Source organism: Chelonia mydas, chromosome 5 (assembly GCF_015237465.2).
Source record: "Chelonia mydas isolate rCheMyd1 chromosome 5, rCheMyd1.pri.v2, whole genome shotgun sequence".
In the NCBI taxonomy this organism is placed as follows: Eukaryota; Metazoa; Chordata; order Testudines; family Cheloniidae; genus Chelonia; species Chelonia mydas.
The window spans coordinates 92339947-92402633 of record NC_051245.2 but is presented as its reverse complement, the minus strand read 5'-3'; the positions used below and the strand labels follow the sequence as shown (position 1 = coordinate 92402633).

At 40.3% G+C, this 62687-nt stretch overlaps 1 protein-coding gene across 12 annotated transcripts; it reads left to right on the top strand.

Annotated features, from left to right (window-relative positions):
- The first annotated feature begins 7489 nt into the window (after window positions 1-7489).
- CEP78 (centrosomal protein 78) lies at window positions 7490-59161 on the top strand. 12 transcript variants are annotated; one of them, XM_043547150.1, is made up of 17 exons: window positions 7490-7621; window positions 17935-18217; window positions 18819-18994; window positions 19528-19600; window positions 20247-20350; window positions 27612-27786; window positions 29781-29894; window positions 31528-31592; window positions 34501-34606; window positions 36578-36595; window positions 37302-37434; window positions 40323-40368; window positions 42228-42377; window positions 50201-50278; window positions 52676-52842; window positions 55116-55269; window positions 56685-59161. In XM_043547150.1, exons 2-17 carry the CDS (start codon window positions 17965-17967, stop codon window positions 57204-57206), a joined length of 2334 nt encoding a protein of 777 aa, XP_043403085.1. In that variant the 5' UTR covers window positions 7490-7621; window positions 17935-17964; the 3' UTR covers window positions 57207-59161. The 12 variants fall into 12 exon arrangements, with proteins under 12 accessions (XP_043403085.1, XP_043403088.1, XP_037757734.1 ...); XM_043547148.1 differs by lacking the exon at window positions 7490-7621 and adding an exon at window positions 7995-8152; XM_043547151.1 differs by lacking the exon at window positions 7490-7621 and adding an exon at window positions 8061-8312 and having other exon boundaries at window positions 42231-42377.
- The last annotated feature ends 3526 nt before the right edge of the window (window positions 59162-62687 follow it).

Genomic DNA, 62687 nt, shown 5'->3' with positions numbered 1-62687 from the left:
AGGATTTGGCTCAAAAAGACTGCAAAAATGTAAACTTTTTTTGAAGTAAATAAAATACAATTGAATGTAAATGAATAAAACAATATTTTTTAATGAATCAAACTACAGTTTTTTATATAGAGAGAGTGCTTAGTGTGGAGGACTTCGTGCAGGCCCTCGGTGATGGGGTTTACAGATCCCACACTAAGGGCTTGTCTTCACTACTGGGGAGATGGATGCTGCCCTGTCCTCATCGTTACTTATCACTCAGCCAATCTTTGGCCTTGTCTTCACTACCGGGGTAAGTTGACCTAAATTACGCTACTCCAGCTACATGTTGGAATAGTATTTGGTCAAGAAGGCCCCACCACTCATCTGCTGCAGAACATGCTTCAAATAGAGACCCTGCTTAAAAGGAGACTCTAACATACAGGGGGAGTGTGAAGGGGAGGCTGTCCACAGAAAGGAAGCAAGTGAGTTTGTAGCTTCTGGGGCAGAGGGATTCACAGGGCGAGGGCCTGAACTGTGGGTAAGACCTGACTGGGAGGCCAGGGGCCAGACTCTTTTTCTCCCTACCCCCACACCTGACAAGAGGGAACAAAAGGATACTGAAAAGTAAGCTGGGAAGCCCCAACTGACTATCTGAATTGTGAAGAGTGCGAGAGCAAGGCCCTGCTGGAAGGGAAGCAGATTGCTGTGACCTTGCTCCAAACTGAAGAGAGAACATGAGGAAGTGGGAAGTGGCTGGGACGGGGGGTGATTTGGGGTATCAGCTAGAGAGCTTGGAGACTCTTCTCACCCCTTCCCTCTTGGGCCCTGGCTGGCCTGGTGGAGAGGGAAGGCCGGGTCCTCTTACCCTCCCCTTTCATCTGAGGGATGGATGTACTCTAACTCAGATTTGCCCAGCAAGGCCATTCAAAGATTCTGGGAAACTGCTGACCATGTCCTGGCCACTAGACCTGCTGCCCCATCCCCCCAGCGAAGCCCATTACAACCCTAGTAATAGGGTGAATGTCACCCTTAAAGCTAGTGTCTCATATATTGTATTTACTGAAAAGGCAAATCCCTCTCTAGTTACAGCTGCATTACAGAATGTTTGGCTAGATTTATTAGGATGTGTGGGTAGCTACAGGCTGTCACTGGTGAATAATTTAGAGAAAATTTTTGCCATATTGTAAGATAATGAGGGCTATATTTACATTCTGATCATCTTTGATTCTGCTCTATGAGCTGTCCTCAGCCTAACCCTTCAATCTTATTCTCGACAGATAACAGAACTAATATATAAAGCATCACGTATAAAACCAAATAACAGCTTTTCATTTCATTTACATGTCAATGGCAATGTTGCTGAGATTCAGAATTCATCTGCAAATCCCAGTTCACTACAGTTGACAGGAATTTGACATCAAAATGCCTGGCTGGAAACCATCCAAGATATAGCAGTTGTATTCACTAAGACATTATCTCCTATGGAATCTCAAACCAATCTTACGCTTCCTATTTTTCATGTATGGTATCTGAGATGTTTCTTCTCAAACATCTTATCAAGTGTTAAGCCAATGTTTAAATACAAGTACAGGAAAATAGGAAATGCATAACAATTCTTCAGCAGTCACATGGGGGATACAGAGATTTGAAAAGACCTGCATCATCCCATGTCTTTGATTGGCAGACATAAGTATAAAACTAGTAATAGTTGTCACAGTTTCTGGGTAACTGCAACTGCATTCCCATTCCGTGGTCGCTCAAGGGCACCCACTTAAAGACTTTTGGCTCCCAGCCATCACCTCTCTTGAGCAGAGACCTGCATCTCACCCCCTCCTGACCACTGGTTTTAAGGCTACACAGCAACCTGGGATTACATTATGATATCCCCAGAAAGCCAGACGGCCTAAAAAGCTCAGTGGCTGCACATTGCTTTTTCTCAGAAGGCTCTGACCAGTGTATTGGCCACATTTATTAGTTACCACAGAGCTTCTTCTAAGCATTATAGAGAAAATATATTAAACAACGGAAGAATCCCTGTGCACGCTAGAAAGCTTACTAGAGGTCACCCCCAACTTCAACCTAGAGCTGTTGTTGGATTTAGTCCTTCAAAACCTATAACTAGTTTTTCCCCCTGGCTACCAGTTCATCCTGCTTAGAGCCAGAAGAAAACCCCTCGACTGGGCAGATTGGCTGTTGGGGGCAGGCATCGCTCAGTGGTTTGAGCATTGGCCTGCTAAACCCAGGGTTGTGAGTTCAATCCTTGAGGGGGCCATTTAGGGATCTGGGGCAAAAATTAGGGATTGAGCAGGGGGTTGGACTAGATGACCTCCTAAGGTCCCTTCCAACCCTAGTATTCTATGTTTCTTTCAAGCCTTGGATGTTTGCCTTCTACAATAGGTAATCAGCAATCAATAACTCTCTCCTCAGGCATATCTTCAAAAGGCCAGATTTTGGCATAACTGGAGTTGAGGAATTTGTATTTACCTCTCCCCTAGGGACTCCTCAGGAATTCCACTTAATACTTATTGTGCCAAAAGTCTATACTTGTCTGAAACACTTTCAATGTAGTCTTATTTAAACTCCCAAGCCTCACATCTCGCCCCAGTAAGATTACATATAATCTCAGTCCACAATAATACATAAATTTAACACAAAATAAAGTCTCTCGAGGATATTATAGGAAATGTCCTGTCACAATGATCTTATATACAAATAGCCACCCTCTTGGGACTTCTGATACAGTTAAGAGAATATCAAAGAAAGGAAACTAATGCAGAACTGAGGGGGAATTTAAAGAAATACAAAAGCGATTAGGGACACAATGAAAAATATTTTTTTTTAAAAAAGCATGTAGCATATAAGTGAAGATGTATAATGGTTCTTTTTGGTTAAACGTTATTTGGCCAAGCACTATTGCTTAAAAAATGATACAGATCTAATTAATGTCTCTGGAGCATAGGTGCTGACTCAGGGCTGGAGCACCAACGGGAAAAAAATTAGTGGATGCTTAGCACCCCCTGGCAGCCAGCTCCCCTCCATCCCCCCCCCCAGCACCTCTCACCCACTGACGGCCCCGCTGTTCAACTCCTCCTGCTCCCTACCAGTGCCTCCTGCCTGCCGCAATCAGCTGTTACACAGCATGCAGGAGGCACTGCGTGGGGAGGAGGAGGAGTGGGGATGGGGGTGGAACTGGACTGGACGAGGCAGAGTGGGAAGAGGGGTGGAGCCTGAGATTGCACTTGTATTCATAGATCATCTTCTGATGAAAGATGAAGATTTTGATGTCCAATAGCTTTAGCTCATTTAACTTTAGATGATATCTGGCTTTAGAGTTTGATCCTTGGATCCCTAGGCAAGGCAACAAACATAACTTGTAAAATAAGCAATTGCACTTATTACATCATCATCAAGACAAATACCAAAGGGATGTGGCCTGCTTACATCAGGCACCACCTGAATCAAAACTGCTGGCTATGTCCTTAAACTCAGGGGTTCTCAAACTTCATTGCACCGTGATTCCCTTCTGACAAAAAAGTTACTACATGATCCCAGGGGTGGAGCCCGTGCCATGGGTGGAGACAGAAGGGGCTGCAGCTTGAGCCTCACTGCCCCGGGTGAGGGGAGAGGAGGCAGCAGCTGAGCCCCGCTGCCCTGGGTGGGGGTGGAGCTCGGGCTTCAACCCCGAGTCCCAGCAAGGCTAATACTGGCCCTGGCGACCCCATTAAAATGGGGTCATGATCCACTTTGGGGTCCTGACCCACAGTTTGAGAACCACTGACGTTCAGTCTATGTCCATCATTGGTGATCTTGTCACCAAAGCTTCTGGGGACTATGTAGTGGCCAGGCAGGTAGTGGCATTCCTTAGTAAACATGCTATGTAATTTGTTAGTCTTCCATTCTAATACGTCAATACCAAGAAAGCTGCCAAAATCGAACCACTACTGATGGAGGTGGTTGCTGGGTTCGGCTTGAATATGAGCATTAATGAGCCTGTCCTGTTACTCAGAACGGAGCAGCTGACAAAGGTGACGAGAACTGAAAAGTCAAACTGCCACTCTTCAGCCTTCCCAGGTTTCACTACCATACAACAGAGTTAGCATAACTACCTCCCCAGCTTCATAATCAGCTTGATGTTACAATGTCTCCACAGTAACTGCTGAAGGGCACAGAACGTATCAGTGGTGGCTGCTATGCAAGCACCCACATCTTTTGAACATCCTTCAGTGCTATGATGTTTCTCAAGTATATGACTGTTGTCAGCTGCTTGATATCCCATCTAGACAGGTTAATACTGAGCTGGTTGTAATCTGAAGCTGGAGACTGCTTGATGGTAATGGCTAGGGATGCAGTTTTGTCTGGTTTAATATAGTCCAGTGCCCACTGCTTCTTGCCTGCTGCCTGGCCATCAGCTAAAGCAGTTCACCAAACTGAAACAACAAGACAAAGTCACCGATATACTCAGGTTGCAAAGCAAAATGGCATTCAGCTCCATGAGACCAACAGTTGCCTCCTGAAGCTTATCCATCAACCAATGAATGCTGAAGAGCAGTGATGACAGGATGCAGCCTTTTTGAATTCCCATTGAAATAGTAAAGCATGCTGTGTATCTACCATTGACTCAAACACTGTTTTCCATTCCAGTACAGAGCTCTTCTATCAATGACACTGTCTTCCAAGGGACACTAAGCTGTCTCATCAGATCTCACAAGCTTGCTCAATGCACTGCATCATAGGTTGATGGAATCTATAAAAAGCACTGCACACATCTTATTAACTCAGTCATAAATGTATAGTAATTGTTTTCACAAGAGGCAGGCTTCTCTATCCATGAGTTAATTGCAAAAATCTAGACTTAGTGCAAGGCTATATATTTTCAAGATTTCTCACTAAACAGGGATTAATGCACATGTATACAGTGTGTATGAAGTTATGTGATAACGGTACAAAGTCCCAGAAAGGTACTTTTTTCTAATACTGTACAAGAAATATTTTGTTCCTTCTTCATTGCAGTTTCTGTCTAGAGCCTTCACGCAACCCCTCCTCCGTAGCTACCTGCTACAGACTTAAAGAAAAATAACTGTCTTCATAGGGCTATATCTGCAGTAAGGGTTTTCCTATGGGGAGGCGTGTGCATATCTCCTAAGATGTGCCTGCCCTCAAATTGGATGTGTGTGAGCTGCACAATTAAAGTGTATCAAAGAGAAGCATGAGACACTTTACTTGTGATCTTTATTTCTTATATTCCTCGACTATCTGGAATAAAAAAAATGACTTTTTCACTTTGGCAACACTTGTACAGTTTTATCAGGCATTACAGTCATAGGGTGTGGGAACGCTCTCTCCACCTCTCCTTGGCTTGGATAAGCAGCAGCTCCTCCACAGCTGCCCCTTCTCCTTGGCTGGTGCAACAAACGCTTTCTCTCCTGTTTCAATCTGCTTTAGCCATTACTTGTCATGTCCATAAACTCTTATTGAATTGACTCCAGTAGATCCTGTAACATGTAGAATGGAGGGTGAAGAGGATTTATACAGAAAGCTGGAGGAAGACAGTTACAGGAAATTGGTTTTTGGGTTGACAAAAAAGAGGAACACTGACATAAAATATGAAGAGATCTTGTGTGAAGGATGGGAACTGTATGGTGACTAACCCTAAAGAGGTGGTAAAAGTATGGAAAAAATATTTTCAAAGGCTGTTAAATGAGAAGAGAGGGTTGTGAGTGCAAGAACTGTAAGCAATTATGAGGAACCCTGAAAATGTATTGATATCTGTGAGGGAGATAGAAGAAGCACTAAATAAGATGAAGAATGCCAAAGCAGCTGGTGAAGATGAAATAACAGTTGATATGATCAACGCAGTTGGGGATACTGAAGTAAAGTGGTTTCATAGATTACTGTGTGTTTGCGGGATCAAGCAAGAATGACGACTGGAGAACGTGACTGATTATGCCTCTTTGGAAGGATAAGGATGATGCAAATGATTGGAGCATTACCCTGTTAAGTCCTTGAGAGAGTTCTGGAGGGAAGACTGAGGGGCAAGGTGGAGGAAAATAAAAGAGAGGAGCAACATGGCTTTAGGAAGGGAAGGAATACTATAGACACAGTATTTGCAATAAGACAGAAGTCTGAAAGAATTATAAATGGAAGGCATAACTTACATAGCATATACTGATTGTGAAGAAAGCAAATGACTTAGTTCTGTGGCAGCTAGTATTTGGAGTATTGAGATCAATGGGTGGGGGACTTCAAGAAGTGGAGACAGAGGTGTTGAATTAAGCGTAGTAACAGTACATGTACTTTCACAGAATTTTGATGTGGTGGCAGGATTGAGACAAGAGCATGCTGACTCCACTTACCTTCATACTAGTTATGGAGTTAAGTAGGATAACCAAGCCTATGGAGATGCAAAGAAAACTAATGTATGTTGATGATCTGGCCCCTTTTGGTTAACAGCAAAGAGGAACTGGCAAATATGGTATCAGAGTGGGTGTATGTTTGAAGACCATGATTTGAAGGTAAACACAAAGAAATCTGAAGTTATGCAAATAGGAAGGTAGAAAAAGAGCTGTTGATTGAAGTTTCAGGAGACAAGTTCAAGCAGAGGAAAGCATTTGTGTACATGGGAAATACACTTAGTACCATCAGACAGAGATTTGAAGAAATTAAAAGAAGAACCCAATGTACATGGGCAACAGTAAAAAAGGGGCAGGAGTACTGTGGAACTGGCAAGTAAGTAACAAACAAAGGAAAACTGTATGCTGTATGTGTCTGTCCCAGCCTGCTCTATGGTTTGGAAATAGTGGGGTCTCAGGGAGATGGCAGAGAAAAAGAAGATACAAGTAGTAGAAAATAACACTCTGAGGGGAATGGTAGGCAAGTGGAAGGTAGATTGAGTGTCCATGGAAGAAATTAGGGGGAAGATGGACTTGGGACGCCCACTGAAAGCATATGGTTGAGGTGGGCTGGACATGTGATAAGAATGGGATAGTGACCAGGAAAGAAAGCATAAGAGATAGAAGACACCAAGAAACAGTGTGGAAGACCAAGGCTATGATGAGGAGACTTTTGAAGAGAAAAGGACTGGGATCCCAACACCTACAAACCCATGCCCTGGACCCCAAGGAGTGGCCAAGAATGGTAGGCACCTCCAACCTCATGTAAACGGGAAAAGGAGCCAAGAAGCAAAGGTTTCTGTTGTGGATACTGCCCTTACCTGCACTAGGTGCGGGTCTGCTGTGAAGGTGGGCCTTGCAGGAAGGGGGCATCGGGGTGTCTAAGGCGGAGGTGGGGGGAAATGCATAGTGTCTGGCAATGGGCGGCGTATCTCCCTGGTAGGCCTCCGACCGTTGGGTGGGGCCCAGGGGCTGAGGTGTAGCTGGGTGACAAGGGCGGATGGAGAAGGGAGAGAATTCAGTGCGTGGGTACTGAGAACAGTAGATGCGGGGGGGGGGGTGAGCGTGGACTCGGTGAAATCCCGCCTGCGGACGGAAGCGGAGCCGGAAGCTGGCGCGCGGGACGTTTTGATCCTGCCCTTGGATTGGGAAGTTCGGCCCAGGAGCGGCTGGCAGCATTGCCGAGTAACGGCGCGCGAGTGGCTAACTGCAGAGGCCGCTTGTTGGGCGCGGCCATTTTGAACCGTGGTAACAACCAATGGGTGAGCGCGCACCCGGAGTCACATGTTAAGGGGCGGTTGGGAAACCAAGGAAACCTCCCCACGCGCTCGCCGCTGGCGGATCGCTACAAAGTGGGGGGGTGGCGGGGTCGGTGAGTCCGGCTGGCTGGGTGTGCGCTGGAGGTGGCGGGCTGCGCGGGGAGAGGCAGAGCGTGCGGTACAGAAGAGTCGATGGGGGAGATGGGGCCGGAGGGCAGGGGCACGCGGGTGCGCTGGGCACGGGCCTCCCGGGGGAAAGTAGGGGCGAGCGCGCCAAGAGGGCGGGTGGTAGAAATCTGTGAGCCGGGGGGGTCGCCGTGGCCACGCTTATTGGGGGCGGGGGAGCGCACGCATGTCCGGCCTCGCCAAGTGTGGCCCGTTTGTGTGCCCTCAGGGGGTCTCTGCCTGTCGGGCATATTTGCGACTGATTTTGAACTTGCAGGTTGCGCGCGCTGTTTGGTTGGAGTGACTTATTTGACTCTGGAATAAAGGCTCCCAGTCCGTTTCCGTTACTGGCTGGCGCTAGTAAATCCGGTAACTCGGAAGTGAAGGTTTATATAGCTCTTGAGAGGGGCGTATTGTGAGATCAGAACAAGAGAAAAGCTGGTGTCTGTATGGGGTCGGCCTAGGCAGAGGTCAGTCGCTTCCTGATCCTATTCTACATACAGTCGGGTTTGAGGCTTTGCCCATAACGGTACGGATTCAAGCGATACTGCTTTAATGAATGATTTACTTGGAACAGTTCACTGAACGTGTAGGACATGAATCGTTTTCTGTGATTGGATCTTATTACATAAATTACTTGCTTATGATACAAAACTCAACACACTATCCAGTATTTTCAGGATCTTTGTAACAGCAAGGAAAAAGACAAACATTTGTTGAACAGCAGGGATGCTAGCTTTTGCGTGCATTTTGCATATATAACTTATGAACGTTTTTCAGAGGTCCTGGGTACCCATACGTCTATTGACTACTGATGGAGCTGTGAGGTTTAGCACATGTGAAAATCAAGCCCTATGATAACGCTGGGTGGTAAGGGCCGGTGGCAGAAAGAAATCCATGATAAGAATGTTAAGGTTGTCTTTGATAAAATAGGTATTGGAAGTACATAATAGAAAACTGCTTGTCCTGGGAGGTTTAATACATCATAGTCCACTGTCTACTTTACCGTCCTTTTCAGTCATGTCTTCAACCTGCAAGGCAATACATTCCTGATACACTTATCATACATATATACTTATCTTGTGTTATATTGTCTACAGAATTAATGCCCAATCTGTGAGGAAAGGGAAGCAAAGTTGGACCATGTTCCTTCTTGTTGGTATCACTTATAATTGTCATAAGAGGCAATTCAAATCCTTCCTAGTAAGTTTTTCCAAAAGAAGCATAATAAAGCTGTAGTTTTCACTAAAGGTGCTTCTTAATTAGGTTGTGCCTGAGCTGTCAGTAAAACAGATGTGGAAACACAGTGCCCTGTCTTTGAAGTCTTCCTGAATCTTATGCCCTACAAGTAAATAGATGGAAGACTGTGCTTACTCCTGACTCTTACTTGCAAGAAATATGCAAAAGTTGTCTGAGAGATGCAGTGACTTAGTGTAACTTTTATATGCCTAATAGTTTTTTTTTTTTTTTAATCTGATTATTGCATCTAAAAGTGGAGGAAGTGGTTGACACTCTGAATAGCCAAGGTAGTTTACGTGTGAATTGTGTAGAAAGTGCTTATTTATACAAATAATCTTGACTAGTAGTATAAGATGGTACATGGTATTTTATGAAAGATGACTTGGCCAGTTTATTTTTGGCCAGTATTTGGAAGTACATGTTTATTGGTTTCTTAGAAACGTGTTTAATTTGCAAGGATTTTTTTGAACACGTAACAGGTTTCAGAGTAGCAGCCGTGTTAGTCTGTATTTGCAAAAAGAAAAGGAGTACTTGTGGCACCTTAGAGACTAACCAATTTGTTTGAGCATAAGCTTTCGTTTTAGCACACAGGAGGAATAAAAGCAGACCTGACCTGCTTATAGAGCTAAACTAGTAGATAAAATCAGTAACAGTCTTACTTCTAGTCAAGGCTGAATGACTGTCATGCTTATTTCACTCAAATCCTGTATTAATATTTTGTTATGTTGAAGACTGGTTTAAAGCAGGAGTGGTAAGGTGTTGGAGTTGGGTATTATTGGTTATGGAAGCATAGGTGTTTGTTTAAGGTCAGGTTAGTGTGTTCATATTCTATGTCTGTATGTAACCATCAACTTCTTGTCACATACTAACATCAGTATTTGCCTAATCTCATGCAATGGTTGGTAACAATTTCTAGTTCAGGAGGAACTTTTAGGAAAAATAGAAGTTTCACGCCTTGATGGAGATGTAATATATGCAAAGTATATCAAAGCAATACAAAAATTGTCTAGTCAACTTTTCTATTTCCAAACACTTTTTCAAATTATTTCTGTAGGTACTATCAGTACAGGATACTTAGGGCTTGTTTACACTTATAGCGCCGGAGCAGCATAGCCACTGAAGTGCTTAGTGAAGACTCTGTCTACACCGTCGGGAGAGTTTCTTCTGTCAGTGTAGGTTCTCCACCTCCCCGAGAGACAGTAGCTATGTCTATAGGAGAAGCCTTCCTGTCAACATAGCACTTTGTACATCAGGAGTTAGATCAGTATTATTATGTTGCTCAGTGTAGTGACCTAATTATACTGACATAAGTTTGTAGTGTATATCAAGGGTCAGTTTTGATTCATGAATAAAATTCCCATAACTCTCTTAAAATCTTTGACCCTCTGAGCATCTACCTTCTCAGGCTGGTCCCAGAACATTTTGTTGTTCTCATTATTTGTATTATGGTATGGGGTGGGTTTGATTTAAATCAAATCGATTTAATTAATTATTTAAATCACTGGTCAGGAAGACTCGATTTAGTCATGGATTTCTACATAAAGATGCATTCTTGTTGGTTGTTATAACGTTAATACATATTCTTCACAACTCAGAGATAGATGTAGGTTTCATTTTTATTTACACACTATATATTTTTAAAGTGATTTATTTTGGAAACTTTTCTGATTTAGTTTTACAGCTATATCAGAAAATGAATGATTGTTTGGTTATTTCATTTACCAAAGGTAATTGAAGCAGATAGTTCATCTCCCAATGACTTCATAAATATCTCCAATTCAGCAGGTTAATCATTAATATTTGGAGGATTTTCTTGCCATGCTGTATTAAGAGGAGAACATTACCAGACAGACATTTAAATTGTTTTATTTAATAAAACGACAACATTATGTATTCTGGATTTTTTTTTTCTTTAACAACAAACAAATAATATTTTAACAAAACAAGCATATGAATTTTTGAATTTAGTTAAACATTCAAGTTTTTTAAAATCAGGTTTGTTTTTGTTAAAATTGTTTTTAACTAAAATAGTTAAATGAAATATTTAAAAAAAAAAAAACCAACAAAATTAAATCAACTATGTCAGCCAGGTAAACATGAGAAATTTCAAATATTGGCTTCTGCAGCTAACTCAGTCATTTTCACCTTCATTTTACTGTCTGTCCATAATCTGGAAAAGAAAAACAAGCTTTCCTGCTTTTTCAGGTCCCAAATGATTTCTCAATTTGGAATGAATTAGTCCAAAGGAAGAAAATATTCTTTTTACACCGGTAGAAGAAGCTACTGCTGTTAAAAGTGAGATTATCACTTCAACAGTCTCTGAATCCAAGTGCTTAAATGACTTCCACCAGTTCATTGGTGTGACTTTCTTTAAAACATCATCAGCAAACATATATTTCTTGAATGAATCATAGAATCATAGAATATCAGGGTTGGAAGGGACCTCAAGAGGTCATCTAGTCCAACCCCCTGCTCAAAGCAGGACCAATCCCCAACTAAATCATCCCAGCCAGGGCTCTGTCAAGCCTGACCTTAAAAACCTCTAAGGAAGGAGATTCCACCACCTCCCTAGGTAACGCATTCCAGTGTTTCACCACCCTCCCAGTGAAAAAGTTTTTCCTAATATCCAACCTAAACCTCCCCCACTGCAACTTGAGACCATTACTCCTTGTCCTGTCCTCTTCTACCACTGAGAATAGTCTAGAACCATCCTCTTTGGAACCACCTCTCAGGTAGTTGAAAGCAGCTATCAAATCCCCCCTCATTCTTCTCTCTCTGCAGACTAAACAATCCCAGTTCCCTCAGCCTCTCCTCATAAGTCATGTGTTCCAGACCCCTAATCATTTTTGTTGCCCTTCGCTGGACTCTCTCCAATTTCTCCACATCCTTCTTGTAGTGCGGGGCCCAAAACTGGACACTACTCCAGATGAGGTCTCACCAGTGTCGAATAGAGGGGAATGATCACGTCCCTCGATCTGCTGGCTATGCCCCTACTTATACGTCCCAAAATGCCATGGGCCTTCTTGGCAACAAGGGCACACTGTTGACTCATATCCAGCTTCTCGTCCACTGTCACCCCTAGGTCCTTTTCCGCAGAACGGCTGCCTAGCCATTCGGTCCCTAGTCTGTAGCGGTGCATTGGGTTCTTCCGTCCTAAGTGCAGGACCCTGCACTTATCCTTGTTGAACCTCATCAGATTTCTTTTGGCCCAATCCTCCAATTTGTCTAGGTCCCTCTGTATCCTATCCCTGCCCTCCAGCACATCTACCACTCCTCCTAGTTTAGTATCATCCGCAAATTTGCTGAGAGTGCAGTCCACACCATCCTCCAGATCATTTATGAAGATATTGAACAAAACCGGTCCCAGGACCGACCCTTGGGGCACTCTACTTGATACCGGCTGCCAACTAGACATGGAGCCATTGATCACTACCCGTTGAGCCTGACAATCTAGCCAACTTTCTACCCACCTTATAGTGCATTCATCCAGCCCATACTTCTTTAACTTGCTGACAAGAATACTGTGGGAGACCATGTCAAAAGCTTTGCTTAAGTCAAGAAACAATACATCCACTGCTTTCCCTTCATCCACAGAACCAGTAATCTCATCAAAGAAGGCGATTAGATTAGTCAGGCATGACCTTCCCTTGGTGAATCCATGCTGACTGTTCCTGATCACTTTCCTCTCGTGTAAGTGCTTCAGGATTGATTCCTTGAGAACCTGCTCCGTGATTTTTCCGGGGACTGAGGTGAGACTGACTAGCCTGTAGTTCCCAGGATCCTCCTTCTTCCCTTTTTTAAAGATGGGCACTACATTAGCCTTTTTCCAGTCATCCGGGACTTCCCCCGTTCGCCATGAGTTTTCAAAGATAATGGCTAATGGCTCTGCAATCACAGCCGCCAACTCCTTTAGCACTCTCGGATGCAACGCGTCCGGCCCCATGGACTTGTGCATGTCCAGCTTTTCTAAATAGTCCCGAACCTCTTCTTTCTCCACAGAGGGCTGGCCACCTACTCCCCATGCTGTGATGCCCAGCGCAGCAGTCTGGGAGCTGACCTTGTTCGTGAAGACAGAGGCAAAAAAAGCATTGAGTACATTAGCTTTTTCCACATCCTCTGTCACTAGGTTGCCCCCTTCATTCAGTAAGGGGCCCACACTTTCCTTGGCTTTCTTCTTGTTGCCAACATACCTGAAGAAACCCTTCTTGTTACTCTTAACATCTCTTGCTAGCTGCAGCTCCAGGTGTGATTTGGCCCTCCTGATTTCATTCCTACATGGCCGAGCAATATTTTTATACTCTTCCCTGGTCATTTGTCCAATCTTCCACTTCTTGTAAACTTCTTTTTGATGTTTAAGATCCGCAAGGATTTCACCGTTAAGCCAAGCTGGTCGCCTGCCATATTTACTATTCTTTCGACACATCGGGATGGTTTGTCCCTGTAACCTCAATAGGGATTCCTTGAAATACAGCCAGCTCTCCTGGACTCCTTTCCCCTTCATGTTATTCCCCCAGGGGATCCTACCCATCAGTTCCCTGAGGGAGTCGAAGTCTGCTTTCCTGAAGTCCAGGGTCTGTATTCTGCTGCTTACCTTTCTTCCCTGTGTCAGGATCCTGAACTCAACCAACTCATGGTCACTGCCTCCCAGATTCCCATCCACTTTTGCTTCCCCCACTAATTCTTCCTGGTTTGTGAGCAGCAGGTCAAGAAAAGCTCCTCCCCTAGTTGGCTCCTCTAGCACTTGCACCAGGAAATTGTCCCCTACATTTTCCAAAAACTTCCTGGATTGTCTATGCACTGCTGTAGTGCTCTCCCAGCAGATATCAGGAAGATTAAAGTCGCCCATGAGAACCAGGGCGTGTGATCTAGTAGCTTCTGCGAGTTGCCGGAAGAAAGCCTCATCCGCCTCATCCCCCTGGTCCGGTGGTCTATAGCAGACTCCCACCACTACATCACCCTTGTTGCTCACGCTTCTAAACTTAATCCAGAGACACTCAGGTTTTTCTACAGTTTCGTACCGGAGCTCTGAGCAGTCATATTGCTCCCTTACATACAGTGCTACTCCCCTACCTTTTCTGCCCTGCCTGTCCTTCCTGAACAGTTTATAACCATCCATGACAGTACTCCAGTCATGTGAGTTATCCCACCAAGTCTCTGTTATTCCAATCACGTCATAATTCCTTGAGATCACCAGGACCTCCAGTTCTCCCTGCTTGTTTCCAAGGCTTTGTGCATTTGTATATAGGCACTTGAGATAACCTGCTGATCGCCCCTCATTCTCAGTATGAGGTAGGAGCCCTCCCCTCACAGACGTTCCTGCCTGTGCTTCCTCCCGGTATCCCGCTTTCCCACTTACCTCAGTCTCCTTCCCCCGGTGAACCTAGTTTAAAGCCCTCCTCACTAGGTTAGCTAGCCTGCTCGCAAAGATGCTCTTCCCTCTCTTCGTTAGGTGGAGCCCGTCTCTGCCCAGCACTCCTCCTTCATGCAACACCATCCCATGGTCAAAGAATCCAAAGCCTTCTCTCCGACACCACCTGCCTCGCCATTCGTTGACTTCCACGAATGGTCCACCCTTAGCTCTGAAGTTTATTATAGTTGGCATTATGGAGGGAAGATTGCTGGAAGTCCATGTCGTAGCCAGCTCCTCTTCTTCAGTAGTTAAGGTTTGACCCTGGTACTGAGTATTGAGAATATTTGCAAGAAAATGAGTTGGAGATAGTGCTTGTCCCCTTCCTTTTTTTTTAATGCTTGTAATTTAACTCTGTCATTGCATATTTCTCTTTTTAAGATCTCACTCGGTTCCTTCCAAATTTCAACAGCATCAGCAATAAAACAGCTATTTCCCCTCATTTTATTCAAGGCTACAGAAATAGGCTTCAGGCTACTCAGCATGTGTTCAACATTTCTCTTAAGCCCAATGTTGAGAACTCTGGCTGTGACAGTGCCATCTGTTTTTTTCACGATTTTGTTCACAAACTGTCATCAGATTAGGCCAGTTCTTAATATAGTGCTCATAACAGTCCACTACTGAGTTCCATTGTATGTCTTGTGGGACAGTTAGCTTGGTTCCTCCCACTTTTTTCAGAGCAGCTGCTGCAAAGTGGTTGTTACGGAAGTATTTTGCAGTTTCAACATTAGCCTTTATTTCTGCAACACTGAAGTCTTTGGCTAGAAGATGCATCAAATGAGCACTGCAACCATATGTTATGAGCTTGGGACTCATCTACATTTCTTCTCATCTTGGATACATTTGCAGCATTGTCTGTGACCAAGCTGTGTACTAAACATTTGAATTTTTTTTCACAGTTTGTTATAGCTTTTACTGCTAATTCTTGTAAGTATTCTGCTGTGTGTGCATTTCCTGATGTATCAATTATTTCTGTAAGGAAGACATTCCCTTCTTCTTTTGTCACACAAGCACATACAACAGGATCATTGTGGACATTGCTCCACCCATCAAGGCTCAGGTTAACAATTTCACTCTTAGACCTTTTGTACACTGCTCAATTTCTCTTTCATATACTTTTTTCAGCAATTTGCATGCACCATCTGCTCTGTTGGGTGGACTGTATCCTGGTCTTAATGACTGAACCATGTTAATGAAGTGTGGGTGCTCAGTCATATGGAGAGGAGAGTTTGTTGCATAAACAAACTGGGCAATTTTTTCATCAATTACCTCTTTTTGTAATCTGCTGGTTCTTATCACAAATTTATCCATGGTTGTTTCCAGATGATAGATTTTTTTTTTTTTTTTTTTTTTTGCTACAGGTGATATTCTGTGCCTATGTGACTGAAACACTGTCATTGGCAGATAACTCTGAAACTATAGAAAATGATGGTGATCGTGAAGGTGGATAGTCTTCAGGATCCTGTATGTTGAGGATGGATTCTCCTAAATAAAATAAGTCAATGCAGTTATTTAATTATTACTATACTGCTCATTTAGTATTATTCACTGACACTCAGTACTACTTTAAAGGTGAAATTGTAAAAAGAAGATCTGCCTATTTCAGTTGTTTATTTTTTGTCACAACTGCATCTAAAATGATAGTACCATAGAGTAACAACTATATTTTTCCTCCAACATGAGAATTCAAGAATAGTCCAGAAGGAAGACAGGAATTCTTTAAGAAAGAAGTATGAAATAAAAAGGTTTACCAACCTGAAGATCCTGTATGTTCAGACATGTTCCTTTTATCATCTTCAACGCAGCTTCCTCCTGAGAAGGAGTACTTCTCATGATGTTGTTTCATTTGGGCAGCCAGGCCTTGCATTTCTTTGTTGCACTGTTTGCATTTTGCACATGTCTGTCTTATCCACAGGTAGAGGAACTTCATTAAAATATTCCCAAACTGGGTCTCTTTTACGGCCTGCTGCCATTATAGGTTTTCCCTTCCAGTGAGAGAATGGTATAGTAGATCTCAAATCAATGAAGGTTACACTCAGAAAGACCTCAAGACTTCTGGAATATGCTGCTCAAACAGTTTCACTTCTTTTGTTTCTACTGCCTGTTCCTCCCTTCTCACATTTATCTCCAGACTTCTTCTCCTTGTCCAGATCTATTCTGCCCCCAACAATCTTCTATTCATTGAGCTTTTTGAAACTTTGCACTTTTAGAGAGAGATAAGGGATTGACTCAGTGTACACACATTTTCAGAGGGACAGTAGGGTTGAGGTCTGTTATTTCTCACCTCTATATATCTATTATTTTATTTATTTTGAAACATTTTTGCTGTTAACAAGCATGTTACCTCTGGAAACACAAGTCCACAGTTTGAGAACTGCAAAACTAAGCATCTGTGATGGTATTTTCTAGACTGAGCACTGAGTCCCATTGGGTAGATAGAAAGATTAACCTAAATAATCTCTACAGAAGCCTGTGGAACCCCATGAGATTGGGTCCCTAATCCATGAACTATTGGAACTCCTTTACAAAACTTTTCTTAAACTGACATGAATATATTGTCTCATACTATAGAATTAGAATTTATAATCCCAATTCCATGATGAGATATCTTTGAGCTATAATGTATCTTAATTAAAACTATCTTTAGATATGCTTTTTGAGGAAAAAACCTTTGATCAAAAAAATCCGATTTAAATTATTAAAAGAATCCAGTTTTTTTTTGTTTTTTTTTTTTAATCCTTGATTTTTATCCACCCTGTTATGGTCGAGCCTGGAGACCCTAACCATGGATTAAGGCCCCATTGTGCTAGGTGCTATACCAACACATAACATAAATACTTAGATCGTAAGCTCTTCTCATTCTAAGATGAGAGACCCTGATACATAGAGGAAGCACAGGGTAACAGTGAGATGATTACTCCAGTTCTTTTAGAATAAGAAAACTCAATTTCTGGTGGTCTGCCTGCAGTCAGTGAAGCAGCTTCTCAGTGGTTGCAGCTGACAAGTTCTGGTTTTGATTATTTTCTATAGTTGGACTATCCCATAGTAGTAGATTAGATTCCTGTCCAGCAAAGCATTTGAGCATGTGCTTAATTTGGAAGATGTGAGCAGTCCTAGGAGCAAGGATCTCTGTATGTATCTCATTGCTGGATCAGGACCTAAGTCAGCACCAGCTTAAGGCATTGGGCATTTGACAAGAAGCACCCAGCATGTGGGAACATGGAGCCTTGAAAGATTAGCTTTATAGTAGTTAGCACGTTGACTACGTCTGTGAAGGAATCAATGTAAGGGTCTTTCTTTCCTTCCATCTCATTCAGCTGGGTATAGTACTTTAAACATAATTATACTGTCTTTGTGTATGTGTGAATTTAGTGAATTATTCAAATGTAAGCTTTATTCTGGCTTTTTTAATATTGTGTGCCGTATGTTAATATTGAAAGCATGTAACATTAAATCTGCTGTTCAGTGGAATCAGTCTGTCTTATTTTTTTTCTTTCTCCCTCAGTTTAGAGAGAAACTCAGCACATGAATAGAAATGATTGACTCGGTCAAAATAAGGAGACAGAGCACCTTGGATTTTTACTCTCACTATGAATTTCTCTGTGCTGTTCAAGGTTCTGTCCCACTTAAAACTGTGAAAGCTAATGTGAATCAGGGCATTCTTGAGCTAAATGCAGATCGCCTCAAGGCTCCTGACTGGGCACCACTTCTGAATGCTATCAGGCATAATAAGACTTTGACTTCTGTTGTAATAAGAAGCTTTCATCAACAGGGTCTTGGAGAATCAGGTTTGTAATGACCACTTGAGATTGTAATTATATCTGTTTAGATGGGAATTCATTACAGGAAAGCTGGGAGGAGGGTTTTTTTGTTTTGTTTTTTTAATGGTTTACTATCATGTCCTCTTAGTTAAAGCACAATAACTCAACTTTCAGCACAAGATTGGTCTATCACAACATAGGATTGTGTGGTGTGAATAACATCAGCTGGAGACACTTAGTGGAGCTCTCTCCTTTCCTTTTAATGGTCCACTAGGTGGTGGTGATAATAAATCCAAGAGGTATAAAAACGAAGTTTCAGGCATTACTTCTTGGGGATAGGAAAAACGTTCCCTATGGCCAGTCTATTTATGTCTGTTAAGGTTCCCGCCCCCGCCCTTCTCGGTTTTGGCTTCTGCGGGAGATAGGATACTGGATTAAATGAACAACAGTTCTGATCCAATATAGCATCAGTGTGTGTATGGGGGAAAAAAGGAATAATTCTTCAGATATCACCATCATAAAACAAAGAAATAGGGAGAAATTCTGGCCCACTTACCTCAATGGCAAAAATCCCACTGATTTAGTGGGACCTGGATTTTACCAGTGATTCACTTTTGTTGTTTATTAGGGGCTGAAAGATATAAAACCTACTTTAGAAGACGAATTCCAGCAATTAGATCAAAAGACATGACTACTCAATTATGTAAAGCCATCAGAGGTTGTCTGAATGTGTCAAGCTCTCTAAAAAATTTGGAACTTGAGGGATTGCTTCTAAGAGAGCGAGATCTAATATTTTTAACAAAGGTAAGACTTCAAATACACAACAAATCCAATGTATACCCTTAGCAATAAAGATGTTGGGTGAGATTCTATTTTGCACTTCTTAAAGGTTCACCACAGATGTAGGTGGAGCTATGGTAGATTTAAGCTTCTTTTTGCCCTTGATTATTCTCAGGGTTGGAGAGGCCCCTAGTGTAACTTAGACAGATCTGGGGACCTCTCAAAGTTACTGCAGCCTCTTCAGGTTGTCTGGCATGTTGCAATCCCCCCTCTCACATGTCCTCCCAGCACTACCCTGGCCTCCCCCCTTCACTGGAGTTTAAGAGGCAGTGCTTGAAGGCAGATTTACAGCTATCTTCCACAGTTTCTGCACTAGGAGACTCCTCCCTCAGACACAAATAAGGCTTTTAGGGCCCCTTTGCACCATTCTGGCCCTTTTACATGCATAAAGGAGCCATAGTGGGAGTGAGGACCACTACTTTTTCTTCAGATATGTACTATTAAAATGCTTGAATAACAATTTTAAAAAAATGTTTTCAGTGATTTTTATTTTGAAGGGGTTGGCCAAGACGTCATCTTTGGAGAGCTTGTCATTAGCGCATTGTCCAATTGGAGATGGAGGATTGGAAAGTAAGTTTTGAAATTGAAAAGGAATAGCCTAAGGTGATCTGTGTCTTTTGTGGTGTTGCTTTTAAAATGCCTTTTTAAAAAAAATCTCATTGTTCCATCTGTATTTTAATTTATATTGATTATAACAGAAAACAATCATGTTCACTTTGAACATTGTGAAATTTTGCATGTAAAGTGCAAGACTTGTCATTGCTGTGACTATCTATCTTTTTCTTTTTTTGGTGTTTGGTTTTGAGTATTCTTCACACTGAAATAAAGGAGTACCCTACTGGTATGCTGCAAGCAAATAAACTCTTAGGTTGAAAAGTTCCTTTTGTAAATCTTTACAAGTCATGAAATACATTAGCTAACACTGATATCAAGTGAAATATCTAAACTGCTTTAACATGAAATATAAAGCACGTCTGAAATATACCTATTTTAACAATATTTCATGTTTGTATGCAAAAAGTTATGGAACAGTTAAAATATTTTTATTTAAAATAATTAATATACTTTGCTCTTCTACAGTAGTTCTTCATTCAAGGATCTTGGTTCTTTCCGAATGCTAATTATGCCTTTATAACACCACTGTAAGGAACATGATAAGTATTATTCATTTTAATGATCTGACTGTATTTTTTTTTTTTTATCTTTTTAACTTCAGCAATCTGTCAAAGTGTGAGGAACTCAGCCAACATCAAATCTATAAATTTTACAGGATGTAGTTTGACCTGGCGGGGAGCAGAACACTTGGCCAATGTCTTAAAGGTAATCTACCTTTTGTAAAGGCAAATATTTAAATGGATTCATGTAATGTATATACGTTGTGATTCATAGCTGAATCTAGTATGTGAACACAATTTATTTACGTGCTTTAATATTAATAACGTTCTGATACTATAGGAAAAGCCCTAGTGTAATTCACTGCTAGTGTCACACTGGGTTCCCAATATTTCTCTTAAGATGATATCTCTTCAGCGAGAGAACTGCTGCTAGCAAGATATGCATATATGGCTATTTTTGATTACATCCCTGAAAATAATAGAGGGTTATATGATGAGAAATAGTTCATGCCATATGAATGTTTAATGTGCTGAGCTATGTTATTGGAGTCTTAAAGTAATCCTAGTTCTACACATCACAGTTTGATTAGGTGACTTGAGACCCAATTAAACAAAGTACTTAATCATGCGCATAACTTCAAACAGTGAAGTCAATGGGACTATTCGCATGCTTAAAGTTACATATATGCTTTTATACCGCCCAGAATTAGGGCCTATGAGAACACAAATAGTCATTCTAATTTTAATTGTTTGCACTACAGTTTAGCTGCTGTCTACTTTTTGTTGATAAAGAAACAAGCTAAGCTTATGCACATCAGTAGTTCAAGGAAAACTATTGTACTCTTGGCAATGCAACCTCCTCTTCTATCCCAAGAATTGAGGGCCTGATTCAATGCCCATGGAAGAAAATGAAAGTCTTTCTACTGAGTTCAGTGGGCTTGGATCCGGACTGTAGGCCTTATGGGCTGTATTTGATCATTTAGAAACTGTTAAGCCATGAAAGGAAAAACAGATGTGCTTAAATTAGAGCTGCATAATTAAAAATATTATCTAGATGGCTTTCTAGCTGAAATTTAGGCCCAAATCAAAGACCGCCTGGCTCCCAGACTGTCTGAAGTATACACTGAGGCTTTTGTTAAAGACTCTACCTTCTTTAGTGAATGAATCCCTAGTTTCCGTCAAGCTTTAAGCCTGGCAAAGATGCCCAAGAATGTGCTAGCTATTGCCCAATACCCTTAATGAACTCTGGCATTACTTGTCTAAAATTCTACCTGGATGACTAAAAAAAATAATGAGGAATGTAACGCTGCTTACATAGGATTTTTACAAAAGAGACAAGGGTCAGACAACACTCGTCAGCTTCTCTGTGCTGTCCTACTATTAAAACCCTTCAGAACTGTTCTGTCACACGTAGAAAAAGTCTTTGTTCCTCATCCTACAAAAATTTGGATTTGGTCCCTCTTTCATTTCCTGGATTAGACTTTTGTACTCCAGTCCTAGCTCCCGTGTTGTAACCAATTATATCCTTTCCCCTCCTTGGTACAAGACAAGGATGTCCCCCTCCTCCCCCCTGTTTGATTTGGCTTTGGAGTCAAATACAAGTTATAGTGCCTAGCGTTCCCAAGAGATGAAAATATGCCAACATGCTGATTATACATTTTTATTCACTACCAACCCTCTTCAGACCATCCCCAATATTATAAACTGCTGAATTGTTCAGGAAAATTTCAGGGTAGAAAATAAATTGGCATAGGTTGGTGACTCTCAGTATCTCTCAGGGGTGCTCAACTTTCCCTCTCAGATTATAGTTTTCATTGGCAGCAGGCGGAAATCAGGTAGTTAGGAGTCCTCTTTTCCAGAGACCTAAGAAAAATAGTCAAAATTAATTTCAGTTCTTTTATCCCACAGATGGTATTGGATTTACATAGATGTCAGGCCCTCCTTCTATTCAGGCAGAGTTAAAATATTAAAAACGAATGTTCTCTTGTGACTTCTACTTGTTCTTAGCTCCTTGCTCTGTTTCTTTTCAAAATTAATAACACTTTTAAGAACTCCTTGTGGGATATGGGCAACAAGCCCAGATTATTCTTTGAAAAAATGCAACTGCCTTTGGTCTACTCAGCTATGTATCCTGAATCATGAGTAAGGCAACACAGTGGTGTGTCCCTCTCCCCGACACCCAGGCTGTCATATACTTTAAGGCCAGAAGGGACCATCGTGATCATCTAATCTGACCTCCTGCACATTGCCGGCCACAGAATCTCACCCACCCATTCCTGTAATAAGTCTATAACCTCTGGCTAAGTTACTGAAATCATCAAATCTTTATGTAAAGACTTCATGTTACAGAGAATCCATCATTTACTCTCGTTCAAACCAGCAAGTGACCCGGGCCCCCAGGCTGCAGAGGAAAATGAAAAATCCTAAGGATCTCTGCCTATCTGATATGGGGAAAAAAATCCTTCCCAACTCCAAATACGGTGATTAGTTAGTCCCTGAGCATGTGGGTGAGACCCACCAGCCAGACACCTGGGAAAGAGTTCTCTGTAATAACTCAGAACCCTCCCCATCTGGTGATCCATCTCTGACTGTTGGAGATATTTGTTAATAGCAGTTGCAGCTGGGCCATCTGACTCTGTAGGCCACCTCATCATACCATCTCCTCCATAAATTTATTAAGCTCAGTCTTGAAGCCAGTTAGGATTTTGTCCCCATTATTCTCCTTGGAACTTTACTCTTTTGATGGTTAGAAACCTTTATCTAATTTTAAGCCTAAACTTGTTGATGGCCTGTTTTATATCCATTTATTCTTGTGCCAATATTGGCCCTTAACTTAAATAACTTCTCTCCCTCCCTGGTGTTTGCTCTCTATAAATAGATCAGAGGGATAATCATATCTCCCCTTTGCTTTTGTTTGGTTAGGCCAGGGGTTCTCAAACTGGGGGGTCGGGACCCCTCGGGGTCGCAAGGTTATTACATGGGAGGGGGGTGTCATGAGCTGTCAGCCTCCACCCCAAACCCCGCTTTACCTCCAGCATTTATAATGGTGTTAAATATATTTAAAAGTGTTTTTAATTTATAAGGGGGGTCACACTCAGAGGCTTGCTATGTGAAAGGGGTCACCAGTACAAAAGTTTGAGAACCACTGAGTTAGGCTAAACAAGCCAAGCTCCTTTTTCTCCATTCCTCTGATCCTCCTAGTAGCCCTTCTCTGGACCAGTTTGAATTTATTTTTCTTAAACACGGGAGACCAGAATAGCACACAGTATTCTAGAGGAGGTCTCACCCGTGCCTTGTATAGTAGTAATACACTTCCATAACTTCACTGGAAATACCTCACTTGATACATTGTAGGATTGCATTTGCCTCTTTCATGGCCACATTGCCTTGGCAGCTCGTAGTCATCCTATAATTGACTAGTACGCCCGGCTTGTTTCTCCTCCTCTGTCACTTCCAATTGATAAGTCTTGTTATTAGTCCCTAAGTGCATAATTTTGCACTTAGTATAGATGCTCCCGGGTTATGCAAGACCCGACTTACACAAATCCGCACTTACAGAAAAAGTTCTGTAAGCTAGAAATAGGAGGTTGTGGGGTGGATGTTTTTTTGGGGTTTTTTTTGGCATAATGGTTTGGTATACGTTTCTGACTTATGCAAAATTCGAGTTACGCAAGGCTTTCCGGAACGGAATGATTGCGTAAGTCGGGCAGTGTCTGTACTATTAGTTTTCATCCCATTTCTATTACTCCTGTTTTCAAAGTCGTCCAGATCTTCTTATGTGATATTCCAGTCCTCCTCCATACCAGCAATACCTCCCAACTGTGTGTTTATATGCATGTTTTATTAGCACACCACTTTTTGTGCCAAGGTCATTAATGAAAATATTAAATAAGAGTGGTCCCACGAATGATCCCTGAGGAATTCCACTAGTAATTACCTGCCTTCCTGACAGTTCATCTTTCCGCATGACCCCCTTTAGTCTTCCCTTTAATCAGTTCCTTACCCACCTTTCAATTCTCATATTCATTCCCATCTTCTCCAGCCCCAGTTGTACATATAGGAGGGAATTGTCATCCCACTACCACCAGAATCAGTCCTAAACTTAAACTTCTACCCTTTCTTTAGGGAGAAATCAGTCACAGTTTTGCTGCTCAGAAAGCCTGGTGTCTGGTTGCTTCTAAATTTAAATATCATTGTCTTTAATTTGGGATAACTTGAAAAATGTACTGCCCATAGACCTATTCTTTGGCCTGATAGGATTAAAAAGAGATTTTGAGCATAAACCACATAATTAAAAATATTCCTTCATGCCTCACCTATGCAATCTGTTTTAGAAACTGAAATCCTTTGAAAAAACTTTGACCGGGTAGAGCTCGGATCGTAGCCAAATATCTAATTCTACAATGGTAGAAGTTCCAAAGGTGCCCAGCTACCAAAGATTGGTACTCTGACTTGGTTAGCCTGCCGGCAGTGCAATAAATAATGTTTAGTAATATTAACAACCAAAATGAATGTATAGATGTATGGTCTGCATTTTTTGAAGTATTGGATAATCAATTTAATTCCCCAGTGGATAACCTTGTCTGCAGTGCCCTCCAAGACCCTAGGACCCACTCATCTTCTGAGACTATCCCTTCCATCTCTTGTATCCCCCCACTCCGCCGCCCTTTCCTCTCTGTTTTATCATTTTTCTCTTATTCTTTTTTACTTACCTTTCAAGCTTTTTTTGGTCCTCTCTTCACTTTCAATACCATTTTTCCTTCTTTTGCCTCCCCCCCCCCCCGTGTTCTTTCCCCCTTTCTAAAGACGTGATTCTGGAGAATAGTTTGATCTTACTTGTATTACCTATCTTATTGTATAATCTGATAATGTTTCTCAATTCCAAGTTAGATATCTTTCTTTTCTTTCTCATCTCTGTTATATTTATTAGCTGTGTTAAAATAATAAATAAATAAATGCCAATGGTGAAGACTCCTCCACAAACCTTGGTACGTTTTTTTTCAAGGATTAATTACCCTTAAAACTATGTGCCTTATTTCCAGTTTGGTTTGTCTAGCTTCAGTTTGCAGTTATTGGATCTTGTTCTGCCTTTGTTTGCTAGATTAAAGATCCAATTATCAAGCACCTGTATCCCATGTAGGTACATAAAAACTCTGATCCCTTAATTTTCTTTTTGTTGAGCTAAATAATAGACTCAAGAAGCTAAGTCATTCTGAAACATGTTTTCCAGTACTTTAATAATTCTTGTGGCTTTTTGAACCTTCTCCAATATATCACATCCTTCTTAAATTATGGACATCAGAATTGGATGCAGTATTCCAGCAGTAGTCACACCAGTCCCAAATACAGAAGTAATATAATTTCTGTATTCCTACTTGAGATCCACCTGTTTATGCATCCAAGGATCATATTAGTCCTTTGGCCACAGCATTGAACTGGAAGCTTGTGTTCATTTGATTATCCACCGTGACCATTAAGTCTCTGAGTTATTGCTTCCCAGGAAGAACTCTTTATAAAAAGTCTTTATTCATAAAGATAGTTGTGGGGCTGGTATCCTTTTACTGATGGAAAAACATCAGTGCTTATCTTTAAAAGTTCTAGAATGCCAGTTCTGAGGCTTAATTGTTGTTTTCCTTTGTACTATAAATTTTGGTTTAAAAACAATAGTAGGACATGATGAATGACACTGTTCCCTGTCTACCCAGCAGTGCTGAGTGGTATATGGTGGGTATGTTTGGGAAATCTGTGTCTCTAGGAGAAGGAGAAGAGGCTATAAACTTGCTAGATGGCTTATCTCATTCTTGCTTTTGCGGTTTTTGCATTAGGTCTTTCGTATACATATAACATACCTTTCTCAAAGAGCAGTTACCAGTGATTTTCAGTCAAAGTAGGAGAACATACCAAATGGGGTCCTGCAGGGATCTGGCCCGTGTTTTTGTTTGTAATGTATTTTCATTAATGACTTAATGATGATGGAGTGGAGAGTAAAGCTCATAAAATTTGCAGATGATACCAAGCTGGGGGAGGTTGCAAGTGCTTCGGCGAGCAGGATTGAAATTCAAAATGATCTTGATAAATTGGAGAATTGGTGTAAAATCGGCAAGATGAAATTCAGACTGATGTAAGGTACTGCACTTAGGAATGCAAAATCAAATGCACAAATATAAAATGGGGGAAAAACTGTCTAGGCAGTTGTAATGCAGAAAAAAGACCGGGGTTATAGAGGATTACAAATTGGATATTAGTCAACGATATGATTCTGTTGCAAAAAAATGCAAGTGTCATTCAGGGATATTTAAACAGGAATCAGAGTAGCAGCCATGTTAGTCTGTATCCGCAAAAAGAAAAGGAGTACTTTTAGTCTCTAAGGTGCCACAAGTACTCCTTTTCTTTAAACAGGAATGTCATCCACAAGAATGACATTTGGCACTGGTGACACCTCACCTGAAGAACTGCATCCATTTTTGGGCATTACGCTTTAAGAAGGATGTGGACCAATTGAAGAAAGTCCAGAGGAGATCAAGAAACATAAGAGGTTTAGAAAACATGACCTATGAGAAAAGATTTAAATAATTGGCCATGTTTAGTATTGAGAAGGTAAGACTGAGAGGGGACCAGGTAATGGTCTTCAAATATGTGAAAGGTGGTTATAAAGAGGACGATGATCAGTTGTCCTCCATGTTCAGTGAGGGTTGGACAAGAAGTAATCAGTCTCATTTTCTGCAAGGGAGATTTAGGTTGGATATTAGGAATAACTTTCTAACTATAAGGAATGTTAAGCTCTGGAACTGGTTACTTTGGGGCTGTGGAATCCCTGTCATTGGTGGTTTTTAAGGACAGGTTAGACAAACATCTCTCAGGGATGGTCTAGGTAGTCAATCTTTCTGCTAGGGAGGGTGAGGTAGATGACCTTTTGAGGTCCCTTCCAGCCCTATATTTCTTGAATTAATGAGCAAATCAAGTTTGCAATTCAAGGCTTACAGTGAACATTTTATGCATAACAAGCTCAGTGATTAAAATTATTTAAATATTTTTTCAATAATAGAAGAGAATATGGTAGAACTATAAGGTGTGTTTAAACTAAAATATTGGTCTTTGTGAAAATAATAATAAGAAAAACGTTTTAATGAGTGTCTGTTAGTAAAGACACAAGTGTCAAAGAGGCTATCGTATATCTCTGCTTGATAAAAAGCAGGCAGGAAGATGCTGAAGGAATTCTCTGAACCTGGTTTATATTTTACTTCATGAAATTATCAGTAATAAGCATGTGACTTAATAAGCATATCATAGGCATAATGTGTAAGAGCATGATTGTGTGTATTTTTCTTAAATTCAGTAACGTAGTTGGGTTTTATTTCATTTCAATAATAGTAATTGTAAATTAATCATTATTTTAATTAATCTTCTTTGCATCAGTGTTGATGGCTTCACCTCACCACTAATGTTAACGTGTTCTGTTTTCAAAGCATCAGGCAATGAAAAGACACGGTGAAGCTTGGGCTGAAAGCCTACGCTACAGGAGACCTGATTTTGACTGCATGACAGGTTTGAGGCGTATCACTCTCAACTGCAATACACTTGTTGGTGATCGAGGTGCTAGAGCTTTTGCAGAATGTCTTGGAGAGGACCTGTGGCTGAAAGGTATGGTAAAAAATTGTTCTTTGCTTCTAAGTAGGGTGACCATATTTCCCAGAGGTAAAACGGAAGACCGGGAGGGGTTTGGGTGAGCGTCACTGCTCACCCAAGCCCTGCTGTGCGGGGGGCTGGCATTGCTGCTCTCTTCTTCCCTCCCCCCCGCACCCCGAACGTTCCTCCATGTCCCATTTTTTGGGAAAACTGGGCATTTGTCCCATTTGCTTTTGACAACTGATGATCAGGTGGCAAGAGCAAATGGGACAAATTCCCAGTTATACCAAAAAAATTGAGACCCCTGGGACAGGGCTTAAAAAGTGGACTTTCCCAACCAAAACGAGATGCACATTGGCACATTAGAAATTGTCTTAACAGTAGCTGATTTGCATCTGTAATAAATGTATAGGTAATATTTTCTAAGTTTCAGTATTTACAAGCTGGGGATAACGCTTACAAAATATAAATCTAGTAGCTAATATGTGGAGAGGTTTTATAGAAGAAGAAATAATGTTTTCATGGTGATTAGACACTACTTGGTATTTAATTCTAATTTTGGTAACTGTAATTTTGTGAAACTCCTGAACAAATTTTGGTGGCAGTCTTATAAGGGTCTTCATCTACTGTACATAAACCCTAAGGTGGCTATAGAATTCCAGATATCTTGGCTTTCTTACAGCTCTGTAATCTGGAGTAATTTATTGGTTGTAGAACTTTATTTTACCTTTTCAGTATGTTTGACTGTGGACCACATCTGGGAAAATACTGTGGCTGTACAACATGAAAGAATATTGCAAGATATGGCAAAGCTACAGCAAGTTTAAAAGTATTGGATAATACAATTATCTGCATAGTGATGTGTCGTCCCCCTCCCCCCGTGAAATACTGAAGCCAGTATTTAAAACCTAAGTTATTGAATTTATTTGTCTCCCAGCAGCTGTTGATTGGTGTTGAGCACCATTACGTTTAATATTGCCTTGCATATTAGACCTTGCTTCACTGCTGTTCAAGTTAGCAATTTTCAAAACCAATCATAAAGATAACTGAGTGTATGCGATGATGCAGTAGGGATTTTTAATTTAATGTAAATGTTGTTCAGAAATATTGTACAACTGCTATCATTTAGTGCAAAAGAGACCATTCTAGTCAAGAGTATTCTGGATTTAAACATAAACCTTTAAATTCTGCTGATATTTCAGTATTTTAAAAACTTTTAAAAGAACAATCCTCTTTCTATTCACAAATATTTATTTTCTTTCATGTTTGTCCAGCAGCCTAAGTTTCCTCTAAGCTGCGCAGCAGCCTTTTAAATGCCATACAGGTGCTCAGGGCAGTGGCCGGGAGAGATGTCTCTCCCTCGGCCACGGACCTGCTGCAGCTGCGGGAGACGCGCCCCTTCCCCAGCCTCAACCCAGCCTGGTTCGGACCTGCCGCGGCTGTGGGAGAGGCACCTATCCCACGGCCCCAGCCTCGGAACTGCCACAGTGGGGAGAAGCTCCCCTCCCGCCCAGCCCAAGTGCTGCTGTGCGGGGGAGTCCTCTCTCCCCGTCGCAGCCCCAGGGCAGCCTGCACCCCAAATGCCTCACCCTTGGCCCCACCCCTGAGCCCCCCACCACATGAATTTTGTTATGTGCACCAGTATGGTGGTGATGTGTCATACATCACCTCCATATTGGTGCACATCACCTCCATACTGGTGCACATAACAAAATTCATTCCACACATGGGTGGGAAAAATTAGAGGGAACACTGCCAGCAGTTGTATCTTGAAACTTTGATATCTGATAATGACTTAAATGTTAATCTCCATCCTGCATTTAAAATATTACCTTAGCTCTCCCTTGGGTAGAGTTCAGAATACTATTTATTTATGTATTTATTTTGGTTACTCGCAAGACTCTTAGGTACATGCATGTGGATGTTTTCATTATGGATAGATTAATTATTTGAATTATTGGTTTTATGTGATGCAACTGAGTAATGTTTAACCTTTTTAAATATTTCAGCACTGGACATGCAGCAGTGTGGAATTTCTAATGATGGGGCAAAATCATTGTTAGATGCTTTTCAAACTAATACAACTCTAGTGATATTGGATGTAAGAAAAAATCCATTAATTGGTACGTACTTTTATCTGTCCTTCCATTCTGATTAAAAAACAAAGATATTTCATTTATACCTTTTTAAAAAATGTAGCATTTTCAGAAAAATTAAACTAGATTTTACTGAATATTTGCCAAGTACATTTTAAATAAAGGGAGATGTTGACTTGTTTTATCTCGCTTTATTTCTGTGAATATTAGGGCTGTCAATTAATCGCAGTTAACTCATGTGATTAACTCAAAAATGTTAAAACTGTGATTAATCAGAGTTTTAATTGCACTATTAAACAATAGAATAACAATTGGAATTTAATATTTTGGATGTTTTTTCTACATTTTCATATATATTTTATTCTGTGTTGTCATTGAAATCAAAGTGTATATTTTTTATTACAAATATTTGCACTGTAAAAATGATAAACAAAAGAAATATTGCACTACAGTACTTGTATAAGGTGAATTGAAAAATACTATTTCTTTTGCATGGAGTGAAAATTACAGATGCAGGCATAAGTATACTGACGCATGAAGAAAAGGGAGCGTGTCAGTATATTTATACCTGCATGTAACTGGGCCCCGGCGGCGCCTCCTGCTGGTCGTCTTAAGGAATTAGCATTCCAGCCTCCAGAGCACTCTCTTCAGGCCGGTGTCTCGCCTTGCTGCTGGCTTCTGTGACCCTCCCAGGACCCTGGTGCCCCTTTCACTGGGTGCTGCGCCCTGGCAGTACCCCACAGTTCTGGGTCTCCCCCTCGCAGGGTAACCCCCCACCCACTATCCCTACCTCGCCTCATTTGTAGGCTCCTGCCAGTCACCAGCTAGCCCCCACGCCCTGGGTTCAGACTGCAGTATCACTCATCACAGGCAAGGTTGGGTTTGGACCTGCTGCCTCTGTGTAACCTTGGGCTGTCCCCTGCAACCCCAGTTCCTGTTGGACCAAATGCTAGGCCGCAGCCTGGGGCTTTCCTGGCTGGAGCTCCCCAGCGCCTCAGGCCCTTCCCCAGCCCTGCTCCAATCTAGATACTCTGCTTAGGTCCCTGCAGCCAGGTCCCTCACTCTCAGAAGCTAGAGAGAGAATGCTCTTCTGCTCCTGGCTTCCCTGGCTTTTATAGGGGCCACTGGGTCTGTTTGGGACATGGCCCCCAGCTGCGGCTGCTCTGCCAATCAGCCCAGCTCTTCCCCTGCCCCAGCCCTCTCCCAAGGCTATCTTAAACCCTTCTGGGCCCGAGCGGGTGTCCACCCCACTACACTGCATCTGTAATTTTCACTCCATGCATCTGAAGAAGTGGGCTTTTTACCCACAAAAGCTTATGCCCAAATAAATCTGTTAGTTTTTAAGGTGCCACCGGACTCCTTGTTATTTTTGTGGATACAGACTAACATGGCTACCCCTCTGATACTATTTCTTTTGGTTTTCTTTCAGTGCAAATACTTGTAATCAAACATAAATATGAAGTGAGCACTGTACACTTTGTATTCTGTGTTGTAATTGAAATCAGTATGTTTGAAAATGTAGAAAACATTCAAAAATGTTTAAATAAATGGTATTCTATTATTTAACAACGCAATTAATCGTGATTAATTTTTGAATATTTTATAAAAAATAATCTAATATTGAAATTAATTAAATGAGTTTATTTTTGTTTCACTCTAGATCACACTTTGATGAAAAAACTTATTGAAAGAGTTCTCATGAATGGAAACAGTGCCAGTTCAGAGGTATGTTTCAGGCATTCTGGAATGACTTCTGTTTATCTATATTTGGATTTAAAACAAACCATGATATTATGACACCATGTGATTCTGTACAGATTAGTATAACTGTTTTTATTTAATATTAAATAAAAACAATGTTCAGGTTGCAGTTAAAATCACCAAAGTTTAGAAAATGCAAAAGTTAAAGCACCAGCAGCAGCATTAACTATGCCACTTTGAACATCCTGTATGTTGTAAAATACACAAAATATAAACTAATAAAACAGGAATTAGTTACTTAACAAAAAAAATAGAAATAGAAAACAGTGCAAATGTACAACATAATCAAGTTAAAAATGCTGTTGGAAGTTCTGTGTCTTCTGTAAGCTCTGATGTTTAGTGGTCTTTAATTGGTCAACCTTAATGTCTCAGTAAAGCTGTTCTTTGTGTTCCTAATTCCCTAGGTTTGGAAAATAACACCTAACCTAAAATATATGATAGTTTTTTTTAAAATCCGTGAATTAAATTCTTCTTTGAGTGATTGCACATGTCCATTGTGCCCCCTGTGTACAGTTATTGAAGATCTTTTTATCTCACTAGTACCCTTTGGAACAGTCCTCTGCTTTGATGGCCACACCATCTTGTACTGTGGTACACCAGGTCAAAGTCATTATGAGACCCCCATCCCAGCTTCATGCCTAAGGTGCTCTCAGATTGGTACCTAGCACAATGTATTTCTCTCCCTGTATTCTTCTCCAGACCCCATTCCCACCTATGGGAATCTTGTCTCCCGACCGCAAGTGTAAATAGGGTGTTCTGCTCTTACTTGGAAAATACCAAACCTTTTATAAAATCCCCAATAAGTTATTTGTAGCATTTGGGGAGATGTGAGGGAACTAGAGGCTCTCACTGGATTAGGAGATGTATGAAACATTATTACATCTCACGTGGGAAACCAGTACACTCTACTATAAAATACATACTCCCTGAGAGCCAATGTAGCATAATTGCATTAGGCAAGTTCCCTTAATGAAGATAAGCACAGCAGCATTGTGCTTATCTTGGATTTAACTTATAATTGGATTTAACAGGTTTCAGAGTAACAGCCGTGTTAGTCTGTATTCGCAAAAAGAAAAGGAGTACTTGTGGCACCTTAGAGACTAACCAATTTATTTGAGCATGAGCTTTTGTGATGAAGTGAGCTGTAGCTCACGAAAGCTCATGCTCAAATAAATTGGATTTAACATTGTGCTCCAGGGCTTAGTTTAGGAGACTTACGCTACAATCCATATTTAACTAAACTCCTAGCTCACTGTCCTTCTGGTGGACCTCACTATATGTTAGTCTCCCACAAGTGGGAAGACGCAAAGACCTTGAAGAAGAAAGGGAGATTACTTACCGGTGACTGTTGTTCTTCAAGAGTTACGTCTGTGTATTTGCTCTTTCTGCCTACCTTCTCTTCTGTCTCATAGTTCTATATAACATCAGGTCTCTGCGGTTAGGGAGAAGGAACTGAGACAGTTGGGGATTGCACACCTTTATATGAAGCATCTCCCAAAGGACACAGCTTTTCAAAGCAGTTCCACATCTCAATGCCAGAGATAGTGTATCCCACAAATGTGAATACAAGTGTGAAAATGCAGACGTGACTCTCGAAGAACAACTGTAAATGGCAATTAGCCCAACTGTCAGACCTGCAAATTCAACCTGGACTCTGAAAGTCCAGCTGTGTTCACTCTTGCTTATATTTTGTGGTTAATTTATTAAGCTTCACTTGCAGAATCTTTCTGTTGTCTTATGAGCCAGATTAGAATCCAGTTAACTTCCCCATAATTGTTGGCTCTGCTGTAAAAAGTAGTAAAAACCTTATTTTTGTCCATAAAGTATGTAAATCTGACTCTAAATACAAGGAAGGCAGATCAGCTAAGAAAGATAAAGCTGCTTTTACATTAACATTCTTTTCTGATCATCACCACACTAATAGAGAGAATCATAAAATCCTACCAGAATGCTCTTAATAATTTCATGCGTTGGGGGTGTAGGATTTTCTGATGTGACAAATGCTGTTGTATTGATGCCAAGCTTTTTGGAGCCAGTGTCTTCCAAGGGCCATTACATGGAGGCATATACTTCAAAAAGCAAACAAAACACTGGAATAGATACTTGGAATATAAAGCTAGAAAAATACTGGTCAGACCCAGTCCTTTTTGAGAATCATCTAGAGCAGCACAATGTCACCTTGAAGGAAAACAGTAAATTCAAAGCACAGCATTTCCTTTGATCTCAATACACTTCAATTTTAGTGTGAATTCTTGTGATAAGTGTGCCCTATTGGCATGCCCTATCACTGCAAGCACTGGAAAAACAAAACAAAACAAAACTTGATGCTGTTTTAAAAAAAGCTGTATTTTATTTGTAATATAATATCTTACTAGAAAGTCTTTATTACTCTGGAGAACTTTGGCTTGAGCCAGACATTCCAACGAGTCAGCTCTGTAGGGGAGCATGGAAAGCAAGTACCAGTTTTTTCCTTTTTACAGGGCATGTTCTGTTTTTCTTACTATAAAAGGAGAACTATTGCACAGAGGAAGAAAAGTTGGATGGGGGTGCTTCAGAGGTGTTCTGGGAACATTTGCCTGCAGATAGTACGATGTTTATATCCAATTAAGTTGGACATTATTTTCTTATAAGAAGTGATCACACCCTCTAAAAATCTTGAAGATTTTTAACTCATTCCTGTTTATTGAAAACTCAAATTTGTTAACAACGCTACATAAGTTAAGTTTATTAAATAAAATATTCAATATAGAAAAGTAATCTTTAGCATATTAGCTATGAAACTCCAAAGCCAGTACCTCCGGAAATATCAATTACTAAAATGAAGTTAACATTTTGGGGGTTTTGTGTTTTTTGTTTTTATTTAATGTTCTAGTACAAGTGGCTGACATCTCCTTCAAAGGATATTCTCAAACCTAAATCAAAAAAAAGAACTATTGTCCTAGGAAGTGGTCGGAAAGGAAAAGCTACTATTCGTATTGGTAAGACTGCCTTCCCTTTCTCTTTGAAAGAAATCAAAAGTTATTTCTAAGCTTGTCAGTTCTTGCTTTCTACATGACCCCATCTGTCTAGAAAGAAGGCAGTGAAATTGGTCCCAAGAGGATGGCAAATACAAATTGTAATGACACAGTTTTCATTTACTTTATACAAACACTTCATCTCTGTATGATGATTTTACTATACATGTTGTTGATCTCAATAGTGAGAGAAAAATAAATAGAATTTTTTTGTGAAGAACAACAGCAGGTGGGAGGAAAATTAGATGTAGTGCTTTTGGTTATGAAATAACCATTGAAACTACATTCTTAAACCAACAATTAGCCCCTAGCCATCCCACAGATTAAAAATACTAGCTGCTGATCTCTTTTGTTCTGTTCTTATGTTGATCATCACTCTAGTCATTAACTGGGATACCTTTTATGTTGATGACATTAGACATAGCTAATAGTACTTTCCCTATTAGAACAGAGGTAGGAAAACCTCAGCTGTAGACAGGTTTCAGAGTAGCAGCCGTGTTAGTCTGTATCTGCAAAAAGGAAAGGAAGACCTGTGGCACCTTAGAGACTAACAAATTTATTTGAGCATAAGCTTTGGTGAGTTCCACTGAATGCATCTGATGAAGTGAACTGTAGCTCACGAAAGTCTCTAAGGTGCCACAAGTCCTTCTTTTCTTTTTTCTCAGCTGTAGAGTTTCCCCTCTTTTAGTTTGGAAAAACTGAATTGAATAGTTTCAGCCCCTCTCGTCAAATTTCACTGCTTCCTTCCTGTTGAGGCATAAGAGACCAGACTGCATTTAGGGTTTGTCTAAACACAAAAGTTTGTAATGCTTTACCTTTGCTGGTATAGTCAAAGTAGTACAAACCCCCTAGTGTGAATGCAGTTTTAACTGTGTAAAGTTTTTTTTATCAGTATAATTTATTTCTCTTCCTTTACAGGAAGGTACTGTTCTACCAGTATAATTGTGCCCATATGAGGGGTTCTATTGGTATAATTATTTCCGTAAAATTTGACACCCTAATCAAAATATTTTTATTGGTACAAAAACTGTGTCTAGACCAGGCCTTATTCTTTTCTTCCCCTTTTTCCTGGTGCTTGGTAGAATTAGTAACATTCTTTGAGTTCCTTTTCTGTTTGAGAGGTAGCAATATTTTTCAATAGACTGTGTACTTAGGTTCATGCAGAATGAACTGAGAAGCGATCAAAGATACAAAAGCAAAAGATCCAGTAATTTGGGAGCAGCATAAGCAGTGATCCCACATGGCCAGACAAGAACACTTTATGGAAAATCAGGTGAAAATTTGAAGATTAGGAGTCAACAACTGAATTCCAATCTAAAACGAAGTAGAATAAACACTTCAAAAAAACCAAAAACCCCAACCCTGAAAATGTGTTTTAGAATAGCTAAAATTTGCCCAGTGTTCTATGTATTTCCTAAAATATAAAAGTTCTCCAGATTTTCTCATTGCTACCTGAATCAGATTCCTACTTCTGCTGATCCCATTTCACATCAATTAACACACAGTCAGTAGAAAAGCAAAATAAGCACATCTGAATGATGTGTGCTGTATCAGCAAGACCCTTTCCTTCCCTCCTAGGATGACTTTGCCATACTTTACGCACTCTTTGAACTGCTATGGCTCTTGGAGGCTTGGCAGCAGATAGTTGTCTATTTTTTCATGTCTCAGGCTTTCCATAGCAGACTCTCCACTGCCAGCATAAGATAGGATGAATCTGGCTCTATGTGTGAATGGCAGTCCTGTCGCTTCTTTACTGCAAGTAAACCTGCTAATTTGAATAAATTAGTCAAAATGTTCTTATTTTGAATATATATCTCCTAAACATGGGCTAATGAATGCAACACATGATAGTCTAAATATTTTTTTAAAAGGTTACTAAAATCCTATTTAATTGCATTTCTTTGGCTGTTTCTCTTGTTTTAATCTTTGCTTCAGTGATTTGGAGACACAGAGGTAAGCATAATAAGTCAAGCTGTGCAGAATCAGTAGATTTCAAAGGGCTTGAAATTGAGGCGGTTGTGAGGATGGGGAGACAAATTCCTGCTGCTGCTAAGTTTTTTTTTTTTTTTTTTTTTAACCCCTCCTTAATCCTAGTTACTTGCTAAACTGTGACCAGGAATTTTAAATCCCATCAACATCAATCATGTCTTTTTACACTCCCACCAGATTAGCAGGATTATGGAATGTCCTCCAGAGAAATATAACTCAAAGTAAAATAATGTATTTCCATTTTCAGACATTTCACTGAGGTAAATGATATAAACTTCATGAGCATTTCGAGTGTTGCTGGTTCTAACTGATGGAAGACCAAAGGTGGGGTGGGCACTTAGCTATACAGTCAGGAATGTGGTGCAGTCCATACTGTAAGCTAAATCAGCCTCTGGGCTAATTGGATATAAGGATATATTCTCACTTTCTTGGTACTGAAGAATACCTGAACTATTTTCACTCAAGCATTCAAAAACGAAAAATTCATTCTTAGTCAGAAACTCACTCTGAAAAATTTCAGCTGGAAAGGTGTATGTTTGAGAAAGTTATGAGCAGCTGAAAGAGGATCCTTAAAATGGAAATGTCAAAGCAACCTTAACTCTAGCTGTCTCCCCATGTTGTAACTGTAATGAACTCTCTCTTCTCTCCGTATTCCTGCTTTACGATACAGGATTAGCATCTAAAAAGTCCACACACCCTGGAAAGAGTCCATCTGATAAAGATAGCTATTCACCAAAACCATTACCACCAGGTGCATATGGTTTCCTACCTTGGCGTACTGCAGCGCGTGCAAAGAGGTGCAGGTGAAGTATTGAGAGCATGAGGAAGAAAATACAACATGCAGATTCTATCTTGGATTACGGTAGAATAAGTGGATGTGGTTTACAAAGGTCATACTGTAAGCAGGGGTGGGAAACTTTTTTTTTTTTAAATATGGAGTTATAGTATCTCATAAAACTGGAAGGGACCTTGAAAGATCATCGAGTCCAGTCCCCTGCCTTCACAGCAGGACCAAGTACCATCCCTTACTTTTGCCCCAGATCCCTAAATGGCCCCCTCAAGGATTCAGCTCACAACCCTGAGTTTAGCAGGCCAATGCTCAAACCACTGAGCTATCCCTCCCCCCTAATTCAGCTGATCCATTCCTTTTGTTGAGTCATATCACCTAGCATTAGTGACAACACTTTTTAATGCTTGTTACTCCTTTTAGCTCTGCTGTGCTAACACAACTGAGAGAGGCTGAGCAGGGTACTATTCCTTCTTGTACATCATCAAGATAATTGTTTACTAAGTTCTAATCAGTTTATGCAACCATACAAATAAACGTATAATTTATCTCTTTGTCATGTTTCTCCATCAGTCTGCTTTTGCCACACAGATTCACAAAACAGCCACTTTCTTTACTACTTTCCTACCTGGCTTATTTACCTGTCTGTCTTTTTATTTGCTGTGTTTTTCACCTAATGTGGAGTTAATTGAATTTCCCACATCTGCTCACTTTCTGTGACCTTTAAAAAGAAAGAGTGGGAAATCTTCCACAATTGAGACAGCAGTAAAGGTGCAAGAAATTGACCACTGGATCTGGGTGATGGAGGATCTTTGTTGAACCTCATCATCCAGGCAGGGTAAGGTATGCAGAAGTTTGTAATCCACTCTACGTTAGCGGAATTGAGCAGCTCCTCAGAATGGGAGACTGTGTTGTTTGTGGTCAGAGGAATGATAGAGTTGGGGACACAAATAGTGAAATGGGCCAAAATTCTTCTCAGGTTAGAAGGGGCTAGCAGGAGGAGGTAATGGCCATGCATAGCTCCTAAGCCTTACAGGAGTTTCCTGACCCTCCTCCACCCCCACCCCACCTTGGGTGACAAAACTGACTCCAGACAATAGCAGAATAAATGTTAACTTCCACTACCCTAGCATATTCATTTTGGTGTGTTCACTTAATCATAACTTGAAAATTTAATTGGATGCTCATGAATGATGCCGCATAATTTAATGTGGCTTGGCTACATCAATCAGCATGAGGGATGCCTTGCTGCCTAGTTTTTAGGCCTATTGTGCAACATACTAAAAACAGCTTTGGTTACACCTGAGCTAACCTAGTGAAGACAGTTGGTCTGCACAAGTGTTTCAGAGGGCACAGACCAGGCCACAGTGATCTATGCATTCATGACTTCTTTTGCATCTTGTGTCTAAGAGTGAAGCCACAAACATTGAAAAACTCCAGCTGGTACAAACATAATAGCAGTGGTTGCTGTAAACACATTAGTTTGGGACTCTGCTTTCTGCATTAGCTCCCCATTGAATATAGAATACAGTTCAGGGTTTCTCTCATGATACTAAAATCCCTCAATGGGATTGGCCCTACCTACCTGTGATACCACCTCATTTCTGACCATGACCTCCCAAGGTATCAGTATTCCTCTAGCACAATGAAATTATCAGTTGACATGGCTCCCATCACCATAATCTTTGAGTGCTTCCCAAATATTTAAAGAGACATTAATATTGTTATTTCTTTTTCTTCTGAGTTTGTTGGTGAAATTATTTCACTGGTTTATAGTTGTTTGTTAGGTGGAAGCCTGTGAATGCAGGGGACAGAACTTTCACAGAAGCTGGATCTAGTTTGAGGCACTCCCTCCTGTGAGGAATGAGACGGACCATAGACCTTACCGCTTTCAGAATTAAATACAAAACTTATTTCTTTGACTGACTTTCCCTCAAGTTTTTTTGCACATCCACAAACATAGTCCCCCTTCAAAATATTATAATCAGGATGTTTCTGCTAGAGATTGGGAAGGAAGAAAGAGTAATTGTTGCTATTTCTGGGTTGTTTGTTTGTTTGGTTTTTATTAAGGTGCTCAGATACCAGGGCAGTAGGTGGACTTTATAAGGACTTAAAAATACTGAGAGCATAATTTTGAAGGCACTAGGAATGCACAGGTGTAACCGAAGGAAAAATCTGGTTTGCTACAGCCTTTCTTGCTGGTGGTGATGCACAAGAAGGAAAGGATGCAGCTTACCATTATGAGCCTAGGTGCAGGTCTAACTTTTAGTTTACAAGTGAAAATAGTTCTTCTTTTTTTTTCTTTTAAGCAATAATTTTGATCTTGCAAGCATTGAGACATTGGAATCCACAACACCATTTTTACGTAGTTCCTGCATGAGCAGGTTTGGCCAAGGAAACGCACAATGAAACTGTACATGTAGTTACAAATAATTTATAAAATTAGAGGCCAAGATAGGCAGAACTGGATGCCTAAAGTTATGTTCCTGAATACATATTTAATCATTTAAATGAGACCTGATTTTCAAAACTGTCAAGCACCCAACATATCTTATAAACTCCAAAGGCAGCTGCAATGGTGTCACATTAGGCTGCTTATTTAGGTATCTAAATATGGACTTAGGAGCTTAACTTTAGGCACTTAATTTTGAAAGCGTGGCCTAAATCTTGATTAGAAAGTAGAGCTACTTTGTTGTACAGAATGATATTTTAATGAGTTTGTTCAAAGAATCCTGTAAAGTATTTTTATACCGTGTTTTAACTTTTATTTCTTTTGAATATCTTAGCAATGTGTATTTGTAGGATCAAGACCTTTAATCAAAATTATACCTTGAAATTGCAGTGTTGACAAAATTACAATATTTTTCTCAAAAAACCCACCCTGATTTAAACATATCATTGTAGGGGATTCCCAGTGGATGGTACCCAGGAGTTACCACTGAAGTTTCAGGTATGATTATCAGCTACATATCACTAGGTAGGCGCGTGTTGCAGTACTGTAGATAATATGCTGAACAAATAAAAAAAATCCTTTTGTACCCAGAGAGCTTCCAGTACAAAACCACAAGCTGACAAAACAGAAGTGGAGAGTGTTTTTTATGGCTTAAATGGTTCCTGGAAGCATGGAAACTGTTTATGTGAAAACACTTCATGGTCACACTTTGGGGAACATTTGGGAAGAATTTTTTTTTTAAGCAATACTTGAGGTTTTATTTTCTTCCTTTGTGTCAGGTTTTTTTTTTTATTGTCAAATAAGTGGTTTTAATACTATTTTCTGAGTTTGTTTTTTAAATTAAGCAAATCTATACTTGTAAGACTCCAACATAACTAAGAAGAAGATAATTAAGATGGCATGGCTTTGCATTTTTTATTATCAAGGATGTTTGTGGTTCGAAAACTCCATACTACAGCATATCTTATCCCCCTCTCAAGCCTTTGTAAAGACTAATTCCATACTGACTTAAACTGAAATAAATGTCCATATGAGAGGATTACATTGATTTCACTAAATCAGTACAGTGTTCTCATGTAGACAGGCCTCAGTTGTTGTTTTTTGTTGTTGTTTTAAAATTTAGCTTAAAAAAATTGAAATATTGAGTTCGGTTAATTGTTTTATAGAAGATACTGAGGGAAGAATACTAATGAAATCACTGGCACTGATCACCTGCTTTGAGGTTGACATCATTTCATCTGTTACTGAAAGCATGACCATCTTTTTGATGGTAATTTAAAAAAATTGTCTGTAGGGGGCAGAGAACCCTGACAGTTACAGCAAAATTTGCCATTCTCATATTTAGGTGGGATTTTAATGGAATAACGTCACTTTTGCTCTCAACTGGAATCTGAGCTGATCAGGAATTAAAGCAGCTTCCAGCATAACTTTAGTATTTCAAGGAGCTGCTCTAAGTTATGACCTTGCCTGGGGTACCTCTGAGCATCTTTGCAACCCAGAGCTGTGCAGAATTACTGAAGCACTGTGTGCTATAACTCTGCCTCTCCTGCCTGCAGGCAGTCAGGCTCCCATCTGTCATAACAGAACTTAAGAGATCTCTGGGTAAGACAGTGGTTAGGATTTATCTTATGTATTACCTGTGTAGGGGGAATTCTCCCTTGGTCTGCTAAGGGGCTTTTATGGCCCCTATGCACTGTTACAGCAGAATTCAGGGACTGAGGGGAGAATCCTTCCCCATGTTTTTATTTGTACTATTAGGTGTCTTACACACTACTGACACTGCAGTGTTTCAAAATAACTGTCAAACTGTTGTTTTTGATCTTCCTGAGGCAGTGAGGCTAAATGTGTTGTCACTCACAACCACTGCACTGTATGTTCTGTGGAGATGTGCTTACATACAAACATGAAGAACCCTGGCATAATTGTAACAAAAATTTACCATCCAGGCACAACATTTACCTCTGTGCCCATTGTTATGATAATGAAACAATTAATATTTTACTAGTTTCTGGTGCTTAAAAAATACTCTTCCTGGTTGAATAAAATGTTTCAGGTCGAGTATAAAGAGAGGCTACAAATAAAGTAAAAGCGTCTGACAGGTGATACTCTGACAGGTGATACTCTGCCCCATTTTGGCATAGGAATTTCTTTTCAAAGGATTTATCATTCTCTTTCCACATGCACACTTATTTCTAGATTGTGTGGAACTATTTAAAATGAACATGTTGCAACTGATTCAGAAGACAGAACTGGGTGGATGACAGCTTCTAATCGGAAGTGTTCACTAATATTACATGACTTATTTCCTTGTTAAGCATTGTTTAATAATGCTCGTATGTTCACTTATTTCATATAAGCAGACAGGCATTCCTGTGAAAGTGACGGTGGAAAGTGCTTCTACATCTGAAACTGAAGAAACAGAAGGGGCTTTAGAGGACATTATGCATGATTCTGATTTGACAAAATCCCCAGTTAAAACTAATGTAAGACGATATCAACAATTAAGGGTAAGAAGAAATAATTTAATTCTTCAGATTTTTCAAAAGCTAAGTGTATAGAGCTTCTATTTTTCCAGAAAAATGGGGTTTTAGAATTAGGTTTAAATGGGTAAATAATCACTCAAAGGGAAATCTGAATATTTGCATTCTTCTGTTATAACATATGGCATATATGCCTCAATTCAACAGGGTATTTTAAGCACAACTCCTGTCTTCAGTGGTTAAGGAGAACAGTTTGTCACCCTTCTCTTTACAACAACCTTTTACATGCTTGAAGACTGTTATTCTGTCCCGCATCAGTCTTCTCTTCTCCAGACTAAACAAACCCAGTTTTTTCAGGGTTTCCTAAGGGGTCATGTTTTCTAGACCTCTAATCATTTTTGTTGCTCTCCTCTGGACTTCCTTCAGTTTGTCCATTTCTTTCTGGAAGTGTGGTGACCAGTACTGGACACAGTACCTTATCAGTGCTGAGTAGAGTGGAAGAACTACTTTTCGTGTCTTGCTGACATTTTTCATGCTAAATAATATGCTAGAATGATGTTTTTATTTTATTTTTTTGCGACAGTATTACGCATATTTAGTTTGTGAGCCACTGTAAGCTCCAAATTGTTTTCTGCAGTACTCCTTCCTAAGCAATCATTTCCCATTTTGTGTTTTTGCAATTGATTATGCCTTCCAAAGTGGAATACTTTGCATTTGTCCATATCAAATTCCTATCTAATTCAGACCATTTTTCTAGTTCGTCAAGATCATTTTAAATTTTAATCTTGTCCTCCAAAGTGCCTGCAATCCCTCCCAGCTTGGTATCTTCTGTAAAGTTTATAAGTGTACTTTCTATGCCATTATCCAAATAATTTATGAAGACATTGAAGAGAACGGGATGCAGGACAGATCCCTGCAGGACCCCACCTGACATACCCTTCCAGATTGACTGACTGTGAATCATTGATTACTCTCCGAGTACATTTTTCCAACCAGTTGCACATCTGCCTTATCATAGGTTTGTCTAGGCCAGAGGTGGGCAAACTGTGGCCCACGGGCGCCTCCTGCCTGGCCCGAGCTCCTGGCCCGGGAGACTATCCCCCGGCCCCTCTACCCTGCTGTTCCCTCTCCCCCGCAGCCTCAGGTCACTGCGCCGCTAGCGCAATGCTCTGGGCGGCGAGCTCCTCTCGGGCAGCACAGCTACAGAGCCGCAGCCTGACCGGGCGCTCTGTCTTGCGCGGTGGCGCGGCTCGCTCCAGCTGGGCGGCGCGGCTGCCTGTCCTGGCGCTCTGAGTGGTGTGGCTGTAGCGCCGCCAGGCACCAGTGTTCCAGGCAGCGTGGTAAGGGGGCAGGGAGTAGGGGGGTTGGATAGAGGGCAGGAGAGTTCAGGGTGGTGGTCGGGTCTAGGGTGTGGATAGGGGGCAAGGATGGTCAGAGGGCAGGGAACAGGGTGGTTGGATGGGGCAGGGGTCCCGGGGGGGAGGCAGTCAGGAATGAGAGGAGGGGTTGGATGGGGCAACGGGGGGCGGTCGGGGCGGGAGTTCCGGGGGCTGTCAGGGGACAGGGAGTTGTGGGGGGTGGGGTGGGGCAGGGGTCCTGGGGGGGGCTGTCAGGGGACAGGGAACAGGTGGGGTTGGATGGGGAAGGAGTCTCAGGGGACGAGAAGCGGGGTGGGGAGTCGGATGGGGGTTGAGCCATGCCTAGCTGTTTGGGGAGGCACAGCCTCCCCTAACTGGCCCTTCATACAATTTCGGAAACCTGATGCGGCCCTCAGGCCAAAAAGTTCGCCCGCCCCTGATCTAGGCTGTATTTCCCTAGTTTGTTTATGAGAAAGTCATGTGAGACATATCTAGACTTTAGTAAGGCTTTTGATACTATTACATCTACTGCTTTTCCCCACCCTGTCAAAGAAGGATATTAGATTGGGTTGATGTGATTTGTTCATGACAAATCCATGTTGTCTGTTACTTATCACTTTATTACCTTCTAGATGCTTACAAATTCATTGTTTGATTTTTTTGCTCTGTTATATTTGGGATACTGAAGTTAAGCTGACTGGTCTATAACTCCCTGGGTTTTCCTTAGTGCCCCCTTTCTATAGATAGATAGATACTATATTGCAATTTTTGAGTCTTCTGGGATCTCTCCTGTCCTTCACGAGTTCTCACAGATAATCACTCATGGCTTAGTGATCTCTTCAGCCAGTTCTTAAGTATTCTAGGCTGTATTTTGTCAGGTCCTACTGACTTGAAGACACTTTAAGTAATTCTTAATTTGTTTTTTTCCCTAATTTAGCTTCAGATCCTACCCCATTTACACTGGTACTCACTGTTAGTTGTCTGATCACTGCTAACCTTTTTGGTGAAAATGAAACAAAAATGGCATTTAACACTTCAGCCATTGCTGTGTTTTCTGGTACTGTCTTTCCCTTCTCGTTTGAGGAATGAGCCTGCCTTGTCCTCTGTCTTCCTCTTGCTTCTAATGTATTTGTAAAATGTTTCCTGATGTACGAATCTATAAGAGCAATAATGAGGTGGTTATTTCAGTTTTCTTAAAAATTCATAGAGGGAGTAAATGTATTTTTAACATAGTTTTTTTTTAATTAAAATACTTTAATGTACCTTGTACAAAAATATTTTAAAAAGTAAATTGAAATTAGAGTTACTTTAAAGCTCCATTTGCAGTCGAGCTTTATAGTAACATCTTTTTCATTTCCTCGTTATTCTTCCCAATTCCTTTGCTTGCTATCTATAGCAAAATGAAGAGTGACAGCAAGACTCCCTGACAGCTGCTACAAACATCTTCATACAGAGTGTGTTATAATGATGTGTGGAAGAGAAGGAAAATAAGGGGTTTGTTTTAATGGTTCAGTAATACTGATATGGTAATATAGTTGTATTACTATAAAACACTCCCCCTCAGGTAGAATAACTTAGACACTGAAATGCTAGCTGTTGAGAATCTAGTTTGCAAAAGATACCTTGCCACCAAGTTAACATAGTTTTAAACCACACACTTGCAGTGGTTTTAGCTTCAGATCACTCCATTTGAGCTATCACTCATTGTATCTGATTGTACTGATTAGGTTCTTAAAGATTTATCCAAGGACATAGATTGTCTTTTATGTAATCAAAATAAATAAAATATTAACTTATTTAGCTTAGTGGCAGATCTATGCTCTTTCTGAACATAGAGAACTATTGGGATATGGAGGAGACAGCAGAATGACTGACTGTACTTCAAAATAGGTTCTCTTGCAAAGGGAGAACCTACTACATGTCTTACTTGAAAAATCCTAGCCTGGGAAGGGGATGGAGGATATGGGGAGTAGGTATTTTTTTATATTTAGAACTAAGCTTCTCTTGGAGAGTGAACAAATTTCAGTGCATTTTGAAACATATCTGAAAAATGCCTTCACAGTGTCCTGCCCTTCCTATTAACTGTGGGCCAGATTCTGATACCTGTCACATTGAGTAAGTAGTTCCTGGTGCAGTGGGTAGTTGGTTTATTTCAATGCGACTATTCAAGAGTCAGAGTACTATTGAAAGTGAAAAGGATGACATAATGTGGCATTTAAATTTATTGCTTCCTTTTGTCCTATGCTTCTTGCCATAATGGCAGCTTACAGTCTCTTTTTAATTCTTATATTCAATATAATAATAGTTAGTGTAGTTCATTTTTAAAACAAGATAAAGCGATTCTGAAATTTTAAATGAAAACGCCAGTGTCTTTCAAATCTAAATAAAAATAAAAGGAGTACTTGTGGCACCTTAGAGACTAACCAATTTATTTGAGCATAAGCTTTCGTGAGCTACAGCTCACTTCATCGCATGCTGTAGCTCACAAAAGCTTATGCTCAAATAAATTGGTTAGTCTCTAAGGTGCCACAAGTACTCCTTTTCTTTTTGCGAATACAGACTAACACGGCTGTTACTCTGAAACCTGTAAATAAAAATAGGAACTGATATACTCCTTCCCTCCACTAGAGGGAATCAGAAGTGCTTGAATTGGCTCTTATGCAGAGTGGAAAGCCCTAAGGATTATACCATTGTAAATAGTGATTTAAATGGTGGACTTCACCCTCCATGTAGTGCAATCTCTAACTTTACATAAGCACTGCAGGTGTTTATATAATATGTGAAAAGGGTTAGCCTGTTTTTTTCCTTTTAGTTTTTAAAGGCTAATCTGTCTGTTAATTTATCTAGTATTAGCGATCTAATGTGAAACCATAACTGCAAAGGAGTTAAGGACTGATTTTGTTTCTTCCTTAAACCTATCCCTGTAGTATCCATGGAATTCTGTAAGGCTCTTGTGACAGTCTTCTCTCTGTGCTTCACTTTACGCAAGTCAGAAACTGTCTGGAGATATAACTCCCCTTGACAAATTTCAGTAAACGATTTTCTGCATAAGGATTGCAGAAGAGGGTAAACTAACTAAACGACACATTTCAAAAGTGAGTAGCAAGGCTGCACAACAAACCTGGCACATGCACCTGTTTTAACATGACAAATGGGTGCAAATAAGTCAACTACACTTGAAATTTTGGCTTTAATAATACTTAGGAGGAGATTCACCAGAAACTATTTTTTCCTCTCTACAGTGCAGACATTTATTTGCAAGTTCCTAATTAAGGGCCTGATCCTGCAAACACTTACTCTCAGTGGTAGTGCCTACCACCTTCAGTAAATCCTACTGAAGCTGATTTTTTGGAACTGTTAACAGTAGTAAGCCGTGTGCCAGTAGTGTTTGCATTATTGGGCAAATGTATAAGACCTAATGTACTTTTGATGGGCAAGTATGTAATAATGATAATTAAGAAATCTGTTACATGTGGTATGTTAAACTGGCAGAGCCTTGTTAAAGAATTACATAATGTAATAGAGGGGTGGCCAACCTGAGCCTGAGAAGGAGCCAGAATTTACCAATGAACATTGCCAAAGAGCCACAGTAATATGTCAGCAGCCCCACATCCGTTATCCCACTCCAGCTCCTAGTGCCTCCGTCCTACTTGCAGCCCCACCAATCAGTGCCTCCCCCTCTCCCAACGCCTCCCACCTGCCGCAGTCAGCTGTTTCGCAGTGTACAGGAGGCTCTGGTGGGGAGGGGAGAGGAGCGAGGGCATGGCAGGCTTGGGGGAAGGGGTGGAGTGGTGGCAGGACCTGGGGCAGAGCAGAGGGTTGAGCAGTGAGCACCCCACAGCACATTGGAAAGCTAGCATCTGTAGCTCCAGCCTCAGAGTCAGTGCCTATGCAAATGAAATTGTTCGACATAAAGAATTACTGTAGGGCTGTTTGCAGTACCATTTTAAAGTTTATCCTTTGATTTTATTTTATTTTTATTTATTTTTACAAGCCTCTATTTTCAAGGGTTTAACTGTGCTATAAACTTTTGCCCTGGGAAGAAATGTAGTGACTTAGCCAAAACAGCAAACATTAAAATAAATAAACTTTGCCACCCTTTGAATGCTGAACCAAGTTTGTTCCCAGTGCAAAAGTATATTGCTATTTTAAATCCCTAAAAACAAGAGAATTGCTTGGTAACATTAGAGAAAAACTTAAATGATGTTGCAAAGAGCACTTTGAGAATTGGTCAGATCCATAAAATCTATGGCTGACTCCAAAGTTGTTCTTCAAACACTGCCTGCCTGGATTCCAGGATGAGGTGATGTATGCACCTCAGCATGCAAATATGGAACTTTCTGAATACCAGTGTCTCTTTTGCACACAATCTGCATATCTTGTTGTTGTCCTCACTTACCCATCAGACAATGTAGAAGGAGATGCAGCCTCAACTGATACGCAATTTCTTCTGATGTAGGCAAGAAGCAGGAATGCAGTAACATCTGCTGTCTGTTCCCTCAGAAAAATCTTTGAGGGTTTTTTTTTATGCTCTTAGGGTATTTTTAATGTAGAGTTACACATTGGCAAAAAGAAATCAGTTTTGGCATTACTGGAATGTTTTCCTGAGCATCTCTGAATTCTCCCCCCCACCCCCACAAGTCCCCCTTTTTCTTGATTTGTGATAGCGAAGACCAAGTCCCCTTTGTGATGGCACAAACTCTGACATAGATAAGTACCTTTAGCACTTGTGAAGGAAGAAGTCTGTATCCAGCTAGATATGTCTCTAAGATCAGTTTCTGTGAGGCTTTCTACATATCAATAGCTGTCCTTGCATAAACTCGCCTCTGGCTCTGAATACCTGGAGGAAGATGAGGCTGTAGAAGGCCCATTCTCATATTTTTAGTCTGTGAATGATCCTGTCACTTGAACCACCAGCCTCCCTAACCCAGGATTGCAAGACTTTCCAGAAACTCTTGAGAAGCCTAGCTGAAGTCCCGGACTTGGAGTTGTTTGTAACTTATTACTGAGTAATTCCGTCAGCACCTTTTTTTAACTAAGTGTGTTCTAGAACTTGCAATAGACCTCTTGCTTACCCCTAGATCCATTCCTCACACCTCCTAAAAGAGCTGACCTTTTTTTTAAGGTTCCACAGGAGTATCGCTTTTAATATTCCTTCTGTCTTGGACACTGATGGGAATTTGATTGCATCAGTGTGCGCTAACTTCCCTTCTTACCCACTATTTTGGCGTCTTACAATAGATTATTGATATTAGAGGAAGGAACTGAATGCCAGTTGGGTATCTGTTCACTAATGTGAACTTGAGTGGTGGTAAATGTAGCACCAAAAGACATTACTATCCAAAAAGTTCAGAGGCTGTGCACAATACCTACATTTTGGATCCATGCATGTAATCATGTGGGAGAATCACAGTTATAAGGACAAGTAACTGTTGGTTTGTTTTTTTTTCTTTGGTGCCGCAAGACCACATTAGTTATAGTACCTTAAATGGGATAATGGATGGAAGAATCTCTGTTTCTAAGTGCTTCTAATAGCAGTGTTGGCCAGTCCTGACAGAATAAGCTCCATGTGTGACCTGTCACTTCAGGAGAGGCAGCCAATAGCTTCTCCAGCCCTCGTCGTATACATCTTTGCTACAACTCTGCTCTACTTTCCTTTTAGCCTGTGCAGATTTCCATCTTCACTGATCAGTATTCAAGAATCTCTCCTACGCTGGTGGTCTTGGAGCATGGTTTTAAACAGGAGTATAATCCAAAATGTCATATTCCAGTTTAGTCTTGCTTTCTTTATCTGAATTCTTTCATTTTGATTGAGATCTTTATTTTCTTGCTTTATAATAATAATAAATATGGTTTATTAACCCTAACAGAGGGCTTGGGGTCCTGAAAAATAAAAGTATTAAAATAAATAACCTCTTTAATCCAATTAAGTAACCAGTTGAAGGGAGATCTAGTATTGGAGGGTAACACCTATAACTTTGAAATCTTCATATTCCTGTAAACATTCACAATCCTGGATGATAAATACCTACCAAAAGCATAAATGTAGCTATCAAGTAAAAATGCATTTTACTTTTTCTAACCCCACTCTGAGATTTGACCAGCTAGACTTATTTATCTTTAAAACAAGACAGACAAAAAGAAAAACAGAAGCGATCCCTGCATTTAAAGTTGGAGACACAAAACTATTGAAAAATGTTGGCAATAACATTTAAAGTTTTAAAGTAAACATTTTATTCACATTTAAACTTTTTTATTTTAATGTAAATGATGTCATTTTATTAAAAAACAAAAAGTACTTCCCTCTCCTTTGTTCACCATCAAATCTCCCCACTGCCTCAAAATTACATATTAATAAACCAGAAATGATGTTCTTGCAGTCAACTATATCATATCCATATTGAAAATGTACATCCAATGAGAACACAAATATATTTATAGAGTATATAGGTGTGTCTGATACTTTAAAGATAATATTCTACTTTCTGACAGACAGAGCTGGAAGAATGTCTTTTAAAATTAAAGGAAGAAAGAAGGGCAAGAGTAAAGGCCGATGAACGGATAATGGAGGTAGTTATTGTTTGTTTAATATTAAATATCAGTTCACATTTGCTTTTATAGCTGCATACGTTGTATTACCTAAATGTTTAGTTTGGAGTAACTATCAATGACAATTAGGTGTGCATTAATATATTATATAATGGTCAAGCCAAATTATGTGAACTAATTTTTTAAAAAAATCTGGGGTTTGAATTGCTTAAAAATGATGAGTTCCATTATTTTCCATAGAGGCTCTTCGTACATTGATGAGCCTGGTATATCTAAACACTTTCCAGTTGTGTACTAAGTGACATGACTAACGTCCATCACGTGTTTGTTCTCTCACCATCTCCGCAGGAGGAGAAGTGCATACAAGGGAGTGACTTTTTTGGTAGAATGTTGTTTTTTAATATACATGCTGCTATATGCTAGAGAAGGCAAGGTCAAAGAAATGCATATTTCACTTGGCATTGAAGGTGGTGAGGTTTATGATGGTCTTTAGCTCCTGAGGGAGTTCATTCCACAGACTTGGATTGGCTTCTGAGGATGTTATATCTTCCAGACACATGAGCTTCACCCTTATTATAATGAGTTCCATTGTGGCATAGGAGCATAATTGTTGACCATGGTCTTTATCATGGAGTTTTAGGTGATCTTTTAGATATCCTGGAGCACCTTGAAGATGGGGACAAACACCTTGAACTTGATTTTGTATTCTGTGGGAAGCCAATGTGGAACAGAGGACAGGTTTGATGTCTTCACAGTAGCCTGTATTGCTGAGAGACACACTGCAGCATTCTGTACTAGTTAGTTTCCTAAATACTGCAGGCTTCATGCCCAGGTATATTGCATTGCTGTGGTACCAGATAAGAAAAGGTGTGAATAACTAAGGTCAAAGTAATGTGTGTCATTTACCAGCTTGAGAGAAATGGTGACATTTGTATTTAGTCATGTGTGTTTGCCCTCTTGGTCTCTTACTGCTGGTCCTATTTCAGAGTCTTGAACTCCAGTTTTAGCCCAGCTGCTGTTTCAGTGTGCTTTCAGTGTCTAGCATCCAGGCTACTTCGATTAATCACTCTTAGCAAAAAGTGAACAGTCTTTGATTGCTTGTGATTTATAATAGGCAATCAATTAACTATTTCTCTGTGGAGTTACTAGTAAGAGTCTCTTGGCTAGAGAGTAAGAAGTAAATAGGATTCCTTTAAACAAAACTCAGCTTCAAAGAAACAGAATATATGCGTGGATTTGGGTTCTTATATAGAGTTTAGATTGGTGTTAAATGTTGGGGTTTAAATGTGGCAGTACTCTTCCAAGCTCAATCCATGTGAGTTGCCATGAGGCATCACTCCCAGTACAGGATGCAGATGTCCAAAATATAATTGTGTGTACACTCTAGGCGCCATTGGACAGCTTGAGCTTGGCTGTCCCTCAGTAGGTTTGGAATAATATCTGTGGGCACTGCTGAGCTCCTAGGGCTTGGCTTCTCATTGGTGGGGCGCTTAGATGTCTTGCTGGGCTTTTTTGGCTTGACTCTCCCTTAATGGGGATCAGATGCTCTACTCTGTTAAGTTCCTTGTTTGGGGAGGAAAAAGATAAGTCATGGTACTCTTTCAAACACCACCCGCAGTAGATTGTGCAGATCTGTAAACCCCTCTCCTTACTTGCATGCTTTCATGAACAATGAAATATTTAGGCCATGTCTACACTACCAATTACATTGGCAAAGCTTATGTCGCTTAGGGGTGTGAATAAAACACCCCTCGAGTGACATAGTTTCGCCAGCATAAATGGTAGCATGCACAGTGCTATGTTGTTAGGAGAGCTTCTCCCGCTGACATAGCTACCACTGCTCTTTGGGGATGGTTTAATTATGTCGAGGGTAGAGTTCTCTCCTGTTGGCGTAGAGTGGCTGCATGAGAGATCTTACTGCCGTGCAGCTGCATCAGTACAGCTATGCTTCTTGTAAGGTCCCTAGTGTAGGCATAGCCTTAGAGTTCACATTCTAATCATCTTCAATGTGCATCTGAAGTAAGACCTTACTAAGAAGTATGAGGGGCAGTTCACAGCTTTCAAAGCTATTCCAAATACAGGAGGACAGTGCTACACTGCAGACTTGCTTTTTTTCCTTCAATGAAAGCGAACATTCTCGGTCACAAAAAGGCAGCTGGCGAAAGTGCCACTGTACTCGCCCAATTTGAGATCTGCTTTAGACACTTGTAACACTAAATATAAAGAGAGTACTAACCTTTGCTAAGAGGTGTCTCTTTGTGGATAATGATTACACTTGGTTGTTTAAAGAGTTTCACGGAACACTTTTTTCACCTAAAAGAGCACAGTTTGAAATGCCTTACTTCCTTTTTCAAGGCTTATATCATCCTCAGTGATAACATTAAGTGATACTTATTTTTTTCTCACCCTTTTTTGTAGCTGGAAGTTGAAAATGCCCGGTTAAGGAATCTAAACTTCTCTCTGTCTGAGGTTCTTCATGCACAGTCAGTAACCAACATGATTCTGGAAGATGAAGGTGTTCTGGGCAGCATTGAGACCTCTTTCCAAAAGTTTCATGCTTTTTTAGACCTTCTTAAAGATGCTGGGTAGGTTATTGTAAATCTGAGTATTTTACCTTTTTCTATTAAATCTTCCCCCTTTTCCTGCCCCCTCTTCCTCCTGATAGGGCCTGCCTACCCTTCAGGTATCTAGGAGGATCTTATGGGTCACCTAGACACCTGGAGGGGAGGCATGCACTATCAGGAATAAATAGAAAATAAACTTCCCCCTCTCCAATTTTTTTTTCCTCATTTCACCCAAGCTAAACGAAATCAAGTTTACTTACTTGTCTCTAGGATAGACTTTTAGGATCTCCAACTCCCTCCTCTTTTTCTTTTTCTTAAGAGAAGGAAGTTTCTTCTCCTTCTTTCCAAGCATTCTTTACTGGAGTCGCCTCCAATTCCCAGCAGCTCTGGAAATATGGCTCTCAGAAATCCTAATGCTGAGAGGGGAGTTCCCTGTCTGACTGCACATGGGACCTCTGGTCTCAGACTCTGATTAGAGGCGGCAGTCTGAGTTTGTTTTGTTGAACCTTCTACTGTCTTTCCAAGAACAGTTCCTCTCCCCCATTGGCTTTTGTCTTGTCTCAGAAAATACAGTATGACTTTGCCATGACAACCCTGGAATGGAGAGCATGGCCTGGAGGCTTTCCTCTCCACCCTTAAAAGGTATACACTTACAGGTCTAAATCAAAAAAGAAAAGCGTGGCCACACAAAAGCTATGGCAGAATTAAACGAACAAGTTATATTTTTGGACCTTAAGATTGGCTCTTTAGTGGTCTTGTCTGAGATGAAGAAATAAACACAGGAAAATCTCAATCCAAAAATCTCCAATGAATTTTGTAGGCTAGTTGACTAATTAAAAGTTGACTAATTAGTGGCTTTCGATCATTTTCCCATGTCTTATGAGCAAATATGGCTTTTGTAAGTTCCACTCACACAGCTCTTTCTATCACACAATCCCTGATTCAGCAGTGATAGAGGTAGATTTCCAAATGGCTTCTACTCCAGAAAATATGTCTATTACCTCATGAACACATTGCACTTGGAGAAAGATTGAAGAACTTTTTTCTTCCTGTGCAGATATCACTTCAGACATGTGAACTCTCCAGTTAAGAAGGGACTGTCCATAGATCCCCTAGACCAGGGATTGGCAATCTTTGGCACGCGGCCCATCAGGGAAATCCTCTCATGGGCCATGATGGTTTGTTTACCTGCAGCATCCACAGGTTTGGCCGATCGCAGCTCCCACTGGCCACAGTTTGCCGTTCCAGGCCAATGGGGGCTGCGGGAGGCTGTGTAGGCCGAGGGATGTACTTCATGGGGTCAGTCTTAGTTGGAAATTTTTGTACTCCCCATTGATGAGGGAAATTTCCTACTACTTGCTGCTTTCCATCAGTGCAGAAGTGGTGGATCAGCTTGTAAACACTTTGGAAGGGATAGCAGTGAATAAGTTAAATTAATGGTACTTTTTTTCCTCACTATTGTTTTTCGTGTGTGTGCTTGTATTGCATGTTCCTTTGATGTGTGTGTCGTTTCTGTCATTTAAGAGTAGGATTAATCTGAGACAAGTGAATTATTCTTAGTATGAGTTCTTTGGGAATGAGACTCCTTAAGTCAGAAAGACCTTTGAAATAAAAAATTTTCCTTAGAAAAAAATGTTCAAGAATGACTGTTTTTTCATGTCTTTAAATTAATTTTTATCCTGTCTTGTATACTTAGTCAATGTTAACAGGGATTTTTGTTGGTCATTTGAATTTTTTCCTCTCAGGTCACTATTTTGTATTCTAGAACCACAAGATGTGTGTTGTAATCCTGTCAGTTGATCTGCTTGACAAAAACTGTAAGGTTTTCTTCTCTCTAGGCCAAACTGTGTGATTTTCTTGCTCACATTAAATATTATCTGACTGCATATATAGCCCCATTGATTTCACTGGGACCGGAATTAATAGGGAAACTTAGTTTTATTAACAATGAATAATATCACAATCTGCCTCTCTGGTAGTAGTGGGCAGAAAAGGTAACCCATAAGATACAAGCATCTACCCTTCCTTTCCCAGCAACCCTTCCATCTCTACTGCTTCTTAGCTTCCCAGTTGAAGTTGTCTTAGTTGTAGTGCAAAAGCATGAGGGCAACTCCTGTAGCTTACAGTAGCCATAATTTTTAATTATCCTTGGACTCCCCAGGCTTTAGAAAAGCCTAAAATTAAAAGGGAAAATTCAAACATTTATTTTGCAACAGCTCTCTTCGTTCCTCTGGTACAGGTAACTACTGCTCATTCCGGAAAGATCACATTTTACATACATTTTTTTTTAACAGACTTGGGCAACTTGCTACAATAGCTGGGATAGACCAATCTGATTTTGGTTTGTTGGGCCATCCCCAAATGAATTCTACTGTCAGCAAACCTGCTATTATACAAAAGGAGAAATCCTATGAGGAAGAAAGACAGGAACAAACACAGAATAGCAAAGTAAGTGTCGGGGAGAAAAATCTGAAGAATAATTGTGGTAGTATACTTTTATTTCCTGGTTATTGCCCCACTGTATGTGATATTCATACATTGGTAAAGGACACATGAACATTTCTTAGAGCCTCAGAATCTCCTATATCGTGTAGAGGGGGCATGTGCAAAAGTGTGTGTGTCTAAAATCTGTGTGAATATAAATGTATGACATACTACTGAAGTGTGAAAATCATCCATTAGTAATGCAGGTTATCCCAAACCAGTACAAGTACCACACCTTTGTGGATGTGTCACTATTTACAGAAAATCATTTTAAATGGTGTATTTTTTGTATTTCTTATACTTAAAAGTCAGGTTTTCTTAGCTAGCATGATTCCTGCTGTAGAAGCTTTGGAAAGGGAAGAGAATTACTATGAATACAATTTAGAAATGTCTACAAATTACCTAAATTAGTTTTATATATAGGTGTTACAACTTTAAAATCTGATGTTAGAAACAAGTGCTGCGTGTTCCATGGAAAAGTTGGGAATTTCCCCTTTCAGCAGTATAAAGTTCACATTTCTTGCCCTGATGGGCGGGACGGTTATATTAAATGTTAAACCTGCCATTAATCCTAAGCATCAGGCGAGTATAAATTTGTAATATGGTGCTGACAAGATAAAGCTTAGCAGCATGTTCTGAAAGTTAGCAAACGTTTTTGAGTCTGTTGGACTAAAGGGAAGTGAATTCCAGAGTCGAGCCCTTCAGTAAGAACACCCATTCTAAAGATGTGCAGATCTGGGGGCTGTTAGCTTGAGTGTTCCAGAGGATCTTAACTGCCAGGTTAAAAAATGAGTGGGTATCCAAAACCTTGTCTACCCCAGGAAAATTTGCTATGCTACAATATCATTGTAACCCTCTAACGTGCTTGTAACACGCTTCACATCCACATTAAAAATACTCCAAATGGTTTACAAGCATGCTACCAGCTGCAGGACACTGGAATTATGAGGACTGGTCTACACTCTCTGACTAAATCAAATCAGTTTCAATATTAGTTAAGCTGAACGAGCTTTAAAACTAGTTGGAGTGTTACTGTAGATGAGGATCTTGTTGCTAAAACTGTTATTGTGACTGATTTAGTTGTGGTTCTGGCCTCTGGAGCCTTGTCTATGCTGTCTCCAACTGATTTCAAATCTGGTTTGAATCTTTTTTGAAACTTAACCCATTATAGGAAGGCCTCATTATTTCTCTTCCCCTCCCCACCCCTTCCTAAACTGAACTTTCTGTAAAAAGTAAAGGATATTCTAAAAATGTACTCTCATCCAATTTCATTACGTATGTATTTTACAAAGATGACTGTGTAAAAGTACAGTAAATTAAATTAGTGGCTTCCTAGCTTCATTAAGAAATTTGATTTTGTTTTGAATCTTTTGCTTCAGAATGTTTGTGGAGACATCAAACTTTCTCTTCCTGGCCTCATCCATTCTCAGGTTCTTGTGAATAATACCTGTGCCATTCCCAGAGAAATACAAGAATTTCAGGTCACTGTTCAACAGCAGCAAGACTTATGGGGAGAAACTGAAGCTCAAATGGATAATCAAAGAAAGGAAGAGGAAACATCCAAAAACAGCAGGCCATCATCCTCTGAGAAGAGCGTCAAATTAAGTGAACAGACAAAAGGACATTCTTCGAAGCAATCAGCTATTAGTCAGTGTTCATTCTCTGATTCCAATGTAAATCTGAAAAGTAAGGGTAGCAAAAAATTCAGTGCCACTTCTAGTGAAGACAGCCAAAACCTTTCCTCACAAAAACACATCTACAGAACAAATGAAACTGGAATGGCAAATGTTGCAGCCCAAGGAGATCAAAGTAAACTCCAAACAGCAGATCGTTCTAGAAATGACACAGAAGGATTTGATTCTGAAATACAGGAGAGTATCCATTCCATGAAAAGCATGTGAAATAAGTCAAAAAAAAGTTTTCCACATGTGTAGAATAAAAAATGTCCATAGGTTTTTTTTTTGAGAGAGAAATGTATGTTTTGAAAACTTTCCACGCTCTTTACTGTTTCTGTTTCATATAACCGTAATCTTTTCTCATTACACAGTTTTTAGCAAAACCAAATGATACATCCTCAGAATGGTACCCTTCAATGTTGTCTGAGTTTAGAAAGGCTCTGATGTGATGCAGAAGGGGGTTTGATTTTCTGTGCAGTACAAATGAATATAGATTTATTAAATAATAAAGTTTTAAACAAATAAAATGAGACAGTACTAATTATGATTTGCATTTTCAGTTGATCATATTTAAAACCATTGTTTAGTTGTAATTACATATCCATTGGTGCCGAAGACAGTAGGGTATATGCTCCCTTCATTGTTTATGCATAGTTCCCATTATTATTGGGAAAATCAAGGGTGAGTCTAAATCCCTTGCTAGTCAACATTGTTTATTAAAGTATGTTCTTGTTTCATAGTTATAGACGATAGTGGTTTTGTATATCTTTGACAGTAACACGTGAATTGAAATTACAGTAATTTTATTTAAGTGATTTTGTTTTCATCTTTTTTTATTATAGAATGTAAGCCATAACTCTTACTGGCTCAATTGAAAATTTCAAGCATTTTTGTTGTTTTCAGACAGTGGAGTGTATCTCTATTTAATCAGCCTATATTAGGTATGGAGATTCTGTTTTTTTGTATTGAGACAGTTATTGATTGCATTCAATCACTAGCATGTCCCATTTGAAATTTAGTTTGAGATGATGGTGATTCTGAAATAGTGAAACCAATTTGATTTGGCTTCATAGAAATGGCTAAGAGGTTTAGTATTGGGATCATTTCCTGCTTGCTGGTTCAAGACTAGCTAGTGAAGTCATTACTATCAAATGGCTGTTAAATGGTCTTTTTAAATGAATTAATTGTGTTGGTCCAGTTCTTAGTGGACAAGTGCCCTTATCACAAAAATTCATATTGTATCTAATATGTCCTCTTATTGGTAATCTTAGCAGTGATGCCAATGACAGAACGAACATAGAGCCTGAAAAATCAGATTTTGGTGCTGCTGAGAGTAACAAAAATACCTAGGAACATAGAACTACCTCCTTTCCCTAGCGGACCTTCCAGAACAGCATTGAGGCACTCTGGTTCGGGCAGTCCATTTAATGAAGAAATATGAAATGTCAGTGATTATGAAAGATTGGCATCCCTAGAGACTGAAGTTCCTTGAATTTAAAAGAACAACAAAATTGAACCTGTTTTCCAGCAAAATTGTTCAACCGTATCATATGGGGAACTGCTTCGAGTGGAAAATGTTTTATCCCACACAAATGGAAAAATATTGAATGAATATGGAAGTCTGGATGAAACTTTTTCCTTTCACAGCAGAAATCATGAGCTTGTTCTCCTAATGGTGAGAAATAAGATACTGCTCTGTAAGCCAGGAAAATTCCTTATTTTTCAATGAAAAACCCATTATGTATCTTGTGGATGATATCTAGCTTTCTAGTTAATGAAAAATATGTAGCATGTTGTTGAAGCAATGGTTTCCTTAACATTTTTTAGTTTTAAACTATCTGTAGCAATTAACCTTATACTTCTAATTTCTCTGTACCTTCTCTGAGTATGAAACATATAAAACAAAATTACTAATTCATGATTTTGTTCTAGGCTTAGATCAACTGCATAATATTGAAATGAACACTTTTTTTATTTTATTTATTTAAATTTTAAATAAACTTCTGCAGATACTGAATGGACTGAAAAAAGTCTACTTGATCTCTCTCTCCCTCTCTCTCTGGACTTTCCTCTTGAATTATTTCTGCCTAATATTCTTGATCGATTTGTGGGAGATGAATCCAGAAAAATACTTTAAATAGAAACATAAATGTAAATATTTTTAAAATAAAGTTTGTAAAGAATAAAACATCCTTGTTCTTTTGTCATGAGGTTTCTAGTGGAAAAAGTGTGGGCTTGTGAATATTAGAATGGACTCCTCTGAGATCATCTAGCTATTCCACCTTCAGGGGACCTCTTGTACACATAATGAACAGCAACTGCTTTATAACCAGAACCATCTGTAATATGTCTCTCCTAAAGAGAGAATATGAGCGAACCAAGACGGCTGCTAACTGAAAGAAGTGAAGTGTCCAAAGTATTATTTTTAATTACTCTGTCTTCAGTTATTGACAAAAAGGAATAATGGTTGTAATGAAGAGAGATCGAGGCAACTTATGAATTGAAGTGTGGCTGTTTTCAAGATTATAAAACAAGCAATTATTTTCAAAAGTTGGAAATTTTTCTGTGGAAAATTGAACTTTTTTTCTTTTTGAACAATGTGCATGCATCTGATAGCTCAGCTGTTCATATTTTTAAAAGAATTCACTCTTCAAGAGTTGGAAGTGATGCTGTTAGTCCCCCAAAACCATAGGGATTAGTGAATTATGCACAAGGCTGGGAGAAAGGAGGTACTAAAATCTATTTCCACCTTCCACTAACTTTGCTTATTATTGCACATTTAAATAGCACTTTTACAGTCGTCATTTAATTATGCAGTAGGTTGATTTCACTGACTGATTATCAGAGGTTATGGAAAAGGTCACAGAACAAGGTTTAGCACCACAAGTTTAGCACCACAAGATCACCAGGGCTCTCAAGCAAATACCTTTCCCTGTTGTTGACAGGGGCAAGTGACTGTATCAACACAGGATAAATAATGAAGTTTCAACAAGACTATAGTGTGGAGAAAGCAGCTGGTCCTTGACCTATGGATTAAAACCTTTACAGAAGAATTGGGCTATAGCTGGCTTCTCTAAGCGGTCACATATCCCTAAGAAAAGGTCATGCACAAGGTTATGGTTAGACTGAGACAGATGTCTTTGAGTGACAGCAGGTTCTTAAACATGCTTTGTAGCAGGTAATAAGCAGTATATGACAAAACTATAATTTTATCAGATTGTTTAGACCCTGAGTAATACTTGTATACAGAAAATTAACTATTTGAAAATATTATCTAATAATTTCATACTGATGTGTCTACTTCAGTTAATCAAAAGTGACCTGTGGTAGTTGATTTATTGAAGAAAAACTCATATGTCATTGAAGAGAACGTTGTCCTGTTTCTCTGGCATACACCAGATAGTGGTATGAGAGACGTGGTAACTAGGTAAAGAAAAGCTACATGCTTGCTTCCAAGAGATGCCACAACTTTTGGCATACAGAGAGTACTGGGACAAAATGCGCATCAGGTAACAGGATGTGGTACTAGCTGTGTCTCGGTTACATTTATTATTTTTCTTTCAATTCAGAGCAATAAAACACTTTTGTATAAACTGTCTGCACACCTTGCCAATTCAAAATACAAAAACAAACAAAACACAAATGTCAATCAGCTTGCTCCATTGGAACAGGTCTAAATACCAATACCACCTAGTATGTAGGGAGAACTGAGATGCTGACCAAACTCTCCTCAAAGGCCAGTTGAAACAAATGGGTCCTTCACCATGCTCTTAAAGTCAGCAGGTGTAGGCTATATTGGAGTAGGAGGATGTTCCAGACATCCTGATATCCTTAGTGTGATCTTGGCAACAAGCCCCTTCTCCTATCAATGGGAATTTAGAATCAGCTCTTCCACTGACTGCACTTGTAGCAGTATATAAAGAGGTGAGGTGGTCTTAGGTAGGCTAGTACTAGCATGTTAAGGGTTTGATAGATCAAAGATGGCACCTTTAAATCTATCCAGAAGTTCACAGGTCCTAGGTGTCGTGCTCTTTATAGCATACCCCATTTATCTAGTGGATGGCTGCTTTTGCACCACTGCCAGCTTCCAAATCTAACATGTAGCCCCACTTAGGCCTGATCTACACTAGGAAATTAGGTGGTTAGAACAGGGATGTGAAAAATCCACACCCTTGAATGATATCATTAAACTGACCTAACCCCTGGTATACCCCTTACCACCCTAGATCAACAGAAGAATTCTGGTAACCTAGCTACTGCCTTTTGGGGAGGTGGAGTACCGATGCTGACAGAAGAAGCCCTCCCATCAGCATAGTGTCTTCAATGAAGCACTATCGTGGTGTAGATGCAGCATTTTAAGTGTAGGCAAGCCCTCAGAATGCATTGCAATAGTTGAATCTTGATGTGATAAAAGCATTTGACTGCATATCCTGATTTTCTTTCTCAGTCATTGAGAAACATCAGCAGGATCAATGATCTTACAGAATATGAAACAGATATGTAGAAATATCTGCATACACATGACTCTACAAAAAGAAAAGGAGTACAAATAAATTTTTTTAGTCTCTAAGGTGCCACAAGTACTCCTTTTCTCTTTGCGAATACAGACTAACACGGCTGCTACTCTGAAATATGACTCTACAGTTAGCGAGAAAGACTTGGGGCATGTCTCCACTGGCAGAGTTACAGCACCGCTCAGAGGGCGCTGAAGGGAAACCACTGTTGTATGTTCACACTGTCAGCTGCCTGCACAATATCGTGTTCACACTTGTGGCACTTGCAGCAGTATTCGGAGCGGTGCACTCTGGGCAGCTATCCCACAGAGCACCTCTTTCTCTTCTGCCGCTAAGACTTGTGGGAAGGCGGAGGAGGGTTGCGGGGAATCCTGGGTCCTGTCCCAATGACCCGTAATGCATTGCTTTGCATCCCAGCAATCTGTGTGCTTCCATCCGCATTTGGCGCCATCTTTCAATGGTTTCCGTACTGCACACCCTGCCTCTTCAGGCTGCAGGAATGGATCCCGAACGGTTGACCTGTATGCTGCTCTCTCTGACCGACACATCATGAGTGGCAGTGGAGTTATTCCTTAAACTACAAAGGCAAGAGGAGTGAGACATTGATCTCGCCACGCCTAGTAGCTATGACACGAGATTACTTGTGGCATTCCTGGAGGTGCTGACCACAGTGGAACACCACTTTTGGGCTTGGGGAACAAGCACTGAGTGGTGGCATTACATAGTGATGCACATCTGGGATGACAAGCAGTGGCTGCAGGACTTCTGCATGAGGAAAACCACAATCATGGGTCTGTGTGATGAGCTTGCCCCAGCCCTGCGGTGCAAGGACACAAGAATGAGAGCTTCCCTGCCGTTGGAGAAGCACGTGGCGATTGCACTGTAGAAGCTGGCTACTCCAGACTGCTATCAATTGGTGGTTGTTAACCAGTTTGGAGTGGGAAAGTCAACCGTTGGACTAGTATTGACGAAAGTGTGCAGGGCCATTAATCGCATCCTGCTCTGAAAGACCGTGACTCTGGGCAACGTGTATGACATTATAGATGGCTTTGCACAAATGGGCTTCCCTAACTGCGGAGGGTCAATAGATGGCACACATATTCCAATTCTGGCACCAGACCACCTAGCCACTGAGTACCTTAATTGCAAGAGGTATTTCTCAGTGGTTCTCCAGGTGCTTGTTGATCACCGT

What these genes read in the sequence shown, in the direction of transcription:
- CEP78 (XM_043547150.1), top strand. Translation starts at nt 17,965, where the DNA reads ATGATTGACTCGGTCAAAATAAGGAGACAGAGCACCTTGGATTTTTAC. An exon ending in AGAGGACCTGTGGCTGAAAG is followed by an intron (nt 27,787 to 29,780) that starts GTATGGTAAAAA and finishes TAAATATTTCAG; the next exon opens with CACTGGACATGCAGCAGTGT. An exon ending in CCGATGAACGGATAATGGAG is followed by an intron (nt 50,279 to 52,675) that starts GTAGTTATTGTT and finishes CCTTTTTTGTAG; the next exon opens with CTGGAAGTTGAAAATGCCCG.